The sequence below is a fragment of the Toxorhynchites rutilus genome, chromosome 3, assembly GCF_029784135.1.
Source record: "Toxorhynchites rutilus septentrionalis strain SRP chromosome 3, ASM2978413v1, whole genome shotgun sequence".
Classification (NCBI taxonomy): domain Eukaryota; kingdom Metazoa; phylum Arthropoda; class Insecta; order Diptera; family Culicidae; genus Toxorhynchites; species Toxorhynchites rutilus.
In genome coordinates, this window is record NC_073746.1 from 82,864,038 (window position 1) to 82,917,485 (window position 53,448).

The 53,448-nt window shown below is 38.2% G+C and overlaps 1 protein-coding gene across 2 annotated transcripts; it reads right to left on the reverse strand.

Moving 5' to 3' along the window:
- Positions 1–1,230: 1,230 nt before the first annotated feature.
- LOC129774364 (clavesin-1-like) lies at positions 1,231–51,316 on the reverse strand. Of its 2 annotated transcripts, none has more exons than XM_055778096.1 (5): positions 50,989–51,316; positions 2,514–2,745; positions 2,356–2,450; positions 1,947–2,291; positions 1,231–1,885 (listed from the first exon to the last, which is right to left on the reverse strand). In XM_055778096.1, the coding sequence occupies exons 2-5, from the start codon at positions 2,653–2,655 to the stop codon at positions 1,583–1,585; spliced, it is 885 nt and encodes a 294-aa protein (XP_055634071.1). In that variant the 5' UTR covers positions 2,656–2,745; positions 50,989–51,316; the 3' UTR covers positions 1,231–1,582. The 2 variants fall into 2 exon arrangements, with proteins under 2 accessions (XP_055634071.1, XP_055634070.1); XM_055778095.1 differs by lacking the exon at positions 50,989–51,316 and adding an exon at positions 13,468–13,491.
- Between the last annotated feature and the right edge of the window lie 2,132 nt (positions 51,317–53,448).

Genomic DNA, 53,448 nt, shown 5'->3' on the forward strand with positions numbered 1-53,448 from the left:
TCGGATAACTTCCATTAATGTTTTGACTCTCTGTTGGTCAACCTGAGCGGCCGATCTTTTTGGTCACTTTGGCACCAATTTCGCTCCACAATTACACAGTATTTTTCGATTGGGCGGAATTGCGGGGAATTCAGGTCTTGTTCAATGAAATTCATGGTACCATTGTCATGGTACCACTGAAGCACCCCTCGACTGTAGTGGCAACTCACCAAATCTGGCCAAAAGTTCAACGGACGTTTCCGCAGGCATTCTCCTCTATACATTTTCGAGTCCATTGTCTTGAAAAGCTTGGTTTTCTGTCCACGGCTGCAAATCCCGATAACCTTCTCGCATATAGATTCTGCAGTTAAGGTTGGAGTTGTGTTTGTGGCGATGTCGTAGTCCGAGAGTTTGCGTTAATTATCTCAATACCTTCATCCTAAGCTTCCGATCTTATGTTAGGTTAAGACGCATCCTCTGATTCATCAGAACAACACTTGCACGTTCACAAAAACGTTTCAATACATCATACACTGTCGATTTAGCCACCTTCAGCGATGTCGTGATTTGAGTGCCTGACCTAATATGGGTTTCCAAAATCAAATATCTTCTCTCGGCATCCATTCTGAACATTTTTTTTTTTCAAAACAAATCGGATCAACGTGAAATTTTCAGCGTCGAAAGATACAGGTTTTCCAAACAACTTGCTGTTTATAAACTTTTATTTGCTAAATAAACCCGGATTCTAACTGAATCAAACCTTAAGGGTAAATAGATCAAATGATCGCTTGCACCTTCATTCTTCAGTACAAGTGTTCAACGCATATAGAAGAGCATGTAATGCAAAAATGCAAATTTGAAAGGAAAATCCTGATTATGGGTTATGGTTTCAGACACGAGACTATAATCAGCTTATTCAGAATGCTCAATACAGGTAGATTGTTTTTATAGTGTTTCCAATGCTATAATTGAAATTCGAGAACCTATACCCAGGCCACTAAGTGGCCTTTGTTGAACCTGTGAGATTGACATGAACTCTCAGTACCTATTCCGAAATTATTTTTACACATTGAAAATGTGTACGTCATATCGATAACGTTATTACGAGTTTTAATAAGTTAGTCGTGAAATACAATATAACCCCGATTAACCGCGAGCGGATTATTCGCGACAGCGAGTTCCATAGTAATTCCAGTTCGATTTAGCAATATGCCCGTATTTCATGTAATGTGGGTGAGTACTCAAAAGACATTTTAAACTTTATTTATTCCGTTTATTACAAAAACTAATTGGATGAAAATCGTCCAATTGTATTATCGTCATAAAAGTGTATGTATTTATACAAAAAAAATGTCCTAAAACTAACACCTAACGATTCGATCCGAGAAAGGCACAAGATAGAATTTTGAATCGGCGGAGAGTTTCTATTCTTGCTTAGGCAAGCCAGTGATGAAATTAGAGGCGAATGAACTGCAAAGTTTAAAGCCTCTTAAAAACAAAGAAAGAAGAAAGTGATGAACACTACTCTACAGCATGCAGAGTTTCAATCGAAACACATCGGTACAAATTCAATCACAGATTGGTCGAGTGCTAACAATTTTAGTCACTCCTCAGTCACCGGATCCGCCACATACCCCAGCTGCTCGAGTTCATGAATGACGTACTCGTTACTGCACAAATGTTCCAGCCAGTACGTGTACGGATATTCCGGTTTTGTACCCCCATATCGCTCCGGCAGATACTCGGGATCAAGGTGCTTGTGCAGGGAGGCCCGGTCCGTCCCGTGGAAGTACAGCTTCTCTCGCATCCGATCGTTCAACAGTGGTTTGAACATTTGGAAAACTGTGTCGAACACCCATCCCTGATTCACGATGTGAATAGCTGTTGTGCGAACGGGCATGCAGGTCTACAAAAAAAGTCGGTTCAACATTTGTTTTGAAATGCACTGGTGTTTCCCGGCAACTTACCACCAGAAGAGAGATGATCTTCTGGGCCACTGACGGACTCATATACCACGCATGATTCAGAGAAAGTCCTTCCAAGTCTATGATACCAACTCCACCGACCACCTGTGAGATTGGTTCGAGAGAGCCAACTTCCAAGATCAGCATTGTAGCTTTGAAAAGATCATTGAGGGGAATTTTCGACGGCCGCCAATTGCCAAACTTGAAGTAAAGCACTCGTCTCCCTGCCTGGTCCCGATAGGGTGAGATTGTGATAATATCATCGTCACCGAGTGACCTCAGCGTCATGGGGTTGACGTTCTCGTGCAGTTCGATGTTGTTCTCACGAAAGTCATAGTACCTGCACATCTGGAGGGACATATGCATAATTTAGTTGATGATGGAGTGGATCGAATGATCAAAAATTACTTACTAATTTATAAGCGTTTTCTACCTTCCAGTAGCGGGCCCTTAAAAACCTCGTCAGGAAGTCGTCGTCCACTCTATGCGGTTCGCATTCGCCTCTCTCTAAAAAAAAACAACAATATTTGAAGAAAAAAATTTTTTTTAAACTGCACATGAATTTCCTACCGTAGATCATATCCCTCAGTTCTTGGATCATGAGACATATCTTTTCCGGATCTTCACCCTGTTTCAGGGCCTGCTCGTGGATCTCTGGTGGCAGCTGTTTATCCAGATCGAGCGAGTGGCTAATGCCGTCGGCCTCGGGCATTTTGTTGATGAAAGATGGCGGCTTCCACAGGCAACCACTGTGGGGCTTGGGCGGCCGGATGACGACGACCCGCTTTTTGAATTTAGTTTTCTGAAAGATTGCGATGATCGAAAAATGCACAAATCAGTCCTAATTGATTGGAAGAAGAACACAGTGTTTTTGAACTGTTGCAAACAAATATGTCTACCTAACTTTTTAACTTTTTAACTTTTTAATTGATAACTAAAATTGTAATGGGGAAACATTGAGTACACGAGCGATCATGGAAGAATTAAGGCAAACCATGTTTGAGTTTGAAGCATTCAAAGCACAAAAAATCCCAGCCGATTGTCGTCCTACAATTACTTCCGTGTTATAATTTCATCCGTATCCACAATCGACAATAGTGCAACCACCAGTATTTGTCGTTCTAGATAGTATCTTTATTGAACTTGGCCGAGTGAGGAATTTCAAGGGTACTACCCACACTAAGCTCGAGCCAGCCAGGTTTTTTGTGATTAATGATCAGCGTCATAAGCCTTCAGCTTATTTTATCATTTGGGTCTCACAGGAAAAGAAGTAGGCATAGGATATGCCTGCAGACAAAGTCACGCACCGCTCACTACGATTGGTTCGCAAAGTTTATGATCAATGTGCGGGCCGATGCGCAATAAAAAGTCTGTTGCAAAAAAAATTGCCATTGTGATAATACATCTAATAAAATGCGGTAATTGGAGGTACGCTTTACCAATAGCTAGTCTCTCGTACGAATGGGTCATGTGTAAGAAGTTATACAAGGTGCGTTCGAAAGTGAATAGGATTCATTTTTCAGAGAGCACAATGATGTGGTGCCATTGATGATTTAGGCCCCCGAAAGGTGCTTTAATACTTCGATTCCCACAAATTGATCGTTGAATAAAGACTCTAAGGAATTCCGCATACGCATCGAATCATCAAGAATTCAAACATCACGGAAACTTATGATATAACACCTCAAGAAATTCTAATATGATCAAGTAATCAACCGCATAAGTGCATAATGGACCCAGACGTTCACGAGTACATATACATCACTGCACCACACCATAAGTTTATGACAATGATGACACTGTTATCCAGGTTGCTTGGATGATAATCGCGAACTGAGATTACGATCGAATTAAAGCATTTTAATCCCTCCGTATAAGTAGTGTATGAAAGTTCCACTCAGGATCGTCGGTATCGGATGGACCGCAAACCACAGGCAACAAAACGCATTGTTAATCGTAATCAATCATCATTGCAACGAGATCAAATAAAATCGGGTCTGATTTTTTTTGTTTCGATCGATGCTTTCCCGAATTAAAAATAAAAAAAAAACTGTTTTCTTTAGTATATTCTAATCCCGATAAAAGCGTTATTTTAATCCTGAATCAGAACTCGAGGTACTCGCATTCTAAACATACCTGCAGTGATCGACATAAATAATAGTTTATTACTTCCTTTTTTTAGAAAATATTTTCTTTTTCAAAAAATAACTAAAAACATTCCATATAGACTAACAGGGTTTTGATTCATTTTTTTGTTGAGTGCAGTTATTGCTATACGATGCGTCATTGGTTTTGTTTTCTTAATCTAAACCTAAACAGCTAAAAAAAGCATGCACAAAAGCTTAATGAACATTATACGAATCCCTCGTTTGATTATCGTTTGACAATTCAGTGGTCGTACGTTATTGTTCACATTTGTTTGGTAAATGCTGCTTTCTTACAGAATCGTTCGACGTAGACTATCTTAATATGAGTACAAGAGCAGATTTATTAAGAGAATCAGTTCATCAGCAAAAGAAATAAAGTGAGGCACTTGACGTTTGTCCAAAAACACACGAACAGACCCAAGGAGTTCTGGAGATTGGTTTGTGGACCAACGAGTCAAAATATGAATTATTGAACAAAAACGTCGTGAAAGACATGACACTTAGAAGCATCTGTAAGCATCTGATGTGTATATTAATCAGAGATTAACAAGAGACTCCCGAGCATTCTTAGCTGCCCTAAAAAAATCAGGGTATTGTCAGATACCTTTAGAAATCTTTGATTAAGCAAAATATCGAAATAATATTCCAACTGGGACGAAAGAAATATTTTTTGTGGTTGACAATATAGTTACCATGGCCATACACTCTGTCCAACTTCTATAAGACCAGGTGATGATCTTGCTGCTTTGTGTCATTGTGAACGAACAATGTTTCAATTTATATTCTAGTGTGTAGGTATTGGTGACTACCATACACTGCATGATTTTCATATGTGTGTGTGCAAGTGCTGAGCGTAAATGAATGTTTTCGTATTTTCAACTGTCAAGTTTCTATAAGACCACTTACATTTTCCGTTGTTTTAGTAGCTCTGATCAATTCAATTTGGAATTGCCGTAGGGAAAAGTCCTCACGGAAAGAGAAGAGAGACAAATCGTTGCATTTCACCAAGAAAATGTTGGTATCAGAGAAATTTTTCGTCGGATTGGACGATCCAATCAAGTAGTGCTCAATTATTTGGAGAATCCTCAAGCTCCACGTAAATCGAAGATCTCTGACTAGCTAGAACAGGTTCGAATATCACACAATCGCATGTGCAAATAAAGCAATATTTCAACTACTTAACTGTGGTGACAATTCATCAATGTTTGGTAAAAAATCCTCACATAAAGAGGGCTTAAACGGTTAAAACTCCTCATCTTACACCACGGAAGACGTCTGAGTTTTGCCAAAGCTCACATAAACCTACAGTGAGCCATGGTATGTTGTGACAAAAAATGTTCCCAAAAGAATACATTTTGCTATATACCATACCGAAGAGTTCTTCAATGTATAGGTTATCTTCACTGACGAAAACAAGTTCAATTTGGATGGTCCTAATGGTTTCAACGGGTACTGGTGTGACTTACGGAAGAAGGAACAGTATTTTTCAACCAGGAATTTTGGTGGAGGCTCGTGCATGGTTTGGGCGGAATTTTGCGCAACCGGATAGCTTAAAATAGCTTTCACATCATTCAAGGATTACAAACATGTTCTGGAATCCTCTCTCCTACCGTTTTTGCGTGGATATCGACACAAAAAATTCACATTCCAGCAAAACAATGCTTCTATTCATATCAGCAAGTAAACTAAGCAATGGATTAAGGACCAAAAACCTGATTTTTGGACTGGCCAGCTCACTCTCCAGACTTGAATGCTGTTGAAAATCTTAGGGGGATCCGTGTACGCAGAATCTACACTGATGGAAAACGGTACACCACGATTGAAGAACAAAGGGTCGCAATTTCGGAAAAATGGAAAAATATCGAGAAACCCGTTCAGCAGAATTTGGTAAATAGTATTCCAACACGAATATTCAAGGTTATAAGTCGAAATGGCAAGGTTACCAATTGTTGACATGCAATTTTTCATTGATAATGAATTTTGGAGTGGTCTTATAGAACCTTGACAGCTGAAACTATCATATTTAAGCACAATAAATAAACAAACAACTCTTTTGAACGGAATTGACGTTAAATATACTTTATTCTAAGCAGTCTACAATGTATGAATGTGTCTTGTTGAAATTCTAACTTTTTGTGTTGCAACGAAATAGAATCAGGGTGATCTTATAGAAGTTGAACAGAGTGTATAAAGGGTTAAAAACATCTGCCAAAACCGCAAACCGCAGGCAGCGAAACACATATTAATCGTAATCAATCATCATTGTAACGATATCACATTACATCAGGTTGTAGTTTTGTGGTATCGGTTCATCCGATTCTTTATCGAATTATACATCTGATAAGACTTAAAAAACAGAATGAATATTGCAGAAAATAACTATATTTCTCATCAAGTCTTAATGGTGATCGGATTATCACGATACCTTTCCCTACAGTATAATTCAACAACAGTAAAGTTAGTGGAGGCAAAGTGTCACCTGCTTGTTTGGTAGTTTAACTGTAGACTATTGATGCCGTATTGATAGTAACCATGTGTTTGAAGAGTTTCATGACTTTCGTGTCTCCCTATACTGCAGTAGAGCTGTCATATGTCATAATATAGATGAAAACAGAAATCGCTCTCTCGGTATTCGGTCGTAGTTTTGTGTGCTTCGTATTTAAGGAACTTCTCGAAAAAAATAGTTTATTCATCAGTTTTGACGATCGTTCACGTTCTAGGAGTCGTGAACAGTGTTGTCACACGTACAGCCAAGTACAGATTGATACAGATTTTCCCGCGTGTGAAATTTCTCTTGAAAATTTTATTGAATGATGTTACGCAATCTTAATATAGAAAGACTATATATAAGCATCATCAAACACACGAGTGATTCGAGGCTAGCAAATGTTAATGTACATTGTAGTAAGTAAATCTAGATATTATATAAAGTAAGCAAATAAATATAATATTTTCTAGTAAACAAATGAGTATTTTTTCATATTTCATTATTTTTCAGATTTTTGGTACAGATTTTTTGAAGTAAAAGTACAGATGACTAAGATTTTTTCCCTTCTGGTACAGATTAAAATGTGACAACACTGGTGGTGACTGGATATTTTGTTTAACACTAGGTTTACGGGACGCGTTTCGAATTTTATAATGAAAAGTACTAAATTCGTTTGCTTTTTTATTTTATCTATTGTAATGACTTTTATCCATTGATCGAGGTAAATAAATATTGAAGTCTACTTTCTGCGACGAAGTGATGAAGTATTGAGATTCTCTCTACAGATGTGCTTCAATTTGACGCGATGTAGACAAAATTCTGGTCTAAGGTCGATTTGTCCGATTTGATTAAAAAAACCGAACGATCTAAATATTTTCGCACCGACAAATTTGCAATTATATCTGAAGTATAAAGTCGATTATACAAAGAAACCAATGCTGTTTTTTCCCCTGTTGGGTGTAAGCCACTGCGTCCATTATATTGAACTATTTTGGTATACCCCTTTTTATACTACACTTCAAGCTTATCTACTACTTATTAATGAAGGAGTAGACTGAAAGCTATAGCGAGATAGGTGCCAATCAGGAATAATCTGTTTGTTAAAATTTATAATCCTGATCGCCGACGCAGACCAAATTTTCTTGGACTCCAGAAAAGCTTTATCAAGGTGTTGAAGTCTGCGTCTAGTTAGAGCTCCGCAGTTAATGAGCAAATGTTCCGAGGTTTCGCTTTCGGCATTACAAAAGCGACAAATATCATCTTATGCTAAACCTATGTTTTTAATATGGTATTTACTCGGGCAGTGTCCTGTTAGAAGAGCAAGGCCAATGCTGCTATAAACCTGAAAATATTTCAGAAGACGAGCAGTTGTTCCCTACTAAAATCCGCTGCTAATTCACACAATATATGAATTTGTAGTTATAATGTTACGAAGTTATAAAGTATTCGTTAACGCATCAAATTGACGCTAAATTGTAGAGATATAAGGAAGGTATATAAGGAACGCCCGTAAACCTAGTGTTAATTTCAGCGTGTAATTCGCAATGAAATTATTTTTTTGTTTGGGACCATAGTGGTCAGTGGTGGATAGCGACCTACAATGTTCTGTTTACTAAAGCTCTTGAAAAGGTCCCTTGTATGGCTTTGACCCTGAAAAAATGCGACCTCAATCAACACCAAGCCTCATTATACGAAACGTTATTTGTTCTTTACTACGTTTTTGTACGTTTGAGAAAATTTCAATTACGACTCTAGGTGAATAGGCCCACTTATGCCATACATGTACCTACTATTTCAATAATGGTTTAAACAAATTTGGACCAGAAACGACGCATACATCCATCCCATTTTGCACGAGTGACCACTTTGTCTCCACACTTAGGGGAGATGGAGGTAAGACGGACATGTTAAGGAAAACTTCAATTGTATCTTTGGAAACTCATGTTTTTCAAAACTTAAAAACAGTTTCTTACAGTTCAATATACTGGCTTTCGAAATAATTGGCCAAATGTTTTATAAACATTTTTATCGATGCGGATATAATGGACATGTAGTGGGGGGAATATGGACAGGTCCATAGTATACGAAGCGTAGAAGTTCATCGCTCACGAAAGGAATAATTTCGCTCTCTCTCAATATTTGTGCGTCCAGTAACAGAAATAGAACAAAAAGAGAAAGCAATATAAAAATGAGTTCAATATTATTCCCTTCACTTTACATGAAGCATCGGATGTGATTATGGATGTGACTGTCCATTTCAACCCCACCAATGCAATTATTTCAATAATTTAAATTCACCACTTACGAAAGAATTTACTTTATCGCACAAACCTAATATTGCTTCTCTGTCAACTCACGACCCAAAATATAACTATCAGCGAATTCAATTTTGCAATTAAATAACTCAAAATACTTGATATCGAAACCGCAAAAATTACATCCACACGCGGAATCATGTTTGATTTTCGGTTTTTGTCTCCCTAATTCACTTTTGATCAGTATTCATTGTCATAGGATGGTTTAAATATTCTAGAATAGCATGTAGAAGGGGTTCCCATCAACAGAAATTTGAAATTCATAATGCAACTATACAAATCAACCACCTGTCCATCATACTCCGACTGTCCGTCTTACCCGCTTCTCCCCTAAAAATTGTTCGATTTTTCAGTTTTTCAGTTTCCACCCAGTAGCCAAAAATTTGAGCATTGTGAGGAACTTCGAGCTTGCCCCATATCGCCGATCCGCCATTTACAGCATCCTCACCCTTTCTGGAGAAAGGCGAGAGCGACGAACGGAAGCCTGATTCCGGATGCACGACGGTGCTGCGCTACTGCAAAGTAAAACAGAAGCTGAAGAGGAAGACCAATAGCAAGCTTCTTGGGCCGGGAGGTTTGAGCAACCGGCCAAACGGCGAAAAAGCACTTGGCCAAAACGGATATTTTTAAGTGGAAGCGTCATTCGATGCCGGCTGTATCAGAACAGTAGGCACCCAGAAAGAGCGGCTGAAGGTGCAGATTTAAATGTTCTAAGACTAGAGGAGTACGATTAGGAGATTAGGAGTTAGGTCATCGAAAGGGAAACAGAATGAGTCGTGCTGACCGATGAAAGTGTGATGCGACGATGCTTTGAATCACGCGTAGTTTCCTCAACGATTCACATTTCGAATCACTCGAGCAGAAATTTTTGGTTCCTCAAATGAAGAACTTCTTGAAACGGTATTTTAAATCCTGTGTTTATTTCGCACACGAAAATACCTAGAGTAGTGCGACTGAAGGTTCGAAATCATCTGATTAATAAAAGGCGCCACCTTAAATCGATTGTGTTCGAATAATATGGATTGAGATTAAAATTAAGTTGTTTAATGGAGTCTACTTTTATAATGGGATTTTTTGGATTAATAAAGCATTGCCTCCAAACGGTAAAAATTCAATGCCCGTCTATCGTTATTCGAACTCTGCTACTTCGAGACAATTTGAAGAGTGATAAATTACTGATTCTGAATAATGCGACTACATGAACATCATCAACATTGTCGCGCAAATTCGTTAGATGCTCCGTAATACGAAGTGGCTCTGAGAAGGTGATCTGGCGTAGTAGTAACATCCATACCTCTCGTGCTAAAGGTCAGGAGCTCAATTCTCATTCCCGACTTTCTTCCAAAAATGGAAGTAAATAGACGAACCAACCATAAGTGTTGAAAGTCACACTATAACACAGAAAAAAAGAGCCGCCTTAACCGATCCCAAATGAGGGGCTCAGAATGCAAGGGGTGTAAGTGACTTGATCGATTTCTCTTCATCAACTTTTTATTTAGTTAATAACTCAACTGCAAGTGCTCCCTTGGCCGAGTGGTTAGCGTCATAACTAACATGCCGGGTGTTCGGGTTCGATTCCCGTTCTGGTCGGGGGAATTTTTCGTCAAAGAAATTTCCTCCGACTTGCACTGTGATCACGCGTATTCTAGAACTTGCCACTCAGAATGCATTCAAGGCGTGTTATTTGGCATAGAAATCTCAACTAAGTACTAATAAAAATGACGCAAGTAATACTACGTTGAGACGGCGAAGTTCCTCTAGGAACGTTAGTGCCATTGAAGAAGAAGAAGAAGAACTCAACTGCAAAAACGTTCCAATTTAAGTTTGCTATACAATCCGATAGATGAGGTTCTAACCTATCTTCCACATTGTCAAATACAGCTGGAAATGTATTTGCAGCTAAGTTATGACCAAAAGAGAGAGTCGATGTAGAGTAATCGATCAAATCACTTACACCCCTTCCATTCTAAGCCCCTCAAATTAAAGTTGGGGGACGTAGCTTCAGATTTCAGACTTTTGTTTTCAAAAATTTTGTAAACGTATTTGTTCATGAGAAAGCTATGTGGGTACAGAGTTTGACTAACTGTGGGATCGGAAATAACAACGCATCTACGATTCATAGCGCTATCTGAATCTGTTTCAATTTTTGTTTTTACTACATTCCAGAGCCAAATGAATAACATTTTACATAGATAATCTTTATAAAATAGAATATTTAGGAAGTTTTGAAGGAACTATTCTTGTGGGAGACTATTGAAATGTGCTTAAAAGTAATATTGAACTCATCGAGTGTTGTGTAATGTTTGGTTTTTTAAGAGGTTTTTTTACGCGGATTTTCCAAATAACGCTGTTTTTTACGCGGATTTTCCAATTAACGTGGTTTTTTACGCGGATTTTCCAATTAACGCGGTTAAAAAAATACCAGTGCAATATAACATCTCCCCCTTAGCTCACATTTTTTTCTTATGTTCCCTCAGAGCATATTACGGTAATTAGTGCTTGTAACGGAGCTTAGCGCTTATGAAGGAAATTAGTGCCGCACCTTATCACGATTCTTACGTGGATTTTAGGTGTTGGGTAACGGGACGAGGTTATTACGGGCAGCGATTCGTGAATGTCTTTCCCTGTCTACTTAGCACTGGACGGTCCAACAGTGGTGCTGCACGTGCATCGCCAGTAGAGTGTAAAAATCACAAAGGAATCTTCTAGCAACAGCAGGTGACCTCATTCGTGAGGAAAACCGAACTATAGCTATCAGTAACCAACGAAATTGCAGGAAAAAACTACGCGTTTTCGTAAGCGAGCAACACTCAACTTTTTACTTCACTTGTACGTAAGGATAGTCCCATTTGATATATATATATATATATATATATATATATATATATATATATATATATATATATATATATATATATATATATATATATATATAATTAGATAACATGGTTATTTTACGCGGATTTTCCAATTAAAGCGGTTTTTGACGCGGATTTTGGATTTTTTTTATCCCATTTATTTATTTATTAGGCTCATTAGCATTTTAGCTGTAACAGAGCCGGGTTTTAATCGTGTACATGTACATATGTTTATGTTTCTATAAACTGTAAATTACACAGTAGTTAGTAGTAGCCATTTAGGCGTTAAGTTTTCTGTTCCATTACATTATGGTAAATTACACAGTAGTAGTCATTTCGGCGTAAGGGTATTCTTTCTGTTCTTCCATTGTTCAGCAGACCGGACAGCGGAGACAGTTGATATTGATCATTGTTGGGTTATTTATAGAACAGCAGCCCGATGTTTCTTGCAGAGCAGAGCAGTTGTATGGATGAATCGATCTAGAAATTATCTAGTATGGATGAATCGATCTAATTTCGACCATGGATCAATCTCCATCGCTGATGATGTTTGCGTGGACGTAGTTATTCTATAACAACACAAAGATGGTCAATTGAGCGCCCTGAGTTTGAACTCACGACCGATCGCTTAGTAAGCGAACGCGTAACCAAGTGGCTACGAAGTCCCCTAAGATTTTCGAATTAACGCGGTTTTTTTTACGCGGATTTTCCAATTAACGCGTTTTTTTACGACGTACGTATCCGCCGCGTAAAAAAAACCTGGGTGTATTCACTATTCGCGATAATTTCGAATACGATTAATATTGGTACTATATCCGGGAGCTGGAGTATCAACGTACGTCTTTCTCATATTATATATGTATTATGATTTAATCAATAGTTTTAACGATGATTTTTTGAATTGTGTTCAATTTATCAATCGCATCATTACAGATGATGAGTCTCAGCTTTATGAATATGATAAACGAGTCAGTGATTGCCGATATAGTCAGACCTAAAAACAAACGAATAAAGCTGGTCTAACATTGGACCATTAGATCGGTTTTTTTCCACGTTCCAAAAATTGCTCACTCGGAATTCCGTCCGGAGAGTTGAACTGTACATAAATCATATTATTCCATTTGTAGCCGGTGTAGTGATTCTGTACCATGACAACATCGTTTTTGGAAGCCATCATTGTGATCGTATTTTTGAAACACTGTTAAATAAGACTTGACTACGATTGACTTCTTCCTGTTCCTTGTTCTTCCTGCTGCCCGCAAGAAACCCGTTTTAACTCGAGCGAATGCATCACGAAAAAATCGCTGAATCCCGGAATATAGTTTCGAAAAGTGAACGGATGAGTTAGTTGATTCGCTGGGAAATATGTACCGCCCCAACAAAAGATACTTGAATTTGTTTTGACCAGTTTTTTGGTAATAAGACACTCCGTTTCACTATTCTATAGGTAACTTTGAAAATCACTGTAGCGCTCTATTTCTAACACAGTTGTATATGCATCACTTTTACAAATTTAGACATAATACACAGAGTATCGGAATCATTGTTATCGCAATTTGTCTAGAATTGGGATGACTCATGGTTGGCATCCAACATTTCATCAAAATTTCACTATTCGTGTACATTACTCTAACCAGAGTTAATGCAATTCACACTCGAGTTCTAGCAAGCCCAGAATGTACTACAATAACACAAAACTCAAACAGTAGTATTTACCATTTCGAAAAAAAAAAAGATTGAATGACACCTAACGTCCGCAAATAACACACACCACCCACCTACGACGGATAACATGAACTGGTACAATGAGCGCGCGCGGTACCAAGTGCAACCGATGACTGATCGCGACTGCTTCAGGTACCCAAAATCGAAAACAAAAACGCGCGCTTGTATCGGAACGTAAACAAACGTACGCTTATCCATCTCAGGAAGGAGACCAATCATGTTAATCACGAATCCGTCCGCAGCGTAGTGTCAGCGGTGGATTTCCACAAGAATGATTATGTTTGTTTTTTTGTTTGCGCACTGGGCATGCGCTTCCGAAAAGGTCATGCTTAGTGACAAAGAACGTTCCACCACAGATAGAATGATTCTAATCGCGCGCGTGGTTGTAAGGGTAAGCCATTCAGATTTATGACCGGGCTCTGTAGATCTTCAGTATCTTCGATAATTTGCGAAAATTTGCAGCTGCTGCTCATTTGAAAGTAGCCTCATTAAAAGTTGTAATTCGAAACACACCTAATTACATAATTAGTTTCTCTCAGTCGATTGGTATGTTCTAGAGTTTTCGATCACATCTATCGCTCCCGCCAGTGCCCAACATTGCTTCCGAGCGCGAGAGATTGTGATTCGTACATAATTACAAGAATCAAATTATCATCCGGAAGGGTACATGCACGCAACAGAAAAAAAAACAATTCAGATGATTGTTAAGTGAGTTTTGACAGCCTTGACAGTTCCGTGAGAAATGATCTTGTAAAGATGAGGAAGCGGGTAAAATATACTAATCGAATTGTGGTGTAAATATATCAAAACTCCTAATGAACTCTAGAAGCCTTTCTTAAACATTTCAATACTTTTAGAAATAATCAGTGTAGTATGCAGGGCACAGTTTTTGAAAGACAAATAGCGTATCGGGAACTCTTGTCCATTTCCCGACAGCAGTCACTCACCAGTTGGAGATGTTCTTGGAAGATGGCTATACTCTATTATCCCCAAAGTTTCAACGAAAGCCTGGTTTAAAGGGTTAGACCTTGGCAGAGATTTTATTAGAACTATGGCCAGATTGTGTCCAATCATTCCGCGCTAAATACGCATCTCTTTCGCATAGATCTTGCTACGAACAATTTATGCAATTGTGGTCAAGGATGTCATGACATCGAACACGTTCTTTGGTCATGTGATGAATTTTGCAATGAAATATTCATACTGGTTGCCGATTTAGAGGCTCGAGGAGTACACTCACGCATGCCAGTTTGCGACAGGGTTGCCATTAGGATTGGATGGTCTTGGATCGATTTTCAGAAGATCGATTTTTTCTATTTCGATTTCCGATTTTTTAGATCGATTCTTTGTACCCGAAAAAATGGTAAAGATCGATCTTTTTCTTTCGATTTTTTTCGATCTTAGTTCTTAGTGAACTTTGATTTTAATCTCAACACCTGACAAATTTTATAATCATAATGTTAACGTTTGAATCACACTCGAGGATGTCAAATTAGTGATAGTGGATCTAGGTGAAGCTGTGTGTATGTTCGATTTAGGATTGGGCGATATTAGATCCATATTCAGAAGATTTTTTTTTTCGATTTATTTATCTAAGACAAACTTTTTTTATATTTGTTTTTCAATATACATCATTTTTAATCTCACCAAAGATCACCTGACAAATTTTATAATTTTATTTTCATTTGGCTTGCTAACAAAGACAGTTTTATCATATTTCGATTTAATTCCGTACAAATTCTCAGGATCAGAACTAGCGACAGCTAATAATGGTTGTTGTTGAGTCTCTAATGATGCTTTTTCAATTAATTTATTTAATTTAATTATTCCATGATGGTACAAGACGAATGCTATGGAAAGTGCTTTTCCTTGGATATCTAATTATTTTTGCGGGTTTCATATTGAGAAGCTGAACAAACGCTTTTGATATTTAACTAGAGTCATGAATTTTTTTTTCGATGTTTGATACTCGTATAAAATAAATGGATGAATTGGAAAAAATGCTTTCGGTTTTTTAAGGATCGATTCGGCAAAGATTGATTCTTTAGTACCGATTTAATCAATGAATCGATCCATTAGCCGTTTAGAAAATCGATCTTTTTATAAACATCGCCCAATCTTAGTTGCCATAATAAAATCTGTGTTTTTGGTATTTAAAAAATCTTTTTATCTGAGTTTTTACTCAGAAAATGTGTATCGAAATATGTATCAACCCTTTGCGGTCGGTTATCTGCTCTCAGGCACCACAGCAAGGAAGTATACAGTAGAATCCGTCTATTATGACTCCGTTTATATTGATCAACCACGTATTATGACGTAATTACACAACCAAGTTCGGTTTCATTTAAAATTCTTTGTAAAAAAGTCGGATATAATGACTTCCTTCACAGTGGCATGTCGCCTATAAGGATCCATTTTCAATCAAATATGTCCTGTTATAATGCCCGACATTTTTCCACGGGTTCCACTGTACTAATATCATAATTTATTCAACAATGTATCATTCCATACTTTTTCAAAACGAATTTTTATTTGTTGTGAACTTATTCACGAACCAAAACAGTGCTACTATGAATAATAGCTAACAGTACTCAGTATAAACAAAAGTTGTCATCCGAAGAAGAGTTATAGCAAATATTTTTCAGACATAAACATAAAAACATTGTTTAGTAAATACTTATCAGAAGTTTACAAAAAAATAAAGGAATCTTGTTCATCTTTCATGATCTCACAAAGTTATACATCACCGCTTTTTCAGGTAAAAATAATTGCAAAGGGTTAAATTTATAAGTTCAATTTTGAAGCATAAGCTTAGCTTTAGTATCGTTGGTTGTCATAGTTATTATGAATTTGACAATGTTGATGGTATCCACGTAAAGATTCGCATTTATTGCGCTTTAGTAGAAAAAAGATAAACAGTGTTATTTATTTATTGTAGAGCTAGTCGATGGCGCAGACTTTTGCATCTTTTCGCCTTAGATTGAACATGAGAAAGCAGTATTACACGCTACATATGAATGCCAAAATGACTCTCATTCAGACTGATTCGAATGCAACATGAATAAAATTGGTGAGATGGAGAAAAATATTATTAAAATCAGGTCGTAACTAATATTGGATCGTTATTTTGAAAAATCTGTAAATCTGTATGAAAACCAAAAAAAAATCTGTTATCCGTATCTACAGATTCTGAGTTTCAAAAAGTCGGAAAAATCTGTATAAATACAGATTATTCTGTAGTTATGGTAACCCTGGTTCGCGATATCTTAGCTACTCGAGACCTTCATTTTATGTTCCCCATATATGTCACGCAAATATTGTTATTTAGGTCGGTTATCTTACACCCACTTATCTATTTTCCCTTCCTTTCCTATTACATAAGCAGAACTTAGTACCCGCTGAGATCAGATCATTACAGGAGCTATAAACATAGCAAGGAGGCACCATAACATAAATGGTGTATTTGATGAACAATTCAAATTTTATTTCTTTTTTTTGAACTTTTATATAAAAAAACAGGTTTTTTTGCTGCACTATAAATATATATGATTTTTGCATAACCAAAGGCGCAATAAAGTGAATTTACAAGGCAACGGCAAACAATGTTTTCTGGGTTAACCCTTCATAAGGCCGTGGCAACTATATTGCCACCCAAGAAAAATATTTTTTTCGCTGCACTTGGAATATTATTTCAATATTTTATTCAACCAAAAACCAAAAAGTATCGGGCAACACTCCAATTTTTTTTTGTGGGCTGCTGAAATTGTACGGTACATATTCGGAAGTCATTTTAATGTAAGTAAGCCAAGATTTTAGAGCGCCGGCAGAACATTCTGTTCAAATTCGTTGAAAATGCAACAAGTTGAGTTGTTTTTAACTGTAAATGTACTATTGAGGATCTACTGTGTAAGATCATCAAGTTTTTAATAAAGATCATCAAGTTTCAATAAAATAAATGGTATAGGGTAGGGCGGAGTTGGTCATATGGGGAAAGTTGGTCAGTGACGATATCAAAAAAATAGCGATCTACGGATGAAAAATAGCGAATTTTTTTTGCAAGAAATTATTCACTGCTTGCGCATTATAAAATTTGTTCTAAAAATGGTTAATAAACATGAAAAAACGGTTCTAACGCAAAACAAAGGTTTATTGTATGTATTAGTTTTAAATGTTAACGGAAATCGCTTTTAAACTTATTTTCATTGAATTTTCATGAATATATTTTTTCATACACTCTGTCCAACTTCTATAAGACCAGGTGATGATCTTGCTGCTTTGTATCATTGTAAACAAAAAATGCTTCGATTTATATTCTAGTGTGTAGGTATTGGTGACTACCATACACTGTTCCATACGTTTTTCACACGTGTGTGTGCAAGCACTGATCCTAAATGAATGTTTTGTATTTTTCAAATGTCAAGTTTCTATAAGACCAGTTACATTTTCCGTTGGTTTAGTTGTTTTGATGAATAAAAATGCCAGAGGGGAAAAGTGATCACGGAGAGAGAAATAAGACAACTCGATGCATTTCACCATGAAAATGTTGGTATCAGAGAAATTGCTCGTCGGATTGGACGATCCCTCCAAGTAGTGCTCAATTATTTGGCAGATCATCGAAGACGCGGTAAGAAGAAGAGAGCTCCGTGTAAATTGAAACTCTCTGACCGGGATAAGCGGGAAATAGATAGAATAACTTCGATTGCTTCAGAATCGCTTATTCAAATAGAGCAATATTTAAATTTAAATGTTACTCGGGGGACAATTCGTCAAGTTTTGGTAAAAAATCCTCACATAAAGAAGGCTTGAAAGGTTAAAGCTTCTCATCTTACACCATCTCACATCGGAAGACTGAGTTTTGCCATAGCTCACATGAACCGACAGTGGGACATGGTATGTTGTGACAAAGAATGTTTCCAAATAATACATTTTGCTATATATCATAACGAAAAGTTCATCAATGTATAGGTTATCTTCACTGACGAAAAAAAGTTCAATTTGGATGGACCTGATGGTTTCAACGAATACTGGCGTGATTTACGGAAGAAGGAACAGTATTTTTCAACCAGGAAATCTGGTGAATGCTCCTGCATGGTTTGGACAGGATTCTGTGCGACCGGAAAGTTCAAGATAGCTTTCACATCATTCAAGGATTACAAACATGTTCTGAAATCCTCTCTCCCACCTTTTTGCGTGGATATGCTCACAAAAAATTCACTTTCCAGCAAAACAATGCTACTATTCATACCAGTAAGGAAACTTAGCAATTGATTAGGGACCAAAAACTTTTTTTTTTTGACTGGCCGGCTTGCTCTCTAGACTTGATTCCTGTTGAAAATCTTAGAGGGAATCTACACTGAGGGACAACGGTACACCACGATTGAAGAGCTCAAGGTCGCAATTTCGGAAACATACAAAATACGGAGAAATCCGTTCAGCAGATTTTGCTAAATAAAGGGTGTGTCACATCAAATTGCATCACGGAAAAAACGCTGTAGAAATTTAATGTTTAGGAATTATATCTTCAGCTTTCGCTTATAATCAGATAAGAGTGTATAGATCACGTTGGCCATGCTTCACTGTCAATTTTTCGTAAATTTGGAAAAATGTCGTCGAACGAAAAAGAGCGTCGTGAATTAATCCTGTGCACTCATTTCGAGAATCCAGAGTTGTCACTTCGGGACATCGGTAAGATGCTGGGAATCGTCCAATCCACGGTCAGCAGAGTACTAAAACGATAATTCGAGAACCTAACCATCGACCGGAAGGTGAAGAACGGCAAAAATGGATGCTCCGTCAGTGAAAAAAGATCACAAGCGCGTAGTTAAGCAGTTTAGACGTGATCCGAGAAGTTCGGTCCGGGATGTCGCCAATAAGCTGAATTTGTCAAGTTCATTCGTCCAGCGGACCAAGCAGCGGGAGGGCCTGCGTACATACAAGGTTCAGAAGGCTCCTAACCGCGACGAAAGGCAAAACATGGTGAGGAAGACGCGAGCCCGGAAGCTGTACACCGAAATGCTGACGAAGCCGCATTGCCTGGTAATGGACGACGAAACCTACGTCAAAGCGGACGTAGAGGACAAATTCAGCGTTCCGGAGGAGATTCGCAAGCAGAAACTATCCAAGTTTGCCAAAAAGTACATGGTGTGGCAAGCGATCTGCTCTTGCGGAAAGCGGAGCGCCCCCTTCGTGATGACCGGCACGGTAAACGGGCAGGTTTACCTTAAGGAGTGCCTACAGAAGCGCTTACTACCACTATTGAAGCAACACGAGGGCCCGACCATCTTCTGGCCGGATCTCGCTTCGTGCCACTATTCAAAGGACGTGTTGGAGTGGTACGAAGCCAACGGGGTCACCTTCGTGTCAAAGGAAATGAACCCGCCCAACGCGCCGGAGCTTCGCCCAATAGAGAAATATTGGGCGATTATGAAGCAGGCCCTCCGGGAGAACCCAAAAGTTGTCAAATCGGAGGCGGACTTCAAGAGAAAATGGATTTCTGTTCAAAAAAAACTACAACCTGACGTTGTACAGAACCTTATGGACGGGGTAAAGAGGAAGGTGCGAGCATACGGGCTTGGGCTCGAAGTATGAATAAAAAGAAAATGCCAAAAGTTGTTTAATAGTTTTTATTTTACTGTCTAAAATTTTCAAAAGGATCGGTCTACTGGGCGAATTTCTACAGCGTTTTTTCCGTGATGCAATTTGATGTGACACACCCTTTAGTATTCCAACACGAATTTTCGTTTTTTTGTCTTCATTTTCTTCATGGCATCTTGACGGGTGAGGAAAAATGGATTCATTACCGGAACCGTGTCGAAACCCGTAGAAGAGAATATCATGAAAACTGCCCGGTTATACTTCTATGTCATCGGCTCAGTCAATTTTTTTTCTTTATTATAGTGACTTTCAGCACATTTCGGATGGTTCGTCACTTTTACTTCCATTTTTGGAAGAATGTCGGGAGTGAGAATTGAACTCGTGATCTATGCGTGAGAGGTATGGATGTTACCACGACGCCAGATCGCCTCCACAGTCAAATATTCATGAAGGATAGGCGATGTATTTGCAAGGCTATTATAAGCCATTAAAACCGAATAAACCCATCACCATCAAACAGCAACGCATTAAAATATAAACAGGAACAGAGACACAAGAAAGTGATTCTATAGCACGACAACGCAAGGCCCAGGCGTTGAAAAATTAGTTTAAACCAACTTGGCAACCCCTTTTACTCCATCCGCCGTATTCACGAAATATTGCGTCGTCCGATGGTTACATATTCCGTTCTATGGCACAGAATCTCACTGATCAGTAGTTCCGCTTATATGAAGACAGATTCGAAAGCCAGTCCGATCATCGACGAATTCCCTTTTCACAATTGTTTTTCTGTAATTTGTCCGAAAACGCGAGCACAAATAGGTAATCTCATGAAAGAATGTATTATTCACGATCCTATTTAGCTTCATTTCATGAGATCATATTTGTTTCGAATTAGTATTGAGAAAATCTGCAATTGATTCTAATGGAATACATTGATATATAACACTTAGCACAAGGTCGCTTTCAGTGGAAGAACGTATCGCTAGTCATTCAAACCCTTCAAGAAGTCGAAAACCGGCAAAGATCGAGTTTGATGAATTCTTACGATTAAATTCGAGTTAAAATTATGAAGAACAAGCGCAAATATTAGAGTGATAAGGAAGCACGGAATGCCGTAAAATCTGAAGCTGGGTATATATGTTGGAAGGCGTTTGCTTGCTTGTAAAAGACTGCTTAAAAAGCAAAGGCGGAAGAAAATCATTGCATTGTGTCTGGAGACAAAAAAAAACGGGTTCTTTATGATAACCCCAAGCGCAGCAATTCATGGCGAGCTCCCAGACACGCTGCATCGTTCATGGCCAAATCGAATAGCCACGGCTCCGAGGTCATACTCTATATTTAGTGCGTCTGTTCGGGGTAGTGCTTTAAAAGCACTGAACCCAACAGATATCGCAACAGAAGGCAGAAGGCAGAAGCAGATCTATTCTTGTACCACCTAACAGAATTACCAGTTTCTTCGACTTCGACTTCGGATTCGTTTTTTTTACTAATTGTAAAAGAGTTTTTGAACAGATAACTGATAAAATTATGTGGAAAATAGTTTTCCAAATTCCGTGGAGGCGATCTGGCGTAGTGGTAACATCCATGCCTCTCACGCTAAAGGTCACGAGTTCAATTCTCACTCCCGACATTCTTCCAAAAATGGAAGTAAAAAGTGACGAACCAGCCAAATGAGTTGAAAATCACTATAATACAGATAAAAAAAAAAAAAAAAATCCAAATTCTCATTCTGATGAAATCAGGTCTTTTCACCGTGAGAACGAGGTACAAATTTCAACATTCCGCAGCTTGCTTTTAAGCATGCTGAATAAATTAATTGAGCTGATTGAGAACACAGAGGGCCTATGCATTATACACGCGTTGTAACCCATGCGGATTAAAGTTAATTTTGCGAGGAAGTAATAATTTTGAAGAAGAAGTAACATCTGATTTTAGCACTTTATTTTCTATGTAATTTTCGCATCTAACGAAAGTGATTAAGGTTGAAATTAAGGTATTTTTTGGATTAGCAATTGATGGTAAAAATCGGTTTCACGACCTCATATAGGAAATTATCTTTTCGATGTATATAATACTCGAACAATATTTGATTTTATTCATGAAAAAATAAATGTAAACGGATGAGAATATATGTTATGTAGATATTTAAGATTTGTATATCTGCTAAAAATAATATTATGTTGGGGAAAAAGTTATCCATTATTTTCTCGGCTTTAGTGATCGAAATCTCGCGTAATGTCGATCATACAATTTGAAGTTTAGGCTCGTTGTAAAGATGACATTTCACAGTAGAGAAAATCTGAAAAAAAAATCTAAACATCTAAAAAAATATTGTTTCTTGTTTGTTCCATTCAGCTGTGAGTTACAGGATGTTAACAAGGGAAGTCAATAAAGAGAAAATTCGGAACATTTAACACTTTTTCTTTTATGAAGGCGAAAATGCAAGCCGAGCCGCTGGAACTGTGAATGGTGTTAATGGTGGCTTTACTGTAATAGTGAAATTCGTGCAATATATTTTTATTTATTTTTTTTAATTACAATTATTCTTAAAAAAAAAATTTTATAATACACTGAATTAAGATTTCTACAGTCAACAAATGGACCTGGCAATAGAAACGTCCAAAATTGGTCAACAGAAGAGGTGTTATGTTCCAGCAGGACAACGCATGGCTACACACCTCCGGGAGTTTGATTGGTATGTTTTAATGCATCCGCCATATAGTCCGGATCTGGCACCAAGCGATCAACACCTTTTTCTGGTATTGCAAAACTTCCTGAGTGATAGGGGTTTGGGATCAATAGAAGATTGTAAAAATCTATTGCCAGAATTTTTCGATAACCAAGATTTCTATGGGAGAGGCATTATGAAGCTACATTTAGAATGGCAACAAATTTTACAACAAAGCGGTGCATATTTGACCCAAATCGGACAATCCGAAGTTAATCAATGAAAGTTTTGAATTTCCCGCAAAAATAATGGATAACTTTTCGCCAACCTAATATTTCAACGTTAAGGTGAAACTTAATTGGCTGTTATGAGTAAAATGGACTAAAATAGTCTCCAAGATTTTGATTGAATTCTCACCAGGAATTGTTTATACGATATTTCAGCGAAATTGAGAAAGATAGAAGTTGGGTGTCAAAGAACATGTTGTAGACCGAAAAAACAATCAAGTTTATTATGAATTTTCGCGATAAAATTAATAGTAGCGTCTTCAAAACCACTATCTTCCAAGTTTTTCACTTCCAAAATTTTACTTTAAATGTTTCACAACTATATCAAGTTCCCATCCTTCAAATGGAAGCAACAGAAAGATTTTTTTTCTTCAAATATGATCGTCTATCACCTCCTGAGAGATTCTTAATAAATTAATTTCCTTCGTATGAGAAAGGTGTTTTCTGACGTTTAAGGGGATGAATCAAAAATTAATTTCTTTCTTTATTTTCATCAAACAAAAAATATATGTATAAAAAACAAATAAAGAAAATTATTTCGACTACATTATATACAAGATTCGATTATATACAGTGAAAAGAAATTGAAGACTATATATAATCGAGTCGGTCCTGTATTACTGTATTACTTCTATTATAGACTCGGTAGCTGATTTTCTAGTTCGTATTAGACAAACGTTTTGCAGTCTGCACAACTTTAATTTCCCATACATTAGCTATGTTAACAAGGACTTCAACATTGTTTTCGTTTGTCGATCAACCTTTTACCATTTGAGTATTTTTGCATGTTTTCACAATGTATTACCTTGAGGGGAACGTTGTTGGTGTAATTTTTTTGTGATAAAATAGATAAAAATTTGTTTACTTTGAATTTTTTGGCGAAATTAATATCGACACAGGTGAACAGAAGTAGGTTTTCCCAAAAAGAGAATAATAATGCAGTTCTCCTTTCTCCGAAGTACCTTCGTACATTCCTTTCACTTTTTAATGTTTCCATATTATATGTGTATTGGATAATTCATACAAAAAAGTTGCATTGTTACGTATGCCTCACTGCAGGTTGTATGGGAAAAAAAATATAGATGAACAGGAAGTTCCGTAATGACAGACACCTGCGCGAACAGAAACGCAATTAATAGTTGAATGGAATTTGTGTATCACCGTACTCCATTCCATATGTAACACATGTATCGATACCGTTCTTCCGATCAATTAAGTCACATTAATTCTCACAAATATACCTGTTCCCAATGATAATTAACAGGAAAAACAGCTGGGTACAGTGGTTTTACGGTTATGGAATATAATATGCAAACTATCGATTTCATGACGAATCCCAGACAGTTGCACGCAATGTCGTTGTTCTGTGAACGACCTTCGCGTTGAGTTAAACCCAATGACAAAAAACTGTTCAATCATCGCTTTATTTATTGTGACCCGCTCTTTGTTGGTATTTATTTTGCTTACTTCCGAATGCATTCACCAAAGTATTACTCTCAACCATACACAACCCCTTGTAGAGAAGTGATCGCCGCCTGTAATTCTAAACTACGACTCAATGCCGCAACGTGAGAAGAAATGTAAACAACCGGTATTCTTGCAGTTTTTGCATGACCGCGCGGCGGAGTGCAAGAAGGTCATTGACTCTTCTGCATGCTGGTCAGGTGCAGGTACAGCCACTATCTAACAACGCCAACGGTTTACTATCGAACGCATATGTTCACGATGAAGCGTTTTAATATTCTTTCTATTAGATAATATTCACTAGATATCTGACTAGATTGAGCAAATGACGCCAATCGGATACGGCACTAACGATAAAGGTATAGTTATTACAGAGAATAAATTTGTAAAACATTTACCCTGTCCTTAGTGACGCACTCTGAGCGAGTCGAGTCGAACCGGCGCTCATTATACGAGTATTTATATCGATTTGCTTTCATCCAACTCCAGGGAAGAAGTCGATCTACTCTATATTCGTTGAAATACATTTTTCTTGAAACAAGTAATTAACAAAACGCTCATACAAAATCTGGATACAAATATCTAGATAAACAAATTCTGAAGATGATAAACCCAGCTTCAACCCTGGCGCTCAATCGGCTCAACCGGTTACGGTGAGGCATGGATTAACTATGTGTCTCCCAGCACAGCAGCGAGGATTTGAAGTTCAACGTCACGGCAAGCACTGTTCGGTAGCGTTTTTTTTTATTCTATGTTGACACGAGCTCTCATTTGCCCACGGCTGAGAAAAAAGAAAAGTGAGATTATAACCTTTAGCCTTGTGGGTCATAATGTATCTGGTTCTACCAACGAAGTACAGGTCTACCCTGAACGTAATTGAGTTTACCTGGGTCAATAATTTGAGGTTTCATAAGATTGAGTCTCGGAGAAGTGAATGATCAGCAAGCATTGATCTTTCCTCTGTAGAATTCCATTATTGGAATATTTATGTTCATTCCTATTTCTTTACATGCAGACGCTTTTTGCAAGCATGCTGTTTGCATACGTAGAACCGAACTGCCTAGTCATAGTCACTCCAAAAATATTCACGTGATATTTTACACTAGTCCCATCTTTCTAGTGCAGGGTGAATTAGAAAACCAGAATAGCTACATACCCGACATTGTATGCGTTTCGAGTTTTACAAGTGTAGTACAGCTGCTACAGCTGCTACTAATCACATTGGGGATATGTATCCAAGTGCTTAGACATTCGTAAATACCGAATGTATATTTCCTAGTTCACATTCAGTTATTTTATTCTTTGCAACTGTTCAAGCGTAACGTGAGATAATGAATTTCTGTCGTAACATCATAAAGGTATGTCACATAATCTCTTGTCCCTTGAAAGCTAAAATAAAAATCAGTATCGAATTAAAGTCTGCTCCATTCGAAATCTGACCGCACAAAATCTCCAATTTCTCCATGAGAAAAAAGTATAAAACCGGTAAAAATACATTTTTGTAGATTTTTGTATTACGCTTTAAGGAAAAAATACAAGCAGAAATATTCTTTTTCTTTTTCGATGAATTTTTCAAACTTTTCGGAATATCTTCCATCATATTCTGCATAGTGACATTGTCAACCATACCTGCCATCTTTTCCACCATTTTTCCATATCAAATGGTCTTCTGATTGTTTTACCGCACTTCTTCAATTCACGATTGACAAATATTTTTCGATGAGACGGAAATCGGGACAATTTGATGCAATCATTTTGCAGGCGAATTTATCTCCGAAGACAAATTTGAAGAATCTCCCTTTCGCAAAGGCAAAGCAAGGTAATATTTTTGGCCCGGGATTAGTTCAATGTTCATTTTACCATTCCGTTACTTAATGTGAGATACGGGGAAAGGGGGTAGCCGTGATCGTTACGTAACGAAATTCCACTTTTATTCCTGAATAAATTCACGCGCCCCTATGATTTTTTATAAATTTATTTCTTCTTCGGATTTGTTCTCCACTTCCAGAAGTGCGATTCCCAGAACTGTTATGAAACTGTTATGAAACAAGGGAAAACAAATTCAAGGAACAAAATCACTGATGTTCATTTTGAAATCTGGCTGGATCTAGATAAACTGGCTCAAGAAAAGTCGTCTAAGTGAAATCGAAACGGCGCTGAAGTATGATTGTATTTGACGATTTTGTATATTGAAACAAATTAAAAAATATTGTAGAAGCTTTTTAAAAGCTTTTTGAAAGGACACCAAATTTAATCGTGATACCGTGTTAACATTAACTAGTATAGCCATAAGTTCTATCAGTGAAATCGTGACCAGTTTTTCTAGTGGTCACCATCGTATGACTATTTATGGAGACGTATGTGCTGTGCCATTAATGAACATCATAAATGTCAATGAACAGTCAAACGACCGTCGAACTAAAAATGTCATATGGATTTTCGACTTTTTTTTTCGTCTTATTCATTAGATATTCATCGTCCTGTAATTAAACAACAGAGTTTACGGGGAACGGTCTCCGCTTAAAACGTTCATTCAACATATTCGCAATTGATAGGGGAAAGTTCGACGGTTGCTTTTATATGAGCAATCCGTCTAAATACCATCCATCGCGTATGGATGTGTGAGTGAGGAGGTGGACAGTCAAATTGGCCGGAATTGAAGGATGGTTATGACCACGAATGGTAGAATGAAAATAGTATGTTTTCACCGCTTTTTTGTGTACGTTCGACAAAAAGAAAGAACATATAAACGTTCAATTGATGGTCATGTTTGCGGGTGTGTATTTATTTCTGACTAGCTGATCCGGCGAACTTCGTCCCGCCCAAAATTATTGTTATAATATGAATTCTTCAGAACAAATTTCTAAACTTTTTCTCATCATAACATTATTCTATGGGCAGAATACAACAAAATGAAAACGGCTCAAAAGGGACCTTTTCTTCTTCGGATTTTGCGATTAGCAACACATTGGCCTTCCTTTTTTATTTATAAAGATAGGATTCCACCTGAAAATCCACTTCCACCTTCTAACAAAGATTAATTTCGTTAGCGCAAACATCGAATGGACTAACAACGCTTATCATGATGTAATTTTCGAACATATGGATATTCAATTTACTGAATTTTCCGAAAATTCTATGGGCCAAGACAAATACAACAAAATAGAGACGACTCAAATCGAACCATTCCTTCTTCGGGTTTGACCCTTCGCTACACATTTGGCCTTCCATTTTATATAAAAGATAGAAGATATAGGAGTGCGTTATTTCACCTGAAAATCCATTTCCACTTTCAAAAAAAGATCAATTTCTATAGCGCAAACATTGAAGGGACCGACAGAGCTTATCATGATGTAATTTTCAAACATATGGGAAATTAATTTTCCGAATTTTCCGACCTTCCTTCAAAGTTTTTCCGAAAATTTTCCGATTTTTCTCTCCATAACATTGATCTACGGGCAGAGATGAATACATCAAAATAAAGATGGCTAAAATCGGACGATTCCTACTTCAGGATTCGCGCAAGCTCCAACAAACGGCGATTTTGCATGTCCGAAATACTTCCGGGAACGACAAAAGGAATCACTACAATTCGAAACGCAAAAGATGCCCATAAAACCCAACCAACCTGCTGCTTAAACCTGATTCAAACGATCAATGGACCCTTCTACAGAAAACAATTGATCCGCTTAAAACGAGCTATTGCCGAGAAACGTCCAGATTATCGAGTCGACAATATTCCATCATAACAACGCTCGGCCTCATGTTGCTGTTCGTATTTGAAACTATTTAAAATATAGCGGATGGGAATTCTGATTCACCCGCCCAGAACTTGCCCCTCCCGACTTCGTTTCGAACGATGAAGAACGCTTTGAGTAGAATATGCTTTACTTCAAAACAGGGCATCAAAAATTGACTGGATTCATTCTTGACTTCAAAAGATGAACGCTTCCTTCGCGACAGAATCCATAGATTGCCAGAAATATGGGAAGAAATAGTGGCACACCTAATAGTAAAAGCCGTTTGTTATTTATTATAATGTTTTTCATAATTATGTTGGCTTGGACAGAAAAAAATACACGGTAGATCTAAGCACTAAAAATTAGAAGATGTGAAAGAAGGTAAGTAATATTAAAATGCATTTGCCTCCACAGAATAAAACGCATCAAATGACGTGTTTTTTTCATGTTCATGGATCTGTCCGAGTTTCATTCGATTAATTGGGACACAATTAATGTGAAAAATCATGCATCACAGGCCGTAGTTACCATTATCAGCTATAATTATCACGATAGTCTAGGCGGCCCTCCAGCCTTGTTCATGCGGCCCGCAGCCTGATTTGAAAAAAAAAATCATAAGACCGATATTAAGAATATAGTTCCATACAATTGAATAATAATAACTTTGTATTCTGTTCTGCTCACACTCGCATAAATTCGTGCAAGTAACGGCAGTAAAACCAGGTTTTTACGTTGTCAGTTACTTGGATGCAAGTAAACGTCAAACAATCCAATAAATTGCAAACGTACCCATACCATGAAATTTGACATTTGATTTGGATGTATGGGGTAAACGGGTGATTAGCCAAAAAACTTTGAAATACAGTAGAACCTCGATTTTCCGCGGAATAGTCTGGCTAGTTCATCGCGAATAAATAAAATTGCGGATAACGCAATAAAGGACTAAGCCCATGCTCCAAACTCCAAAAAAAAAAGATATTTCAGCATGAAAACTATGTTTCATTAATACGGAAATCATTGAACTACCAGGTCGTGCACTAGTGGTCAGAAAATGTGAAAACCACGACTAAAAAAAGAGCATGATGCTATCATTCACTGACATTTTCGGGAAGGCCTATATATATGCTATGGAATTCGCTGTCGTGAGTAATCCGTATCGCGGATCATCCGCTCGCGTATATTCGGTATTCCACTGTACCTCGGTTGGGAGTAGCCCCCTATATGCAAATCGAATGTCAAAATTTCGTGGAAGCCTGCACAAGTAAAAAAAGAAAAGTGGCTGACGAAGGACGTGTATTCCAGAGGAAATAGTCTGCAATATATTTTTTTTACGTGCGTAAATCATGTTTTATTTCATTTGTTATGAAGCTGCTGCTGTTTTGAAGGTTCAATCTGAAACGAAAATGAGTCGAAACATGCGTCAAAAATGGACAAGTTTGTTGGCAAATCCTGTGCTGGAAAATTGGTTGAGTTATGAGCGAAAATTGTTTGTTTAACCCTCCTGTACTCGCGTGCAAAATCATAACACGTATACTCGCGCACGGTGTCACAGACCGAAAATTGAACGTTGCCATTGTGTATTTTTCAGGCTTTTTTGGCTTTTATTTGAAAAAGAGGGTATGATTGAATGGAAAAACTCCAAAAATATCTTTTCTTCGTCTTTATTATGTTTTAATAGTCATCTAATTCAGCCTCCTCAAAACAGAGTAATCTTTGAGACTCAAACACGAATAACGAAATTTGAATTTTTCACTGTTATTAATAAAAAGTGAGCAACTGAATATAATTCAAGGAAGTATAAAGAGCTAAAAAATAACATAAAAACGTATTAATTGATTGTGATTTCATTGGAGTAAGAATCGGAAAATAGCATAACTGCATGCTCGAAACAAACATATTTTTTACATTTCATGCAGTTGTTGCGTGTTTTTCGGGTCTTTTATCGAAGAAAAGAATGTATAACGACCTTCTAGAAAATTACCAGATGATAAAGGTTCTGGAATATAAAGTTTGCATATTACTAATATTCTTTGTCTCTGTATTCTTGGTAAACTAAGATATAATGCCTTTTTTTAGATGGGGCATAAAAAGATGATATAAAAGGATTTCTAGGAACTTCCTTTTCTTTTTTTTTTGTTTTCTTGTCGATATTGTCCATTATAAAAAAAATATCCCCGAAACTGCAACTGTTAAAAATCACCATAAGCCACCGATTAGTTTATAGTTTACTGTTTACAATTCTTCCACTCCACAAGTGAAACTCTTTCACAAGTGTGTATATGTATGACCATTATATTTAGCGAATAACTTTACGAAAATCAAATATTTATATTTTGCTTTTGAACGTATGAATCTAACGACGAATAGTTTATATCTGGATTCATTCAATCCAGTTACAAAAGGAACTGAAATCAAATAAGAATAGTCGGGTAATGATCTTATGCATTATATTGATTAAATATTCCACGCCACTAACATTAATTTGTACATTTCATTCAACAATATTCTAGAATATGAAAAAAGCTACTTGTCCAAAAAAGTTACTCCTATACTCGCGTCGGTGTGTCAGACCGAAAGTGTTAAAAAAGTGGCACACGTCCCCTTTGTACCAACACATGCGATACGCTAAACGATGACGAACGACGAATAACGAGGCTAGAGAGAATCGCAAAGTCGTTGTGTTAAAATTTTCTGAGAAATGAACGAATTATTGATTTCTCGGTCTGACAGACCAATGCGCGAGTATAGGAGTGTTAAATGTTTGAAAGAACGAGCTGCCGACTATGTATTTCATTCAGTGGCGATAGGTGAGAGAAGGATTTCGAAGTTACCGAGGAATTGGCTTGCCTCGTACACATTGGAACATTGTGAGTTCCAAGTTTCTTTTCTTCTTTTCATTATTCTTTTTTTCACTCGAAAACAAACTCAAGGTCAAACAACAAAAGGAAAATTTTCATTTTACTTATTTTCATACATTGAGATTTTCTCGTCGATAACTAGGAAAAATGTTGATGCACTACGGTCGATCAATGCTAATTTTTTTCACAGATTTTACTACTTCAAAGCACATGATAGAATGCTCATTTTCTTACTTCGTAGTTCGAGTGAAATCGAACGGTGTTGGAGTATGTTCGAATTTGAGGATTTTATAAATTGAAACAAACGAAAAATATTGTAGAAACTTGTTGATGATTGAAAGAGAAATTTGGAACGAAGAAAAGTGCTAACACTGCAATCGTGTAGTTCGATGTTTCCTTTCACTCTCACTAAGTTTTATGATCCCATTAGTAATTGTTCTGTTTCCTAGCAACGAAAAAGTTCGGTCTGTACGAGAAGCGTGTGGCAATTTTCACGTTATTTAAGTGCGGGAAACCTCAATACAGATCTACGTGCTGCTCAAACCATTTTCTATCAATGAACGATACGTGTTCCGTACGCTACAACAGTACAAAGAAACAGCTGATGTGGGCGATAGGCCCAAAAATGGATGTCCGAGGTCGGTATGGCTACACAATGTTATCTATGTTCCTCATGAACGCGTTTAACGCAATCTTTTTCGGAAACAAAAGCGTTCATCAGTCGAAATGAATTGGATAAAATAATTGGTGCGTAAATCGATGTGTGAGTCATTTGTTGACGCCCAGATTGAAGCGAATATGTTTGGAACGATACACAAAAAACTCCTAGAACCGTTTTAAAGCAACAAACCTACCAGACTTCATCTCCGCAAATGATTGGCCATTTGCTAATCCATCACAGTTCTCATTGGAATTACCAATCGTCAATGATTTCTGTAGAGAAGCTGCAGCGATTAACGATTGGCATTAGCGTTTTCGACTCTGCATGAAGAAGCGATGGTCGAATAATTTTGCCAAAAATGTTTATAATTCTGGATATTTTTATACCTTTAATAAATGTTTTAAGTTTTTATATCATTTTGTTCTAGAGCTATGAATTTTACAGATATAGAACTGAATGCACTGAATTTGAAATAAAAAGAGTCAAAAATTTGAGTCAGAAAATGTACCAGTTGAATACGTATATTTTACATTTCAACAGTAGTAAAAAAATCATTGCGACCCGCGATATAAAGAAAATTCTAATGCGGCCCGCACCATGTCTATACCTGGCCACCACTGGTCTAATACGTAAACAGGCTATTGCTCTCGAATAAAAAATATGAAATAAACATCAAATTTACGAATGTTCAACAAATTCTACTGAATTGATTTGTACAAAACGCTATTACGAAAAGTTCTCTGGACTGGACTTTATAAGCTAACAATTTTTGTGCTCTGCGCAAAAGTGTAAAAAGGCATCAAGCCCTGTAACATGAAGAACAAGACATTCTTACGTTGTTCTAAGTGTAATGAATGCCTTCAGATTCTCACCACGACGATTAACGAAGATATGCTTAATTTTCATATGCATGATCATACAAACAACGATCATTTTACATGTTGTCCGACATCCATTCACTTTTATAAGTTTATCATCATCTGACGGCATGCGTATCTTGTTCCATTCACAAAGTGCCCTTTGTGTTAATGCCTGTCACTGGCGGCAAGATTGTCGTCCGAAATGAAAATTAAATACCGTTGCACTGTTTGTTGTTGAAGTTGTTAAACATGATGCAGATTGAATCTGGGAGGCATCTGACACGAACCGAAGATAACTAAGAAGATTATCAATTGTGGAAGATCAGTAATTTATTTAAACATTCATATTCGAAAACAAATCACGATGTCCACAACATCATAAATGTGATTGTAAAACCTAACTACTAATCTTTCATTCATTCCCATGACAGAAAGCTTTGTTAGATGTGACCATAAGTCACATGCAAATAGCATTCTTTCAGACGTGGGAGGAAAACTTCTACCCAGAACAATCAAACAAAACACTCCTCATCATCACTGTAATAACCGCCTAACACGAAATGATTGAAAAACACGAAACCTCATTTTGTACGTGAATTACCATCGCTTGGCTAGAATCGCACAGAGAACGCAATCTGCGATGGATACTCATGAGTCAATGCCACTTGGGGAGATCAGCAGTGCATTGTTTTATGCACCCGCCAAACGAATGAATCACAATCATTCTGCGAGTCGGTCGAGTCGGTGGCCGGATAATTTACAATTAGCGTGAACTTGTGGTCAACCCCTAATGGAGATGTGGGTATGACTAATTTGGTTGCACGTGAAAGCTACGCAACCGCGGTAGCCGTTAGGGGCGGTACTATCTGATAATTGATCACAACGGTAAATGGAGGCGAATGAACTGCAAAGTTTAAAGCCTCTTAAAAACAAAGAAACATGAAACATCACAACGGTAAATTGCTGTCAGCAAAACAAAACTTGGTGTTTTTGTTCTGGAAAAAAGCTACTGGAAAGAAGACAAACAGATCTAATGTTTCTCGATAAATAGATGGACCAAACAGTCACAGCGCGACGATTAGCAATTTAGCGTCTGTTTTACGTTCTAGATTTCATAAGTTTGGAAGTTGGAAGCTTAGGATTTGACACTGGCTCGGACCAGAAATTCTCAATTCACAAGCAATAGGTAATAAAAAATTACGCTTGAACAAAAAAAACGGACACAAAAAAATGTTCCCAACGAAAAGAGTAACGACAATAGAATATTTGCGACTTCAATTCCACCCTAACACCCAGTACGCTGTCGATTGCGTATGAACATTGCATCTCCTCTGGAGAAAATTTTTTAGTCTCTTTCTATACCAAAAGCAACGATCATCGCTTATTCTACTCTTTGTGTCATCTTAGTTTGTCCTCGAGCTGTGGACGCGAACGAATATTTCACTTGCTGTGCATCTGTCAATGCAATCAACACATCGACCCGAGCCATGACAAAGAAGGCATAATCATAATGTTATCATGTAATCATAATGGAAAAATCAAGCTGGGCCATCATCGCCGGCTCACAAGGAAAATGATTCTTCTACTGGAATGCTATGTGTGATTGAGTTTCGCGTTTCCAATCGCAAAATTGTCTCCACCAAGGAACTGCAACTACACCTCACCAAGTAACCGTCACTTTTCAAGGCTAATAATACCAACAAAAGAGTTTATTTTGAGAAGAGTGCGAAATGATTGGTTTTCGAATGTTAAGTCGCTTCAAGCCTCCAGTGTTTGGCTTTGCTTGTGTTTCTTGTTTTCGCAACGGGAAACTTTTAATTACACAGGATATGAACTGTACGAACGAATAGCGCACCATCGGTATTTTTAGTTGCCATTTGTAATTGACCCCGTTCCAATGCAACCATCTCCTAGCTTTGTTCATGATTTGACCGAGAAATCGAGAAATGTTTTCTCCCAAACTGCCATTCTGGGGATGTTTCATTTTTATCGACGCAACTGAGTGTTACCGTGTACGATCTCTGTGGGATGCTTGTTTGGTGCTGGTTGAATGACATGGCACGGAAGATGTCTATAGGTGCGATACCACTGGGGCAACACTAAACAACATGAAGCGAAGCATGACACTTGTTACTTGCAAATATTGCTATTTCTGTTGTTTTAAGGGGTTCCGAAGATATATTGATGTGGATAGGGATAAGGAATGGATAAGGATAAGGATAAGGATAAGGATAAGGATAACATCTACATCCATAACTTCAGCAGCAACATAAACTTCTGCAATAGCAGCAGCAAACGAGTTTCAATTTTCCTGGTATTTTTATGCTTCGCTCCTGTCGTGAACTGTTCGTAAACGTATTTTATTCCACCGTGTATCACGCAGAGTTCATTTATCGGTTCTTTTCAGAACTATTTTTCCGATATAGTTTCCGCTGTGAACTTGCAAGTTCGAACGTTCAGAGATACGTGAGCAACACATTTGTTTACTTTTGGGATCTTCCGATGCTTTTAAGCCGTCATTTTTCGAATGAACGAAGATAATCAACAGTTTTCAAAATAACGATTATTTAGCACAAAATCAGACATTTTCACAAAGCCAAACATATATGATACCAAAACGGAATCATCAATGTGACAAAGTGTCAAAAACATCTAAGCTATGTTCTTGACGTTTGGAATATGCCAGAATCGACCAAACTTTACTGCTAGAGCCATCTATTGGATTTCTGCATAAAAGGTCATTTGTTCATCCATTTGTAGTAGATTGTTACCTTTTTAACATGAAAACAGCAAACAAAGTAGTTAAAACAACTACAAAAACTGAGAAATTCACGATGCTTATTTTTCACGGAATTTCGTAATGCAAACATTTTATCACTGGTTTTGACAACACTTTTTTTTTAAATACTTAGTATTGTAAATTATCGATACCTGTAAATGATAATAAAATGAAACCTTTACTAGGCTCACGGTTCTTACGAATGGCAACGGCGTTGTGTATAGCGTCTGTTTCAAGGGTTATTATTTGACTTTAAAGGATTGTGTGAAACCAAGAAAGATGCGGCGATTGATTCGGAAAATCGAGTACGTGAAAAAATTTAGATGTATTCGACTGTTACGAAGAACATACAAATTTTACAAGGCCAGTAAACTGTGTTGACAGTTATCAGCAAAACTCACTGGATGTTTCTCATTGAACGATGAGTTGCCAGTAAAAATTTGCACGTTGAACAAGCCTCATATAATCACTCATTTTATCCTAAGATTTTCCCCGATTCATTCTATCCCGCGACTTTTTACTGTTCGACCGAGCCAAAAATATTTGCATCGAACTTGTTTTAGCACCCGAGAAAAATTAGTGTGTACCCGACGACAGTTATAGTGACCATAACGAAGCGTGTTTCTCATCATTACACATCCTGAAAACATCAGCCGCCTTTTTTGTCCCCAACTTCAATCAAGTTCAAGAAGAACAAGATAAACAATCACAAAAATGGGCAACTGTTTCAAGTATCAACTCTCTGACGTTCTCAGTCCGGAACCCCATCATGCCCTATGTCCTGCGCCTAAATTACGCCAAGCTCGGTTAAACTATGATGAAATAGCCATCCAAGCTAATAACCACTATTCATCATCCTTAGATCTGAATCAGTCAAAGTCTAGTGATTTATCTGGCTCGAGTCAGAAACTGTTGGCCAGACAAGATTCGCAGCACCCGATAACTCCGAGATAAAAAGTTCTACGAACCGACATTGCGGTCCGGAAAGGTTAATCGTTATTGTGTGCTGCTCAGAGATTAATGGCGAATTTAACCCTATGGCTTCAGTGGGTAAGGCGGGTTTCCGCTGAGTAATTTATGACAGCCATAACGATCGCCGAGTATTGTCATCTCATGTTATATTAGGTTCTAATGAGGCAGACTACTGCTCCTCCTTATCCTCTCAGATGGATGCTAAGTGATGTGAATGTTTGTTTTGTGATTCAGCTGATTCGTCGCATTAGCGAATAGAATGCTCTTCAATATCTATAGTACATATTTTTGAGAGACGATGAAGTGATAAACAAGGTCACTTAATCACACTAGATGGGAATTTGCATTTTTCCAGAACTATGCAAATTTTTCTAGCACCAATGCACGATCAATATGAATAATCACGACGAAGATTACTTGTTTTGGATCTTATCTATTACAAAGGATCTTTTCATAAGGGCGTTGTGAGAACTTAGCACCTTTCTGATCAGAATATATCCACTGAAAGAGAAACGTCGAAAGAGATGCCCAGAATGGCGCAACGTGGAGTCATACTCGCCATAAAATAAGATTAACCTCCCTGACCTTACTCAAAGTAATTCCTTCGTTAGCCGTATTAGCGACGAACCTGTTCCGATGCGGGGTCACCCGATCAATTAGCCGGTTGTAGACGTCACGCTCGTAGGTGACTTGCTGATCAGCTTTTCTCGTTGCTCTCGAAGTACTTAATGCACAACAAAAAACGTCTAGCTCGAACCCAGCAGAAAAAGGACGATGAGGAACGTTTCACTGAGAAAACCCAACGCTGCACAGACTCCACGATGATGTAAATTTAATTATATATTCCATCCTCCTTCGCTGTACATTATATAGGGCGACCGTTTACTAGTCGCACATAATTGCGTCCGTAGGGCATGGTCGGGTTGTGGTACGATTATTAAGTACACAGATGTATACATGAGATATTGTTGTGATAGCTCAAAGTGCAATCCGTACCAGTAGAAATGCGGGTAGCGTGACTGTCCCTTTTAGTATCGTACCGTTCTGTTTGACGAACCACCACGCGAATAGACAATTAGTATAGGGGAAGTACCGCTTCAATTTCCGTTTCTCGAAGAATATTATAGTTCAACTCAATGTTGTTCAAGATAGAAAAGGCTTTTACTATAAAAATTCAAAATAGTACACTTTTCATCATTAGAAAAAAAGGTGAAAAATCGAACATCATTTTTGCTTGGAGGTAAAGCGGTCACCTAGTGGGGGCAAAGTGGTCACTCACACATATCAAGCTAAATGGGATAGATTTATGCGTTTTTTTCGTCCAAATTTGTTCAGATTATATTTGATATAGTAGGTACATATATGAAATAAACTTTGTCTATTCACCTAGAGTCTTAATTCAAATTTTCTCATGCATAAAAAAACGTAGTATGAAACAAACAACATTCCACATAATGAGGCTTGGTTTAGTTGGAGTGGCATATTTATTCAGGGTCAAAGCCACAAAAGGATCTTCTTCAAGAGCAGAATATGATGAGGTATATCAGCTTTAGTAAACAGAACAAGTCGATATTCACCTATGTCCACTTTGCCCCTAGACATCAAATTTATTTCTATGCTAATAATTCACTAAGATTAAACAAAATATCTGTTCACCTCTCCTATAATATGTGAACAGTCGTCCAAACTGATGATTTGTCCAATATATCAGATTGATTAAACTAAATTTCACGAGAAATTCCTTAGATACCATGCGCACAGAACTACGGTCTAGTGGCTATCGAGAGTGAAATTTCATTTTTGATTTATATTTTGACATGCGACAGCTCTACTGAAGTACAGGGTGCGTCAAAAGTCATTAATTCTTCAAACATAAGGTGACTATCAATATGGTATCTATATTTTTTTTTTTTATATAAAACGTTTATTTTTACAGGCTCAGTTACATTAGTTTAAAGGAGCCGAATTCTTAAGTATATGTTTTAAAACTATACATAAATAATTTTCCTAACACTATGGTTAGTAAGGTGGAAAACCGATTACTCGCGGTTTACTCGAGTTTAGAGGGTGACATCTTTCAGGAAAGGGATGGGATATAAGGGAATTGTTACAATGTTGATGATCACACTCGATTCTTAAATCTATTGTATATTTACATTTCAACTTATTTTACTGTTTATACCATGGGGGCCAATCGCTCGCAATGGATGAAAAGGAGGGTATAAGGACATAGGTACAATCACACACGAAGATCGATAGCTTTAAGGAAAACATATATTTGGGTCATGTAATCAAGGTCTAACCGAGCCAACACATCTCTCACCGGCACATTGGGCTGTCTTCCTCGGGCCCGAAGGGAGTTTTCTAAATTCGATCTGGCGACAAGATACATCTCGCACGACCAAACAACATGCTCGATGTCGTGATAACCTTGACCACAGACGCAGAGATTGTTGCTGGAAAGATTGAAACGAAAGAGAAGCGCATCTAACGAACAGTGATTGGACATGAGTCGGGAGAAGGTGCGAATAAAGTCCCGACTCAAGTCCAGACTTTTGAACCACGGTTTGAGGCTAACCTTAGGGATAATCGAGTGAAACCACCGGCCCAATTCATCTTCGTTCCATTTGCGTTGCCAGTTAGCGATGGTATTTTTACGGACTAAAGAAAAAAATTCATTGAAGGCGATTTGACGCTGGTAAATGTCGCCTTCAATCGCACCTACCTTTGCTAATGAGTCAGCCCTCTCATTACCCGGAATTGAGCAATGTGAAGGGACCCAGACAAAGGTAATGACATAACAGCGTCTGGATAAAGCACTCAAAATTTCTCGTATTCTCTCAAGGAAGTACGGCGAGTGCTTTTCCGGCCTCACTGAACGGATAGCTTCGACAGAGCTAAGACTATCCGTTACAATGTAATAGTGTTCAACAGGTCGTGAGGCGACGCTGTCCAGCGCCCAGTATATCGCTGCCAATTCAGCAATATACACTGAGCAAGGATTCTGAAGACTGTGGGAGGTGCTAAAAATTTCGTTGAACACTCCAAATCCTGTGGACTCATTCATAGAGGACCCATCAGTAAAGTACATATTATCACAATTGATACCCCCATACTTTGAATCGAAGATCGTTGGAGCGATCCTCGATCGTTGATAATCTGAATATCCATGGATATCCTGTTTCATGGACAGATCAAAATGCACAGAGGAATTGATGTAGTCAGGAAAACAAACACGGTTGGGAATATACGAAGAAGGATCAACCTGCATGGAGATGAATTCATGATATGAACTCATGAATCCGGAGTGAAAATTTAGCTCGATCAGCTGCTCAAAATTCCCGATCACCAATGGGTTCATAACCTTACACCGGATGAGGAACCGAAGAGATAATAAATTGAAGCGATCTTTTAGTGGGAGTAGGCCTGCCAAAACCTCGAGACTCATGGTATGCGTTGAGGGCATACATCCCAACGCAATACGGAGACAAAGATACTGAATTCGCTCGAGTTTAATGAGGTGTGTTTTGGCAGCTGATTGAAAACAGAAACTGCCATACTCCATCACTGAGAGAATAGTTGTTCGATACAACATTATAAGATCTTCGGGATGGGCTCCCCACCAGGTGCCGGTAATTGTACGGAGAAAGTTTATTCTTTGTTGACATTTTTTACTCAGATACCTAATATGGACCCCCCAAGTACATTTGGAGTCGAACCAGACCCCAAGATACTTGAATGACATAGCATGAGTGATCGGTTTACCCAAAAGTTGAAGCTTTGGTTTTGCTGGTCTATGCTTCCTAGAAAAAACCACCATCTCTGTTTTCTCCGTGGAGAATTCGATCCCTAGCCCAATGGCCCAGGTTGAAAAATTGTTCAAAGTATCTTGTAAGGGTCCTTGCAGGTCGGATTCGTTTGATCCTACGACAGACACCACTCCATCATCTGCAAGTTGTCTTAGGCTGCAATTTTGTGTAAGGCAATTGTCGATGTCGCTTACATAGAAGTTGTACAAAAGGGGGCTTAAACATGAGCCCTGGGGGAGGCCCATGTAAGAGAACCGACTTACTGCCGAATCTCCGTGAGAAAAGTTCAAATGTTTCTCACAAAGCAAGTTATATAACATATTATTCAATAGAGGCGGCAGACCCCGAGAGTGTAATTTGTCTGACAAAACCTCTATTGAAACAGAATCAAAGGCCCCCTTTATGTCCAAGAATACTGAAGCCATTTGTTTTTTTTCGGCGTAAGCCATTTGAATTTCTGAAGAAAGCAACGCAAGACAATCATTCGTCCCCTTGCCCCTGCGGAACCCATATTGTGTATCTGAGAGTAAGGCATTCGTTTCAACCCAACGATCAAGGCGAAACAAGATCATTTTCTCCAACAATTTCCGTATACAAGACAGCATTGCTATTGGGCGGTACGAATTGAAGTCGGACGCGGGTTTTCCGGGTTTTTGAATAGCTATAACTCGTACTTGTCTCCAATCATCCGGAACAACATTATGCTCCAGAAACTTATTGAATAAATTCAACAAGCGATGTTTGGCCACATCGGGGAGGTTTTTTAACAAGTTGAACTTAATTCTATCCGATCCTGGAGCCGAATTGTTACTTGAAAGGAGAGCAAGAGAGAATTCTACCATCGAAAACTCGGAATCAAGATCGCACCTATCTTGTGGTATATCTCGAACAATTCTTTGCACGGGAGCGAAATCGGGACAAACCTTTCGCGCAAAATTAAAAATCCATCGATGTGAATATTCCTCGCTTTCATTCGATGAAGAGCGATTTCTCATGTTTCGAGCCACTTTCCATAATTTTTTCATTGACGTTTCTCGTGACAAACCTCCCACGAAATTTCGCCAATAAGCACGTTTTTTACCTTTGATCAAGTTTTTAAATTGATTCTCAAGGGCTAAATACGTTTGAAAATTTTCAGGAGTTCCACGTTTCCGAAAAGCTTTAAATGCATTCGATTTTTCTACATAAATCTTTGAACATTGGCTATCCCACCATGGATTGGGAGGCCTTCGGTGAATGGTGGAACCTGGGATGGGTTTCGTTTGAGCGCGAACCGCGCTGTCATGGATCAAACGAGAAAGGAAGTTATACTCCTCCAATGGAGGTAAACCATCTCTGGAATTGATGGCTAGAGTAATCGCGTCCGCATATTTTTTCCAGTCAATGTGTCTTGTGAGGTCATATGCCATGTTTATAGATTCAGAAGAATTCGACCCAATGGTGATGGAAATTTTGATTGGCAAGTGATCACTACCGTTGGGATCCTGGATTACATTCCACTTGCAATCTAACGATAGTGAATTCGAGCAAAGCGAGAGGTCAAGAGCACTTGGGTTAGCAGGAGGTTTAGGCACACGTGTTGTTTCCCCAGTGTTCAAAACGGTCATATTGAAGCTGTTACAAAGGTCATATATCAACAATGAACGATTGTCGTCGTACTGTTCCCCCCAGGCAGTTCCGTGAGAGTTGAAGTCTCCCAAGATCAATCGTGGCTCAGGAAGGAGTGAGCACATGTCAACAAGTTGTTTGCGGCTAACCGCAGCTCTCGGAGGCCAATACAAGCTGACAATACAGAGGTCTTTGCCTTTAATGTTTGCATGACAAGCAACAGCTTCGATCCCTCCAATAGGTGGAAGGTCAATTCGGAAAAATGAGTGGCACTTATTGATCCCCAATAGCACCCCTCCGTATCTGTCATCACGGTCCAAGCGTATAATATTAAAATCGTGGAAAGAGAGATCATCTCGCGAAGAAAGCCAAGTTTCGGACAGAGCAAAAACATCACAATTGAACTTATGAATTAAAAATTTGAATGCATCCAATTTAGGGATAAGACTACGACAATTCCACTGTAAAACAGTGATATCTCCGACCTCTCTATTCAAATTAGACATCAAGAGAGATAATCATTGCAAGGAGGGGCCATGTTTGCATCAATTGTTGCAAAATTGTCTTTAGTACTGGAAGCATTGAGATGACAATGGTTCTGATGGAATCGGAAACATTAAAACACGTGAAGATTTGATCCACAAGGTCAGTCAACTTTATAAATCCCGATTGGGAAGTTGAGCTGGACGCAAAAAAAGGGACAGTTGGGGTTTTTGATGTCCCCTCGAGTGCTGGGTCGTTCGAAGGTGAACTATTCCCACGGAAGCCAGGAGGAACCTGATTTTGCTTGTCCGCTGCACTCGATATTTTAGGCAAGCTAACATGGGGTACCACCGATGGGACTTGTCGTTGAACTTTGGGAGTGGACACATTTTTGCGCCGGGAATTCCCTTTGAAAATAAACGGTGTGCCCTCGTTAGCTGTATCCGCTTCCAATTCGTCAACTGGCAGTGAAGCAAAGACATTGTTTGTTGGTAATGGTTGTTGTTGAGCCAGTGGGGAAGCGCCCTTTAAGATATCCGCGAAAGTGCGTTTCGAGCGTTCCTTCAAAGAGCGCTTTTGTTTATCCCAGCGACTCTTGTAAGTTTCACAAGCTGAGAGCACGTGTGGGGATCCCCCGCAATATGGACACTTATGCTCAGTCGCACTGCAGGATTTCCCCTCATGTTGCTCTCCGCATGTGGCACAGCGCTCCTTGTTGGCGCAATAAGCTGCTGTATGACCAACTGACTTGCATTTGTTGCAAGTCATGGGCTTTGGCACGAAGAGTCGCACCGGCAGCCTCAATTTGTCCACCATAACGTAGTCAGGGAGGGCGGCACCAGCAAAAGTGACTCGAAACGAGTCGTACGGCGTAAATTTCTTTTCTACTCCTTCCTGGGTAACTTTTCCAAGTTGGCGACATTCCAAGATTTTGACTTCCATCGAAGGAAGCCTCTTGAACCTGCCAACTCCCATACTTTCTATAGTTTTGCACGTCAGACCCGTTTCAGATATAACGCCCCCAATTTCTACGTTATGGGAGGGAATAAAAACTCGATATTCGAGGATGAAATGCTTATCAGCAACAATATCGTTCGCGTCCTTTCGGTTAGTCACGACAACTCGCAGTTTGTTCGGTCTTACTTTGCAAATTTCCGAAACAGAGGTGTATCTTTTCAGATCTGTCATAATCTGTACGACCCTCAAGGCTTTACCATTAGGTTTGGGCCGGAAAAAAACAACCCAAGGACCAGCGTCAGGCGCATCGTCCGGATAAACCCTGACACGGGGAGCGGAAACAATAGGAGAGGAATTCGAGGACAAGGTTTGAGTGGGGACAGTAACATCAGAGGGGGGAAGGGATGTCGATGATTGGGTGGAAGTATTGGAGGAATCAGGGGAAAGGTTTGCAATCTTTTTTTTGGAGGGGGGCTTGGTAGTGTGAGTTGACTCGTCCCCAGAAGAAGAATCTTCGGGCATAGGAGTCCGTTTAAGGGACTTACTACACCCTGCTTGAGCAAGCGAGGGGGAGTCTGAAATGTCCATGTCTAGACCCCCACCCTCCTCCATTCTTAGAACGAACGATTATTATCTTTACAATTTTTTTATCTCACTTGTAAAAAAAAAACTTAAATAAAATAAAAATAATCACATAAATTTGTTGTTCCGATATGCGCTCTGTTACCCTATTAAGGGAGACACAAAAGTCACGCGCTACGGAGACAACACAATAGCAGAAGTTATTGTTGTACTCAACTGATTGTTGTTATTGTTGTCAACCACGTGTTGACGATGCCGTTATGGTTATTGATCCACTACAGACGCCGATCCAGACCACTGCAGAGGCGCTGCTTCCTCGGTTCTGGCTGCTTTGGGTACTTTGGGCACTAATTCACCACAGAACACACGAGAAAAAAAAACCAACTCGTTGGGGAGAAGAGAAAAAAAAACTTCGAGAACAATGCTTGAGGAGTGATGAATAGCACATCCAGCTCCATCAAGTTGTTAGCGAGGAATGGATATGGTATCTATAGTCAATAGTTATACTACCAAACAAGCAGGTTACCACTTTGCCCCCCATGACCAATTTGCCCCCACTACCCCTAAGTATAAAAATTGGCATTTTGTACCTTTCAGGACATAACCTAAGCTAGCAGTTTTTGAAACTGTGGAGACAACTTCAATACTACATTTAGTAGATGGGAAGGGAAAAGCGAGGGAAAAACATAGTACCAATAGGGACGAATATTGTTTGTATATATAAATAAAACTAATAATATTAAAATATGGATAGGCTGAACACCACAATTCAAATACAGAAATAAATCACAAACATAGTTGGGTTCATTCAGTTTCCATATCAATTTGAAACACAAGAACGTAAATATAAAAACATCTAAATCTATAAACTTAATCAGACAGTCATCAGTGGAACACATTCTGGCATTTCAGCTAAATTTTATGTTTCTGTCGCCAGTTTCGTTTCTTTTATATTCTAGCAATTCTATTTTAGATGCACAGGTGTCTTAACCAGATACACTTAGAGTAAAAACATTAGTGGATTCCGAAACAAATTAGAAGTGCGATTCTTTGTCGCATAAACACATGATAATGATTCCTTCAAACGATCTTTTATGTACAGTACAATTTCAACATTTACTGACTTTTATGGATATGGAGTTCTGAATGCAAAAGTTTCCACTATTTTGAGTTATTGACTATATAAAATGTCATGTCTGGGAGGCGTCATGACGTTAAAAATAGTCCCGAGATGACATTGCAGGACAAGGACACCAAATAATTCAATCGAACATATTAACTAAACCGTTCGGAGAATCAATAATCTTACCTTTGAAGATAGCCGTGGCCGTCTCCATGGGAGTTCCAAATCAGAAATAACACATAAATTTCATATCAGTTCACAGAACATATTTTGAAGTGATTGTCCATAAATAAAAATTTAAAATAAAAATTATAAAACAAGATTTAGAAACTAGGAATTTAGTTTAAACCAATTCTTCCGTGGATTTTCAGTTCCCATTTTTCGAAACCTGAGTGCAAAAGAATCCACGCAAATAATAAGATACTCTGAGGCCTCATTTTTTGCGGTTTTCTACAGCCTCACAAAAGGAGTGGGAGAAAACAGGGTAAAACCTAAAAAAACTAAAGATTTCCACATATTTTTTCCCATGTTTCTTCGCCTTCAAATCATTACAAAACATCTCTTGTACTCAATATGAACCATGTGTCTGTTGATCCTTTTTTTAGAATAATGCGAATTTTGATAGGATACAAAATTTTTTTATGTGAAATAAATGGGAGTGCGTGTAAAGTCGACATCCTGTCTTTACTCCGACACAAATGAAAACTTGTTACAATAATTTCAAAGTTCGTAAGTAAGAGGCTATCCATACTCTATGTGGATACTTTGAGAGAGGGCGGGGGAATAATTTCAAATAATATGAAATTGGATTGCACAGATTTTAAATGATACACAAATTAATGTATTTCGTCTGTAAACAAAAGCTGTTCACTTATTGAACCCCATAGCCCTTGCTGCTGATGTAGCCCCAGATTTGCAAAGCAAATGGTTTGAATACTGCTCTAGAAATCTCAGCCAGCAATATTTTTTTTCTTATTGAAATGGTTCGGAATAAACAATTTTGATCTCAGCTTGGGTGAGCATCCACCGAAAATGTGGCTGATAAACCTTTTTTGTTGACATGCCCTACTCAACATTGGTTCTGACTGATTTCAGTTGAATATCAATTCTGCTCTGCTGATTTGTCATCCAAACATAAACACGAGGCATCTATAAAGAATAAGGACGCATCTTACCTGTCAGTGAAAAACAAACCATGTGTCGGTTTTTCCCTTACTGAAAGTGTCGATTCTACCCCGAATGAACTCGAAATTTCAAATCAATGTTTTTGGGCATCGATAAGCAGCAAAACCACCTACCATCTCTCAAAATACACTGAACAATGATCTAAAGTGGCCCATAGACTATGTCGACGCTATTTACACTGATCAGAAAGCGGCATTCGATCGTGTTGATCATGGCATCTTTCTTTCTTTCGTTGCTAAGCACATATCTACGCAATCGCAGAACTTCCGTGAAAGTGGGTTCCTCCCATTCGAGGTGGTTCCAGAACGGTTCTGGAGTACTGCAAGGCAGCATTTTAGGGCCTTTGTTATTCTCACTATTTGCTGCCAATTGATAACGTCACACACTGTTTGAGACTTCAAAACTTGATTGATTTATTGGCGGATTGGTGCAACTCTAACCACATGACAATCAGCAATCAGAAATGCACTGCTGTCAGCTTTACCCGTAAAAAACAGCTAAACATTTTTGACTACAGCTACTCCAGCGCAGTGATGGCGTCACGGATCTCGGTGTCGTTTTGGATAGCCCAATGTCGTTTAGACAACACTACTATTTGCATTGAAAAATGGACATGCGTGTAGGCATGTTTTTGTGTTCTTTCTTCGTGTTATTTATCAATTCATTCTCAGTTTTCACGACAAAATTGTTGGAGTAGATCGCTTCAGGTTTGCCCAGAATTTCCCGATGGGACGCCTGGGCGACTTGGGTACCACATCGGAATTAAGCTCTCCTCTTACGACGCTTCGAGTAGTGGGCCGACGCCAGATCCAACCAGAACACCGCGTCTTCGCCATTATGGTATTTCTTGATGAACGACGCAACTTCCGACAGGCACTTCGTACTATAAATTTCTCCGTTCACGGCCAGCCCGGAGCTAAAGAAGAGTGGCTTCGGCATCTCTATCTCGCTGATCGTCAGCAACAGCAGCACCTTCTTGGGAAACTTTGTGTATGAAATAAACTTCACTTCGGAGCTCACTTCCTTCGTGGGGGAAGTAGAACACGAAGTGCCCTGCCAGTCGTTGCCATCCAGGGTGAGATAGGTCTTGTCATTCATCACCACCGCCACGTCGCGATTCGCCGGGAAAATCGACTTGACCATCTTATTCAGCCGCTTGCCTGCAGCTCCGAGACCAGTGGACGAGATTTTCGTTCCTGACACGTATGTCCATGTTCGCCAGATACTTTTTCACTGTTTGACCGTTTGCACCGACCTCCCGGTCAAGCACACGCGGCGATGTAGCCACTTTTCCCTCGAGCTTTTTCCCTTTGGAGCTTCTTGTCGCTTAGAGCCGTCGGCCGTTCGGAACCGGACTTTTTTTCGATGCTCTGATTGTTGTCCAATAGTGCCAAGATGTTTGTAGATGCCGGAACGGGCGTATCCTGCGTCCACAAAGTGCCGCACTATGTCCGTTTTCGACGCGGCGGGGTACCGTTCTTTGAACGCGCACACATCTAAAGAGAGTAGCTGTTTTCGCCATCACGGTAAGAGTTCGACTGATAGAACTGTTAATTTTTTTCTGCTGACTCATGGGTTACTATGATTGATGCTGCATGGGTAGTTTCGTCAGTGCGTGTGAAAATGGAGACATGGACATGGTTCAGGAAACATGAAAACAAAAACGTTTTTGATCAATCCGACGGAAGATTCTGTTCTATTGAACTGACAGAAGCCAACATATCGAGTATCCCTCTGACATTTTCCCTTTGTTTTGCACTGAATCGGGTTCCCCACTGACAGTTCTGCTTGAGATTTTCCTAACGATCTTAGCACCGATCATAGCATCCGGCTGGAAGATCCCCTCAAAATTGATCGGCTCAGATTGCTTTTTCATCAACACGTCAGAACGCTCAATAGTAGGGGAAGGGTGGCCAGCTATGTATATACAATGAGTGTCAAATCAATTGATACACTTTATTACAAATTTATACATCATTCAAATTTAAAATAAAAAATTATTTTATCAATTATACACAAGTGTCCATCTTACCCGCCCTATCCGTCTTTCCCGACCCTCCTCTAAATGATGTACTTCAATTTCAATTGCTGCCGAATCGTATTGTAACAGTATTCCTACAAGATTACGAATCAGTTCATAAAAGCTGGGCGACTATTGACGAATTTACGCAAAGCTGAATCAGCTCATGCGAAACCTACATTAGAGCTCAGTACCAGAAAAGTGATGCTGTTTGTTTACTCTACGAACTTAAAAGCTATATTCTGTCGTGAATATTCGTTTTATTTCTATTTAGATTCATTTCAACCATTCAATGTTATCAGTATATGGTAAGAAAGTTAGAGTTTTATATATTCACGATGGTTCAACACGCAATTTGACTATGACTTTGGTCAAATTGCGTGTTTAAACCATCGTAATAAACGTCGAACATTTTAAGTTCAATAATACACACAGGTTCTGAATACCGTGGATAATGGCGATGAAATCCATATCATATTAAATTGTCTGATATCCTTGATTAAGTAAGGGCCGATACGAGAAGAATTTTCAGTATTTTTAGCGCAACACATGCTACTAACTACTAACTAATTGAAAAAAAAAAATTCCAACACTTATACCAAACCATTCTTCATAATATACCGTTCTGAATCATATTTCGGACGCTTAAGGCGTATGATGCAGAAAACAGCTCTAAACTTTATGCACAGGTATTACTCGGTTGATATTTTTAAATTAATTAGTTCAATATGCTTTAAAACTTTCTACTTTGGTACCTATTTGATTGAAAACATACAAAAAAATCATTGAATAAAATGATTTTCCAATGAAGCGAATAAAAATCAAACTTCGGACACTAAATCAAATTTCGGACACTTTATTTTGTAATTTTTTGAACGAAAATTATATTACACTTGATTATATTTTATTATATTTTATATATTGATAAACGGGTAAATTCTACGTGCTCACGCTAAGCAAACGTCAAACACAAACGATAGTGAGTAGTGTTGATAGATTTTTACCGATTATGTTATAATTCAATTGTAGTTCTCATATGAAATGATAGTGAAACTAAGGAATTACTCTAAAGAAGTAATTGTGATATTAATTTTATAGTTATATCATCAGTGCATTAAGCATTTCAAGATATTAGAACAAAGTGTCCGAAATATGATTCAGAACGGTACATACCACATTGTAAAATGATGATTATCTAACCTTTGCAGCATGGAAAGGATACTTGAATCCGAGAAATTTGAAGGAAAATTCGGAGTTTTCTAACAAATTTTAATTCAAATTTTAATTAATCATCATTTTATTTACTGCGCAATCTGTTTGTAAATCTAACGTAAGTTCGGCAATTGGAAAACGGAATTTAAAGTCTGTGTTGCTTAGACTATTCATCATATTAAAGCCCCATACGAAGAGTTTATGCAGACAAAAAACATTTAGGAAGGCCTGAAGAACATAAATGAACAGTTTCATCTTTTTTTCCAGAGACGAATGAACTCTCTGAGTTTAAAGTCTCTTTAATTCAATACCGTTACCGTTTTTTTCCAACGTGCAGGAACTTGATTGAAATAATGCAGAAAAGATTCTTTGACCTAACGGATTAGAAAGTAAGATCTGCGAAATCGATTTGAATTATATAATTTGCAATAAATGTATCATCTGGTTCTATATGTATGAAACACCATTATGGTTTTGTGAACACTTTGCGCCAGACCAAAATAATAAAGATTATACACAGTAACACCATGATTATCGTTCATACACAAAAACAATATATTTCAGTATAAAAATTACGGATTGTAAATACATATATACTCAAATTATCATTCTGTAAGGTCGTGTAGACCAATGGTCAGATCATGTGGAAGCCGTGACCAAAATAACAGAGCAGAAGTCTACCACTCACTGACAAATTTCAAGGAAGGAATACGGAATTACTGTGGAACTCGCTGTCGCGGATAGTCGAAGTTTTACTGTACATTATTTCAGAAGAGGTCTTATACATCTCTGAAACTAAAAAGTTAGGTGATTCTATAGTTAAGAAACGAAGTGTGAGTTTTTTTTATCAACACGCTGAGTCCTGCACTATTTTTGCTGCGCTTTCCATTCAGCCCGAACCAAGAGCTTTTGCACAACCAAATCGATCCAGCTCCCAAAGATACTCATTGTATACATATTTATTTCGAATAGAAAGTGGCCAAATTCCGTAACTCATCCGAAAACAAACCACTTTGTAACTGTCAATCCCACTGATCATCGCTCTCCTAACAAAAAGTTGCGTGACGATCCCTAGAAACCGACGTGGGGCTCAGCGTGATAGAAGCTGGGTCGTTCATTACAGTTGATAATGTAATAATTGAGATGTATATTTTAATTTCAAATTTTTATGCGAACCCTCGTTGAAAGAACTCTTATCATTCAGCGAACACATTTGCAATAATCTACAGACTTCATTGACACATTAAAGTTTATAGTCTGTTTGACTCAATTCTACTATCGATTAAATAAAACGAAACGAAAAATCTGCCAGCGCTCATGTTACTATTAGCTGCTGCAACTGATTAATTATTCGAAACAAATCGCTGCACATAGTATTTGCTACTCGCGCGATGTCTTATCAAAAACTACGACACACATACTGCATGGAGGTCACCAGGAGGCAAATTGAAGTACATACTTCGAATTACAATTCCATAGATACCATCGCCGGACGGACGTGGAATTAATTTTTGGCCGCCACACAAATTGTGCATTCAAATAGCATTATAACGCCTCCATGCTCATAGTAGAACAATGTGACATTGGACAACGGTATTGTAACACCTAGAGTGTAGAAACTAGTGCAAGCATTCATAAGCAACATACATGAATCTCCTGTGAAGGTCCTTTGTCGCTTTCGTTTGAAGGCCGAGCGTCCCTCTGATAAACCCGTTGTTCTTGTTTACTTCACGCCGAGGCGCACTTTCTGCTGAACGACACTACTGGTGGCACTACACAATGTGAATCATTCAACTTCTTCTCTAGACACCTCGTTGCATCCGTGGGTTGGTCGAGAAAAGGAAGAAAAGACTGGAAAAAGTACAGCGTGACAAAGGGCACTCGCGAATGTGAAACACTACGCCCAGAATGAGGCTCCCAACAATCGACAACGTCCGTTCTGCTTCAATGTTCAAACCATAACTGCGCTGAGCTTCGCGAATTATTTGCTCTCGCGGAGTAGACTTGATTCTTGTTTACCTTTTTTTCTGTACGCCCGAGGTTCTTCCAGACTCGCCAGAGTATTTATTGTTATTATTGCAGCTCTTTATTCACTGCATGTTTTGCTGTAGAACGTCGTGAGTCACACACTACCGCCCAGCTCAGCTGGATTTGACAAGAATTTTCTCTCCAGTCGACACCCTCCGCTTAGAACATAAGTCCACGCGATTGTGGGTCGGGTTGTTCAATTTTTAATTACGGAGTGTGCTTGAATGCCGCGAAACACAATGCAAAATCTGGAGTAGAATACGTATCATTATTTTGATATCACTATAATGATTTAATACGGAATCAATCGAACACACAGAAAATACTGTTGTTTATCTCATGAGCAAAAATTTTTCAAAAATTCAAAAAATTGCGTTAGGAGTGCATACAATCAGATTATACACATGTTGACAAGCTAAGCGCAACGCGCTTCGATTCCGCGGATTACAAACCCGGACTATCCACCAGTGAGTTAGCTAAACTATTTGATAATCCCAAATCCACATTGATATCCTAAAACGATTTGGAAAATTTCAGAACCTCCCAATTGGCCGTCCAGATCATGCGATTTGAGCCCGCTAGACTTTTTTTTGTGGGTTTATGCGAAAGACCGTGTCTATGCCAACTCTCCGCAAACTCTTGAACATTTGAAAGACAACATTCGTGAAGTTATGACCGAGATACCGCCCCATATGTGCCGAAAAGTCATCGAAAATTACCTGTTCCGGATCAAGGTGTGCGAGGAAGCCCTAGGTGGACATTTGAATGATGTTGTATTTCACACATAATGGCATAAACCAAACTTAAATTTGAAATAAAAGTTTCATCGAAATTCGAATTCTACGTGTGTTTTATTTCAATTTACTTTCGGAGTTTAAAGTTGGAAAACCCTGTATATGACAAAACGCACTGCATAACTGTTTGCGAGCATCGCTAACTTCAAACGGTCCAGTTGTTGACATTAGAGATCCAAATTTAGCCATACGGAAGTAACTAATAATAAATGATTCCTTTCAGGTCCCACCAAATACACAGTAGAACCTTCCTGGCAGGGTTACCATATCTACAGAATAATCTGTATTAATACAGATTTTTCAGGATTTTTGAAATCAAGAATCTGTAGATGCAGCTTACCGTTTTTTCAGGTTTTCATACAGATTTACAGATTTTCCAAAATAACGATCCAATATTAGTTATGAATTAATAATAGTTTGCCCCAACTCACTAATTTTATTATTATAGCATTCGAATCAGTCTGAACGAGAGCCATTTTGGCATGAATATGTAGCGTCTAATACTGCTTTCTCATGTTCAATCTAAGGCGAAAAGATGCAAAAGTCTGCATCATCGGCTAGCTTTACAATAAATAAATAACACTTTTTATCCTTTTTATACTAAAGCACAGTGAATGCGATTTTTTACGTGAATACCCTCAACATCGTTAAATTAATAATAAATATGCCAATCAATGATATTAAAACTAAGATTATGCTTCAAAAATGAACTTATAAATTTAATCCTCTGCGGTCGTACTAAGTTTCGTCATGTGTGTCGTACTGGTCGCAATTATTTTTACTTGAGAAAGCAGTGATGTATTAACTTTGTGAGATCATGAAATATGAACATCCTTTATTTGTTGTATACTTCTGATAAGTATTTACTAAACGATGTTTTTAAGTTTATGTCCAAAAAATATTTGCTATAATTCTTCTTCGTGTGATATCTTCCATATGTATAACAAAAATAATTAGTTTGACGTTCTTCTTATGTATTTTTCTGTTTGAACATACAAAACAATGCTCTTTATATCTATACAGTGGCGCAACACACTGAGTTTTCTATTAATACTTTCCTCAAGCATGGATGACATTTTTTCATAGTAGCTCCGTTTTGGTTCGTGAATTAGTTCACAACACATTAAAATTCGTTTTAAAAAAAGTGTGAAATGATACATTGCTACATAAATTATAATATTAGTAGGGGAAAGGGGATAAAAACGGACACCTTAAGTAAACGTTGATTTTTTTGGGAATTTTACAAAAAAAAACATAGGGCTATCTCACCACAAATTGATTATCT

Coding starts and splice junctions, on each gene's coding strand:
- LOC129774364 (XM_055778095.1), bottom strand. Junction 2,451..2,513: donor ACTGAGGGATATGATCTACG/GTAGGAAATTCA, acceptor GTTTTTTTTTAG/AGAGAGGCGAATGCGAACCG. Junction 2,292..2,355: donor TAGAAAACGCTTATAAATTA/GTAAGTAATTTT, acceptor ATGTCCCTCCAG/ATGTGCAGGTACTATGACTT.